The sequence below is a fragment of the Rutidosis leptorrhynchoides genome, chromosome 6 (assembly GCF_046630445.1).
Source record: "Rutidosis leptorrhynchoides isolate AG116_Rl617_1_P2 chromosome 6, CSIRO_AGI_Rlap_v1, whole genome shotgun sequence".
Taxonomy (NCBI): Eukaryota; Viridiplantae; Streptophyta; class Magnoliopsida; order Asterales; family Asteraceae; genus Rutidosis; species Rutidosis leptorrhynchoides.
In genome coordinates this window covers 120365809-120437897 of record NC_092338.1, presented here as the reverse complement: position 1 = coordinate 120437897, position 72089 = coordinate 120365809, and positions in this window count along the sequence as shown.

Genomic DNA, 72089 nt, shown 5'->3' with positions numbered 1-72089 from the left:
TTCGTGTTCTCCTGGTTTGGGCAATTTCTAATAATGTGGCCCGGTTTTCCACATTTATAACAAACTACATTGGCATAACTTGCTCCGACACTACTTGCTCCGCCATTACTCGTTCCGACACCATTTGTTCCTTTCGTTCTATTAACCCCTGGTCCATAGACCTCACACTTCGCCGCGCTATGTGTAATGACCCGCACTTTTTCGATCGTTCTATACTTATAAGATTAATATTTATATAAATTAAACCTTACCAACATGATAAGCAATCCAAATTGTTGAGACTTATGTTTTCAAAGAGAGTTTTACACAACGATTGACCGTCTAGTTTGACCGATGATATCACGAACTATACAATATATGATAATTATACGTTTGTGTATATATATGTATATATACATATTTAACATGATCTAAGGATGTTTTAATATCTCATTTTGTATTAATAACAATAAGTTATAAGTATATTTTGAAACTACTAACTTAAGTTTTCAAAACAATAACCATACGTAACGTTATTTGACATAAATACTTATAACCTATAATGTTTATACATATATCGTATATGTAATGTATTTAATCACTTTTAAAGACTTAAATACATCTTCCATTTTCAAATTTTACTACCTCATTTCTTTAACCAAAAACACACTCTTAGGAAACTCCATAACCATTCAGCTAAAATCCATGAAGATCTAGCCATAAAAACATCACTTAATCACCATAAGAAAACTCTTACAAAAACACTTCAAGAATCCTTCCAAGAACACAAGTTTACTTCCAATCTTTCATCCAATTCCATCACTCTTTTGGTTCTAGGTCTTTACTCCTCTTTTACAGCAATCTTGTCCAAGTAACTTGAGGTAGTAACTATGTTCATAACCTTATTCGATTCATATATGTATAGCTATCTTATTTTATGGTATAAAATTTTAACAACAAGAACATAGTTTGAATGTTTTCAAACTTGTTTGCAAACTAAATAGATTCTTCTAACTTAACTTTTAAAATACTTCAAGACCTGTAATATATCATAAATATATTCTAATTTAACAAGGTATAACTTGGTTTTTCAAAGAACACCTTAAAAACTGTTTTTACGACGTCGGAGTGCAACCGGGGGCTGTTTTGGGTTGGATAATTAAAAACTATCTTGAACCTTGAATTGGAGGTTTATTTTCTGGAAAAATGATATTTACTATGAATATGATAACACATAAAAATTTCATGATTTAACTCAAAGTATAAGTATTTTTAGAAAAATAATCATTTAAGGTTGTTTACATGATGGAAAATGATTAACTTCATAAGTTTCACCAAAGTTTGACCTATGACCTGTGATTTCGAATACAAACTAAGGTATTTACAGTTCATATTCTTAAAGAAGGACTCGATCCAAGGAAGTGGCAAGTTGAACCAACGAAAACGGAGTTGTAACGAAGAAACTATGACCAAAACAAAATCGGATATCCAAGACTAGTTTAGCCACGAAAAATAATTGGAGAAAATTAAAAAAATCACATCTTTCTAAAATAACATGATATTTTATATATATGTACTCATAATTTAATTTTATATGGTTCAGGATCACCCGTAAACAATACGAGAAGATTAATCATAAGATCCCATGATTGTACGCAACACGTCATTTGACAACACCGGTACTTTATGTACGCAACACGTCATTTGACAACACCGGTACCGTGGGTCAAGATTAATCTCGACCAATACATATACGATGGGGGTTTTATTTATTTCATTGGGGGTTTATTAAACACCTAAAAATGAACCATTAAAATTGAATTACTAACATCGGACTGCTAACTACGGACTAAGAAATTATTAAAAGTATTAAAAGTATAATAAGTATATATATGTGACGATTGTTTTAAAAAGAAAAGGTATTGATATATTATATATGGATAGGTTCGTGATATCAACCGGAGACCAAGTCAAAATTACATATCTTCAAGACGAAAGTGAGTATATAGTCCCACTTTTAAACTCTAAGTATTTCGGGATGAGAATACATGTATTTTATATTTTACGTTATGGACACAAGTAACTGAAAAATATATTCTACATTGAGTTGTACCACTGGCATACTTCCCTGTAGCTTGGTAACTATTATTTACAGCGGTATTGTAAACGCGAATCCTGTTGATAGATCTATCGGGCCTGACAACCCCAACCGGACTGGACGACCAGTATTCAACGGTTGCACAGTACTTCGTTTTATGACTACACTTGGTACGGTGTAGTAAGATTTCATAATAAAGGGAATATGCGACGTGATTAAATGTTAAGTATGGTTACCAAGTGCTCAACCACTTAGAATATTTTTATTAAAACGTTTATATATGAAATCTTGTGGTCTATATATATATATTGCTGCCGGCATTAAACCTATATCTCACCAACTTTATGTTGACGTTTTAAGCATGTCTATTCTCAGGTGATAATTAGAAGCTTCCGCTGCAACATGTTGAATTTAAGCAAGATCTTGAGTATGCATATTTGTGTCAAAAATAAAACTGCATATCCGAGGAATTGTAATGTAAAATATGCTAGAAATCGTATTGTTATCATCACATGTAAAGTTTGTAAGTCTAAGATTATCGCTAAACGATAATCATCTTTATATTGTCTAAAACTTGTATTAAAATAAGAGTTATGGTTTGTAATGTAAAATAAATGCAGTTGTTCTTTTAAAAATGTCGCATATAGAGGTCAATACCTCGCAATGAAATCATACGTTATTTAACTCGTTCTTATGGTTAAGGACGGGTTATGACATGTGGTATCAGAGCGGTGGTCTTAGCGAACCAGGTTTGCATTAGTGTGTCTAACCGATAAGTCGTTAGGATACATTAGTAAGTCTGGACTTTGACCGGGTCTGATTTTAAAAACCATTGCTTATCATTGTTGGTTAAAATTTATATGTAAATATTATGTAGTACTAATGGGTTAGTTGTTGTGTGATAGATGTCGGGCTCAAAACTTATTATCACATTTAGCGACTCCGAATCAGAATCTTCAGATGGTGTTTCAGTCATTAACCTATCCGATGACGAAAATGATATCTTTGGGGAAGACTCACAAATTCCGGATGAACCAACTATAGGGAACCCGGAAAGTGAACCCGAGGAGGAAAGTGAACCCGAGGAGGAAAGTGAACCCGAGGAGGAAAGTGAACCCGAGGAGGAAAGTGAACCCGAGGAAGAAATACAGGAAATTATGAAAGACAAGTTCGAACTAGGAAAGAAACGAAAGGCTAATGAATTAGAAAATTCAAATCCCGAGTTTAGTAAGGATGATGTGGCACCAACTCCACTAGACACTACCACCCCTATTCCCGCTATTCCTATTCGTTCTATCCCGGCATCCAGTTCTTCAGTCCCACAGCCAAAATATAGGCAGACAGCCAGGATAAGCGTTAAGCGATTCTTTGAACCTAAACGTCCTAGAAAATAGACCAAACGATGCGCTGCCGTATTAAACCATGGGATCATATAATGTTTTGTATAATATTATTAGTGTGGTTTGCTTAATGTTCGATGTAAGATAAGCATATGTAAAATAGTGAAGTGTGAAATGCAATAATTTTCCATGGTTAAGTATTATTTAGATGGTAGTAATTGATTCTGTACTAAGCTATTAAGTATGGACATTAACGGGTAGGTACTACCCTAGATATAATTATAAAACGCTAATAAGAAGAAAAGGCTTTTATAATAATACCTGGTTCATATTATTAATAAGCTATAATGTACTGTAAATATACACTACATCTATAATATTCCATGTGATTAATTATTTTCTTTTCATTCTTATAGAAGAATATGGCGCGATTGAACCGAATGACGGAACAAGAAATCCAGGAACTCATCAATCAGCGAGTGAACGACAGAATGTTATGGGTCGAGGCTGCAAGAGGTGCTGCAGTTAACCCAAATCCTCGTGTGGGGTGCACTTACAAAACTTTTCAAGCTTGCAAGCCCTCATCATTCAGTGGAACAGAAGGACCGATCGGTTTAACCCGGTGGATAGAAAAGATGGAGACTGTGTTTAAAATAAGTGGTTGTGTTGAAAAGGACATGACCAAGTATGCATCGTGCACTTTACAAGATAGTGCACTCACGTGGTGGAAAAATTATGTGAAGGCTGTAGGAGGAGATGTAGCTTATGATACTCCTTGGGAAGAATTCAAAACAATGTTAATCAACGAGTATTGTCCAAGGAACGAGGTTAGGAAGTTGGAAGATGAATTATGAAGCCTGAAGGTTGTTGGTACTGAAATCACCAACTACAATCAGCGATTCATGGAATTAGTTTTGCTATGTCCTGAATTAGTTCCAACCGAAGAACGGAAGATTGAAATGTACAAAGATGGTTTGCCCAAAAAGGTCAAGGCAAATGTTACAGCATCGAAACCTAAGACAATTCATGAAGCTATAACCATGGCAAACGAGCTAATGGATCAGGTCATCTTGGATAAGAAAGCATCCAATACTGATGTGAAGGTATCAGGTAACAAAAGAAAGTGGAATGGAAGTTATGATCGAGGTAATCAACAACAATCTTTTAAGAAACAAGAAACCACGCAAGGTGCGGGTAGTGGTTCAGGCTTTGGTTACAAAGGACAAAATCCTTTATGCAACCGATGCCACAAACATCACTCTGGTTACTATAATGTGGTATGCAACAAATGTAATCGAAAGGGTCATCTTGCTGAAGATTGTAGGGCTCTCGTTACAAATGCAAATGGTACCAAGACTCCTGCTACCAATGCAAATAGAACTGCTTTGGCTACCATTACTTGTTATGGGTGTGGAAAACAGGGTCATTATAAGAGCCAGTGTCCGAATCCAGAGAAGAATATCGGACCTGCACGAGGGAGAGCATTTGTTATTAATGCTAGAGAGGCGTGTGAAGACCCGGAGCTTGTTACGGGTACGTTTACCATTAATAACTTATCCGCATCTATTATATTTGATACTGGTGCTGATAGAAGTTACGTGTGTAGAGACTTTCACGCTAAATTGAATTGTTCATCATTACCTCTAGATGCTAAGTACATGATTGAGTTAGCTAATGGTAAACTAATTAAAGCCGATAAAATTTGTCGTGATTGTAAAATAAATTTAGCCGGAGAAATGTTTAAAATTGACTTGATACCCGTAGAATTAGGAAGTTTTGATGTAATAGTCGGCATGGACTGGATGTCCAAAGTAGGAGCTGAAGTTGTGTGTGCCAAGAAGGCAATTCGCATTCCTAGTAAGGATAAAATGCCGGTGATGATTTATGGAGAGAAGGGTAATTCAAAGCTAAAACTCATTAGCTGTTTGAAAGCCAAGAAGTGTTTAGAAAAGGGATGTTATGCTATTCTAGCACATGTTAATAAAGTCGAAAAGAAAGAAAAAGAGAAGTGCATCAACGATGTGCCTGTGGCAAGAGATTTTCCTGAAGTTTTTCCGGAAGAGTTGCCGGGATTACCTCCATTTAGATCTGTAGAATTTCAAATAGATTTAGTACCAGGAGCTGCACCAATTGCCCGTGCTCCATATAGACTTGCACCGTCCGAGTTAAAAGAACTTCAGAGTCAGTTAAAAGAATTACTGGATCGTGGATTCATACGACCAAGTACTTCACCGTGGGGAGCTCCGATTCTATTTGTTAAAAAGAAAGATGGATCTTTTAGGATGTGTATAGATTATCGTGAATTAAATAAGTTAACTATCAAGAATCGGTATCCACTACCGAGAATTGACGACTTATTTGATCAACTGCAAGGATCATGTGTGTACTCAAAAATTGACCTAAGATCGGGCTATCATCAATTACGCGTCAAAGAAGAAGATATACCGAAAACTGCTTTTCGGACAAGTTATGGTCATTACGAATTTTTGGTCATGCCGTTTGGATTGACGAATGCGCCAGCTGTATTCATGGACCTCATGAATCGAGTTTGTAGTCCATATTTAGATAAGTTTGTTATTGTTTTCATTGATGACATTCTTATCTATTCCAAGAGTGAGCAAGAGCATGAGCAGCATTTAAGTTTAATATTAGAGTTGTTGAGAAAAGAACAGCTATACGCTAAATTTTCTAAGTGTGCTTTCTGGTTGAAAGAAGTGCAATTTCTTGGCCACGTTGTTAGTAGCAAAGGAATTCAGGTTGATCCAGCAAAAATTGAAGCCATTGAAAAATGGGAGACTCCTAAGACACCAATGCAGATACGCCAATTTTTGGGTTTAGCCGGTTATTATAGAAGGTTTATTCAAGATTTTTCCCGAATAGCTAAGCCGTTGACAGCGTTAACGCAAAAAGGGAAGAAATATGAATGGACTTCTGAGCAGGAGAGTGCATTTCAATTACTGAAAAAGAAGTTGACTACGGCGCCTATTTTATCGTTACCAGAAGGGAACGATGATTTTGAAATATATTGTGACGCTTCGCGACAAGGTTTTGGTTGCGTTCTTATGCAACGGAAGAAAGTTATTGCATACGCATCCCGACAATTGAAGATTCACGAGCGGAATTATACGACGCATGATCTAGAACTGGGAGCAGTCGTGTTTGCATTGAAGATATGGAGACACTACTTGTATGGGGTTAAATGCACTGTGTTTACTGATCATAAAAGCCTTCAACATATTTTTGATCAGAAACAGCTGAACATGAGGCAACGTAGGTGGGTCGAGTTAATAAACGACTATGATTGTGAAATTCGTTATCATCCCGGGAAAGCGAATGTGGTGGCTGACGCACTAAGCAGAAAGGAACGAGAACCAATTCGAGTACGAGCGATGAACATAAAAATTCGCATGAATCTCAACTCACAAATCAAAGAAGTTCAACGAGAAGCACTTACTAAAGAAAATATAGGAAATGAAATAATGAAGAAGTATGAGAAGCAACTCGTTATGCGGGAAGATGGAATTCGATATTTTGCAAATTGTATTTGGGTACCGAAGTTGGGTGGATTAAGGAAGTTGATATTGAACGAGGCACATAAGACAAGATACTCGATACATCCTGGAGTTGGAAAGATGTACCAAGATCTTAAGACACATTATTGGTGGCCTAATTTAAAGACAGACGTTGCAACATATATTGGGGAGTGTTTAACTTGTTCCAAAGTCAAAGCAGAACACCAAAAGCCGTCAGGGTTACTTCAACAACCAGAAATCCCAGAATGGAAATGGGATGGTATTACCATGGATTTCATCACGAAGTTACCAAAGACTGCCTGGGGATACGACACCATTTGGGTAATAGTTGATCGTCTCACCAAGTCTGCACATTTCTTGCCTATAAAGGAAACGGATAGAATGGAGAAACTATTACGATTGTATATAAAAGAAATTGTTTCAAGGCATGGAATACCTATTTCCATTATATCTGATCGTGATAGTAGATTTACCTCAAAGTTCTGGCAATCACTACAGGAGGCACTAGGAACTCGTTTGGATATGAGTACCGCATATCATCCGCAAACCGACGGGCAGAGTGAAAGAACAATTCAGACTCTTGAAGACATGCTCAGGGCATGTGTGATCGATTTTGGAAACGGATGGGATAAATATCTACCATTAGCAGAATTCTCGTATAATAATAGTTATCATGCGAGCATTAAAGCTGCGCCATTCGAAGCATTGTACGGAAGGAAGTGTAGATCTCCTATTTGTTGGAATGAAGTAGGAGATCGACAATTAACTGGTCCCGAGATCATACACGAAACGACTGAGAAGATAGTACAAATCAAGGAGAGATTGAAAACAGCCCGTAGTCGCCAAAAGAGCTACGCCGATGTCCGAAGGAAACCATTAGAGTTTCAGATTGGTGACATGGTTATGTTAAAGGTGTCACCATGGAAAGGTGTAATACGTTTTGGAAAAAGGGGTAAACTGAACCCAAGATATGTAGGCCCGTTCAAGATCATCGAACGCATTGGACCGGTAGCTTATCGACTCGAGTTACCGCAACAACTCGCCGGAGTACATAATACCTTTCACGTCTCAAACCTTAAGAAGTGTCTTGCAAAGGAAGATTTCACCATTCCTCTTGAAGAAATCCATGTCGACGAGAAACTACAATTCGTCGAAGAACCAATCGAAATCATGGACCGTGAAGTTAAACAGCTCAAGCAGAGCAACATACCGATCGTTAAGGTTCGTTGGAATGCTCGAAGGGGTCCCGAGTTTACTTGGGAACGAGAGGATCAGATGAAACAAAAGTATCCACACTTGTTTCTCGATGATACAAAATAGGTACAATTTTAAAATTTCGGGACGAAATTTATTTAACGGGTAGGTACTGTAATGACCCGCACTTTTTCGATCGTTCTATACTTATAAGATTAATATTTATATAAATTAAACCTTACCAACATGATAAGCAATCCAAATTGTTGAGACTTATGTTTTCAAAGAGAGTTTTACACAACGATTGACCGTCTAGTTTGACCGATGATATCACGAACTATACAATATATGATAATTATACGTTTGTGTATATATATGTATATATACATATTTAACATGATCTAAGGATGTTTTAATATCTCATTTTGTATTAATAACAATAAGTTATAAGTATATTTTGAAACTACTAACTTAAGTTTTCAAAACAATAACCATACGTAACGTTATTTGACATAAATACTTATAACCTATAATGTTTATACATATATCGTATATGTAATGTATTTAATCACTTTTAAAGACTTAAATACATCTTCCATTTTCAAATTTTACTACCTCATTTCTTTAACCAAAAACACACTCTTAAGAAACTCCATAACCATTCAGCTAAAATTCATGAAGATCTAGCCATAAAAACATCACTTAATCACCATAAGAAAACTCTTACAAAAACACTTCAAGAATCCTTCCAAGAAGACAAGTTTACTTCCAATCTTTCATCCAATTCCATCACTCTTTTGGTTCTAGGTCTTTACTCCTCTTTTACAGCAATCTTGTCCAAGTAACTTGAGGTAGTAACTATGTTCATAACCTTATTCGATTCATATATGTATAGCTATCTTATTTTATGGTATAAAATTTTAACAACAAGAACATAGTTTGAATGTTTTCAAACTTGTTTGCAAACTAAATAGATCCTTCTAACTTAACTTTTAAAATACTTCAAGACCTGTAATATATCATAAATATATTCTAATTTAACAAGGTATAACTTGGTTTTTCAAAGAACACCTTAAAAACTGTTTTTACGACGTCGGAGTGCAACCGGGGGCTGTTTTGGGTTGGATAATTAAAAACTATCTTGAACCTTGAATTGGAGGTTTATTTTCTGGAAAAATGATATTTACTATGAATATGATAACACATAAAAATTTCATGATTTAACTCAAAGTATAAGTATTTTTAGAAAAATAATCATTTAAGGTTGTTTACATGATGGAAAATGATTAACTTCATAAGTTTCACCAAAGTTTGACCTATGACCTGTGATTTCGAATACAAACTAAGGTATTTACAGTTCATATTCTTAAAGAAGGACTCGATCCAAGGAAGTGGCAAGTTGAACCAACGAAAACGGAGTTGTAACGAAGAAACTATGACCAAAACAAAATCGGATATCCAAGACTAGTTTAGCCACGAAAATAATTGGAGAAAATTAAAAAAATCACATCTTTCTAAAATAACATGATATTTTATATATATGTACTCATAATTTAATTTTATATGGTTCAGGATCACCCGTAAACAATACGAGAAGATTAATCATAAGATCCCATGATTGTACGCAACACGTCATTTGACAACACCGGTACTTTATGTACGCAACACGTCATTTGACAACACCGGTACCGTGGGTCAAGATTAATCTCGACCAATACATATACGATGGGGGTTTTATTTATTTCATTGGGGGTTTATTAAACACCTAAAAATGAACCATTAAAATTGAATTACTAACATCGGACTGCTAACTACGGACTAAGAAATTATTAAAAGTATTAAAAGTATAATAAGTATATATATGTGACGATTGTTTTAAAAAGAAAAGGTATTGATATATTATATATGGATAGGTTCGTGATATCAACCGGAGACCAAGTCAAAATTACATATCTTCAAGACGAAAGTGAGTATATAGTCCCACTTTTAAACTCTAAGTATTTCGGGATGAGAATACATGTATTTTATGTTTTACGTTATGGACACAAGTAACTGAAAAATATATTCTACGTTGAGTTGTACCACTGGCATACTTCCCTGTAGCTTGGTAACTATTATTTACAGCGGTATTGTAAACGCGAATCCTATTGATAGATCTATCGGGCCTGACAACCCCAACCGGACTGGACGACCAGTATTCAACGGTTGCACAGTACTTCATTTTATGACTACACTTGGTACGGTGTAGTAAGATTTCATAATAAAGGGAATATGCGACGTGATTAAATGTTAAGTATGGTTACCAAGTGCTCAACCACTTAGAATATTTTTATTAAAACGTTTATATATGAAATCTTGTGGTCTATATATATATATTGCTGCCGGCATTAAACCTATATCTCACCAACTTTATGTTGACGTTTTAAGCATGTCTATTCTCAGGTGATAATTAGAAGCTTCCGCTGCAACATGTTGAATTTAAGCAAGATCTTGAGTATGCATATTTGTGTCAAAAATAAAACTGCATATCCGAGGAATTGTAATGTAAAATATGCTAGAAATCGTATTGTTATCATCACATGTAAAGTTTGTAAGTCTAAGATTATCGCTAAACGATAATCATCTTTATATTGTCTAAAACTTGTATTAAAATAAGAGTTATGGTTTGTAATGTAAAATAAATGCAGTTGTTCTTTTAAAAATGTCGCATATAGAGGTCAATACCTCGCAATGAAATCATACGTTATTTAACTCGTTCTTATGGTTAAGGACGGGTTATGACACTATGACCATTTCTTTTACACTTGTTGCAAAATTTGGTGCAGAACCCCGAGTGATTCTTTTCACACCTTTGGCATAGCTGCTTCTGATTGTTGTTGTTGTTGCGGTTATTATTGTTATTAGGATGATTGTTGTAGTTGCTGTTGTTGTTGTTGTTGTTGTTGTTGGACCGTTTGTTGTAGTTGCGATTGATGTTGCGATTGTTGGGATAATTGTTGCGATTATTGTTGTAATTGCTGTTGTTGTTGTATTGGTGATTCTTATCACCGTTTTCCTCCCACTTTCTTTTGACTTGCTTCACATTGGCCTCTTCAGCAGTCTGTTCTTTAATTCTTTCTTCAATCTGGTTCACTAGTTTGTGAGACATTCTACATGCCTGTTGTATGGAGGCGGGCTCGTGTGAACTTATATCTTCTTGGATTCTTTCCGGTAATCCTTTCACAAACGCGTCGATCTTCTCTTCCTCATCTTCGAATGCTCCCGGACACAATAGGCACAATTCTGTGAATCGTCTTTCGTACGTGGTAATATCAAATCCTTGGGTTCGTAACCCTCTAAGTTCTGTCTTGAGCTTATTGACCTCGGTTCTGGGACGGTACTTCTCGTTCATCAAGTGCTTGAATGCTGACCATGGTAGTGCGTACGCATCGTCTTGTCCCACTTGCTCTAGATAGGTATTCCACCATGTTAACGCAGAACCTGTGAAGGTATGCGTAGCGTACTTTACTTTGTCCTCTTCAGTACACTTACTTATGGCAAACACCGATTCGACCTTCTCGGTCCACCGTTTCAATCCGATCGGTCCTTCGGTTCCATCAAATTCCAAAGGTTTGCAGGCAGTGAATTCTTTGTAGGTGCATCCTACACGATTTCCTGTACTGCTAGATCCAAGGTTATTGTTGGTATGTAGCGCAGCCTGTACTGCGGCTATGTTTGAAGCTAGAAAAGTACGGAATTCCTCTTCATTCATATTCACGGTGTGTCGAGTAGTCGGTGCCATTTCCTTCAAAATAGTCAAATGGAACAAGTTAATCATACAGAATATTAAGAGTAGTTAATAGTATTTCGTAGCATAATATGAACTCATTTATAAAAGCTTTTTCTTCATATTAGCGTTTTATAAGTTTAAATTCGGGTAGTACCTACCCGTTAAGTTCATACTTAGTAGCTAATATACAATTCAACTACTACAATTCTATATGAAAAACTGATTATAATAATATTTCGCGTTCAAACTTTTACACAATATTTTACAAACTTACAATACCGCTTATTTTACATATAGCATGAAATATAGCACACAATAAATTTGATACAAGATGTTTGTGAAGATAATTCTAGCTAGTACACAAGTCGTTCAGCAAAGGCAATAAAGACACGTAATTCATACGTCCAGAAACAAGTCATGCATTCTGGTTTTACTAGGATTACTTCCCATCCTTGGTCTTGTGGAACATAACCGTTATGGCCGTTGATAAGACAGCGTGTTGTAACGTCGTCAAAGGGACGAGGGTTACGTAATGTCCAACAGTCCCGTAATAATCTAAAAACCTCATTTCTTACCCCAATTACCGACTCCGTCACTTGTGGAAACGTTTTGTTTAATAGTTGTAGCCCGATGTTCTTGTTCTCACTTTGGTGAGAAGCGAACATTACTAATCCGTAAGCATAACATGCTTCTTTATGTTGCATGTTAGCCGCTTTTTCTAAATCACGAAGTCCAATATTCGGATATATTGAGTCAAAATAATTTCTTAACCCGTTGCGTAAAATAGCATTTGGGTTCCCCGCAATATATGCGTCAAAGTAAACACATCGTAACTTATGGGTTTCCCAATGTGATATCCCCCATCTTTCAAACGAAAGTCTCTTATAAACCAAGACATTCTTGGAACGTTCTTCGAATGTCTTACAAACTGATCTCGCCTTAAATAGTTGTGCCGAGGAATTCTGGCCGACTCTAGACAAGATTTCATCAATCATGTCTCCGGGTAGGTCCCTTAAAATATTGGGTTGTCTATCCATTTTGTGTTTTTAAACTGTAAAATAGACAAGAGTTAGATTCATAAAAAAATACTTATTAATACAAGCAATTTTTACATATATCATAAAGCATAAGAACACTATATTACATATATTACACCACACGAATACAACTATCTTATTCCGACTCGCTCGTTTCTTCTTCTTCGGTTTTGGTTCGTTTTGCCAAGTTTCTAGGGATATATGATGTTCCCCTAATACGAGCTGTCGTTGTCCACATTGGTTTAGAAAAACCTGGTGGTTTAGAGGTTCCCGGGTCATTGTTACAACTTAAGGACTTCGGGGGTTGACGATACATATAAAGTTCATCGGGGTTGGAATTAGATTTCTCTATTTTTATGCCCTTTCCCTTATTATTTTCTTTTGCCTTTTTAAATTCAGTTGGGGTAATTTCTATAACATCATTGGAATTCTCGTCGGAATCCGATTCATCGGAGAATTGGTAATCCTCCCAATATTTTGCTTCCTTGGCGGAAACACCATTGACCATAATTAACCTTGGTCGGTTGGTTGAGGATTCTCTTTTACTTAACCGTTTTATTATTTCCCCCACCGGTTCCGATTCTTCTTCCGGTTCCGATTCTTCTTCCGGTTCCGATTCTTCTTCGGGTTCCGACTCTTCTTCTGGTTCCTCTTCGGGAACTTGTGAATCAGTCCACGAATCATTCCAATTTACATTTGACTCTTCATTATTATTAGGTGAGTCAATGGGACTTGTTCTAGAGGTAGACATCTATCACATAATATCAAACACGTTAAGAGATTAATATATCACATAATATTCATATGTTAAAAATATATAGTTTCCAACAAAAATGTTAAGCAATCATTTTTAAAGAAAACACGGTCGAAGTCCAGACTCACTAATGCATCAAACTCGATAAGACACACTAATGCAAATTTTCTGGTTCTCTAAGACCAACGCTCGGATACCAACTGAAATGTCCCGTTCTTATTGATTAAAAACGTTCCATATTAATTGATTTCGTTGCGAGGTTTTGACCTCTATATGAGACGTTTTTTCAAAGACTGCATTCATTTTTAAAACAAACCATAACCTTTATTTCATCAATAAAGGTTTAAAAATCTTTACGTAGATTATCAAACAATGATAATCTAAAATATCCTGTTTACACACGACCATTACATAATGGTTTACAATACAAATATGTTACAACAAAATAAGTTTCTTGAATGCAGTTTTTACACAATATCATACAAGCATGGACTCCAAATCTCGTCCTTATTTAAGTATGCGACAGCGGAAGCTCTTAATAATTACCTGAGAATAAACATGCTTAAAACGTCAACAAAAATGTTGGTGAGTTATAGGTTTAACCTATATATATCAAATCATAATAATAGACCACAAGATTTCATATTTCAATACACATCCCATACATAGAGATAAAAATCATTCATATGGTGAACACCTGGTAACCGACATTAACAAGATGCATATATAAGAATATCCCCATCATTCCGGGACACCCTTCGGATATGATATAAATTTCGAAGTACTAAAGCATCCGGTACTTTGGATGGGGTTTGTTAGGCCCAATAGATCTATCTTTAGGATTCGCGTCAATTAGGGTGTCTGTTCCCTAATTCTTAGATTACCAGACTTAATAAAAAGGGGCATATTCGATTTCGATAATTCAACCATAGAATGTAGTTTCACGTACTTGTGTCTATTTTGTAAATCATTTATAAAACCTGCATGTATTCTCATCCCAAAAATATTAGATTTTAAAAGTGGGACTATAACTCACTTTCACAGATTTTTACTTCGTCGGGAAGTAAGACTTGGCCACTGGTTGATTCACGAACCTATAACAATATATACATATATATCAAAGTATGTTCAAAATATATTTACAACACTTTTAATATATTTTGATGTTTTAAGTTTATTAAGTCAGCTGTCCTCGTTAGTAACCTACAACTAGTTGTCCACAGTTAGATGTACAGAAATAAATCGATAAATATTATCTTGAATCAATCCACGACCCAGTGTATACGTATCTCAGTATTGATCACAACTCAAACTATATATATTTTGGAATCAACCTCAACCCTGTATAGCTAACTCCAACATTCACATATAGAGTGTCTATGGTTGTTCCGAAATATATATAGATGTGTCGACATGATAGGTCGAAACATTGTATACGTGTCTATGGTATCTCAAGATTACATAATATACAATACAAGTTGATTAAGTTATGGTTGGAATAGATTTGTTACCAATTTTCACGTAGCTAAAATGAGAAAAATTATCCAATCTTGTTTTACCCATAACTTCTTCATTTTAAATCCGTTTTGAGTGAATCAAATTGCTATGGTTTCATATTGAACTATATTTTATGAATCTAAACAGAAAAGTATAGGTTTATAGTTGGAAAAATAAGTTACAAGTCATTTTTGTAAAGGTAGTCATTTCAGTCGAAAGAACGACGTCTAGATGACCATTTTAGAAAACATACTTCCACTTTGAGTTTAACCATAATTTTTGGATATAGTTTCATGTTCATAATAAAAATCATTTTCTCAGAATAACAACTTTAAAATCAAAGTTTATCATAGTTTTTAATTAACTAACCCAAAACAGCCCGCGGTGTTACTACGACGGCGTAAATCCGGTTTTACGGTGTTTTTCGTGTTTCCAGGTTTTAAATCATTAAGTTAGCATATCATATAGATATAGAACATGTGTGTAGTTAATTTTAAAAGTCAAGTTAGAAGGATTAACTTTTGTTTGCGAACAAGTTTAGAATTAACTAAACTATGTTCTAGTGATTACGAGTTTAAACCTTCGAATAAGATAGCTTTATATGTATGAATCGAATGATGTTATGAACATAATTACTACCTTAAGTTCCTTGGATAAACCTACTGGAAAATAGAAAAATGGATCTAGCTTCAACGGATCCTTGGATGGCTTGAAGTTCTTGAAGCAGAATCATGACACGAAAACAAGTTCAAGTAAGATCATCACTTGAAATAAGATTGTTATAGTTATAGAAATTGAACCAAAGTTTGAATATGATTATTACCTTGTATTAGAATGATAACCTACTGTAAGAAACAAAGATTTCTTGAGGTTGGATGATCACCTTACAAGATTGGAAGTGAGCTAGCAAACTTGAAAGTATTCTTGATTTTATGTAACTAGAACTTGTAAAATATATGAAGAACACTTAGAACTTGAAGATAGAACTTGAGAGAGATCAATTAGATGAAGAAAATTGAAGAATGAAAGTGTTTGTAGGTGTTTTTGGTCGTTGGTGTATGGATTAGATATAAAGGATATGTAATTTTGTTTTCATGTAAATAAGTCATGAATGATTACTCATATTTTTGTAATTTTATGAGATATTTCATGCTAGTTGCCAAATGATGGTTCCCACATGTGTTAGGTGACTCACATGGGCTGATAAGAGCTGATCATTGGAGTGTATATACCAATAGTACATACATCTAAAAGCTGTGTATTGTACGAGTACGAATACAGGTGCATACGAGTAGAATTGTTGATGAAACTGAACGAGGATGTAATTGTAAGCATTTTTGTTAAGTAGAAGTATTTTGATAAGTGTCTTGAAGTCTTTCAAAAGTGTATGAATACATATTAAAACACTACAAGTATATACATTTTAACTGAGTCGTTAAGTCATCGTTAGTCGTTACATGTAAATGTTGTTTTGAAACCTTTAGGTTAATGATCTTGTTGAATGTTGTTAACCCATTGTTTATTATAACAATTGAGATGTTAAATTGTTATATTATCATGATATTATGATATATAATATATCTCAGTATGATGTATATACAGTTAAATGTCGTTACAACGATAATCGTTACATATATGTCTCGTTTCGAAATCATTAAGTTAGTAGTCTTATTTTTACATATGTATTTCATTGTTAATACACTTATTAATATATTTACTTATCATTTAACATAATTAACCAAGTGTATCAATATCTTAATATGATTCATATGTACCTAGTAAGATGTTGTTATAACGATAATCGTTATATATATCGTTTTCGAGTTTCTTAAATTAATAGTCTCATTTTTATGTATATAACTCATTGTTAAAATACCTAATGAGATACATACTTATAATAAAAACATGTTAACTATATATATAACCATATATATGTCATCGTATAGTTTTTACAAGTTTTAACGTTCGTGAATCACCGGTCAACTTGGGTGGTCAATTGTCTATATGAAACATATTTCAATTAATCAAGTCTTAACAAGTTTGATTGCTTAACATGTTGGAAACATTTAATCATGTAATTATCACTCTCAATTAATATATATAAACATGGAAAAGTTAGGGTCACTACAAAGTGTCCCGAAGTTTCTTCAAAGGTTCGGATTCAGGTAACGTTGTTAGGTTCCTTCTAGATATTCATTCCAGGTCTCGCGTCGGGTTGTACATGTAGCAAGTAGTGATACGATATGTCTCGAGGCGACTCGCAAGTCTTTGGGTATGGCTGAGTATTAGTAGAAGACACTATGACCTCATTGAAGGGAATGCCTTCCCGACTTCTCCAATGTCAAGGAGTGGTAGGGACCTAAGTGCAGAAGTGTCGTTAGATCGTTGAGCAGTCGTGAAGAATGAAAGAGTTAAGTGACGGTTATGAAAGCGTAGAGTGTATGTGTCAACTGATCAATCTTCTAGATTGCGTGAAGTAATGTTTCGATCTCTGGAACGGTGGAGCAGTAGTAACAGGTGGATTACACTACTAGTTCTTAGGGTTAAACGAGTGGGAAAGTAGTTCAGGAAAACATCTGAACTGGGAAGGATAATTCTCCAAGTTGGTATAGCGAATAGTAGGCATGTAGCAAGAGCGTAATCAGGCATAACAACTACAGCAGCCTAGATCGTTTACAACAGCACGTAGCATGGCAAATAGTAACAGTATCATACCGAAGTAACATGCTACAAGCAGATGGCAGCATGCAGTAGCGAGAGTAAACAAAAGCATACAACGAGTTTACATAGCAGTAAAAGGAAACGGTAGTATGCTGTAAGCTCATACAGCAGTAGAAGTAAGCAGTGGCATGCAGTAGTATAACAGTAGCATGCAGCAGGTTCCGCAGAAACAAGTAAACTAGCAAGTTGTAGATTAGTCCTATTAGTGAATCCTACTCGGGTCGGTCTTAGACTCACTAATGCATCCTAATTCCCTACAACCAATGCTCTGATACCAAATGTGATGCCCCGTACTAAATCATCATGTACAGACCATCAACAACAGGATCGTTACAAGGTTAAGTACTATATGCGATTTCAAAAAGAGTTTGCATTCATAAAAAAAGTGACGTCATAACCGACGTCGAATGTTTTACATCAAAAGTTTACTTCACTAAGTAGAAGCAATTAATAAGTGTATGTGACCCCAATGGTCGTTACAAATCATCTTTTCAAAAGTACTAAAGTTTGAATGAAAAAGTAAGCGTTCATGCAGTGACATCTCTAAAGAAGCGGGTGTCTACAACAAGACTAGTATAACAGCGGAAGCAACCATAAGCACCTGAGAAAAACATGCTTAAAAATGTCAACACAATGGTTGGTGAGCTATAGTTTAAGTATAACAGTAATGTAAGTAGGCCACGAGATTTCAGTGCTACAAAGAGCGTTTCAAAACAGTAATCCAAATCCGTACGTTTAAGTATATGCTCAACCGTGGGCACTCGGTAATTAACTTAACGTTTAATAATATATTACCCCCTGAAAGTACACTTGGAAAGTGCGTATGTCTACGAAGTATTAAACACTCGTTAAATGCTAGCGCGACTAGCCCGAGTGGGGATGTCAAACCCTATGGATCCATATCTAAGATTCGCGTTCACGGTTCAAAAACCAATGATTAAACGTTACCGAGCTAAAGGGAATGTTTATGCCGTTGTATAACCCACACATATATAAGTTTAAGTACTCGTGCCTAGTATGCAAAACATAAAATCCGCATGTATTCTCAGTTCCCAAAATAAGTTAAAGTAAAAAGGGAATGCTATAACTCACAATGATAAAGTAGCGGTAAAGTATGACTCGGAAAGTAAGCAAGTAATGAAGGTTGTCCAAACGGGTCCTCAACCTAAGTCAAATAGTACTAAGTCAGTAAATCGTCTGAATAAGTTTAAAAGTATGTAAATAAGGTCTTAAGGGTCATCATCATTCATCATTAACAAAAAGGCGTAAAGTAAGTTTCATTTATGAAAGTAGTTTAAAACAAAGGCTGAGTTCGGTCAGTCTCCACGGCCTCTACACCTACTGAAATAAGGTGAGACCAGTGGCCATGGCTCCGTATATGAGTCCTTTAGTTGTGGTAAAAATTACAGAAGCAAACTCGTCTTCGTTTGACCGTGGCGATGGTCTAAGTGCGAGTAGGTCAGAATTTTCAGCACAACGTTAAATGGACATAGTGACGGTCGGAGGGCCATAAATCCTAAACCATAACTCGGATTAAGACGAGTCCTATATGAAAAGTTATCTACTCGAACAGAGATATCTTAAAATCATAGTTACAGTAGCTCAGTCATACGGGTCAGACACAGAAACAGTAAAACAGTAGGGTCAGTAGGTTCCGGTGGTTCTTGGTGCTCGATGCTTATCATGGTTCTCATCCTTGATGCATATAGCTTCAAGTGTACAACACGTTGATGTGTTTGCATCATTTTCACCAAGTTTTGACCATCATAACCCAAGTGTAAGCCTAAGACATGAAGCACAACTCACTTAAGTGTTGCAAGTGTTTTGATGAACCAAAGTTACATCAAAGTCTTAGATCTAACACATACATGAACTTTAAAACTAATAATAAGTTACAAACTTGAAAGTAAACTTATGAAATCAAGATCTTAAGTTGTAGAATATAATTCTTAGTTTGATCTTGAAGATCCAAGACTCAAAAGTCTAGATCTAACATAAGTGTATCAAGTTATAATTAAAGAAACTTACTTACATGTTCTTGAACTTTTGAAGTTAATTTTAGTTCAAGATTAATGAGATCAAAGTTAACTAGTAACATTTGACCAATAACAACCAACAAACATAAATTTAAAGTGCATAATATGAAGTAATAAACTAAGTAAACAAGTAAATAATTCATGGTGGTTCATACTTTAAAGATTCAAACCAAAGTTTGATCTTTAAGAAAGTAAACTTTAAAGTTTACTAACATGAATTACAAGTATGCTTTCACAACACATGAACTTAAATCTTTTTAAAACAACAAGTGTAGAACATAACTAGAAAGCTTATGTTCTTGCTTGTTCTTGTAAATACAAGATAAGATGAAGAATAAACTAATAAGTTTGATTCTTGAAAACATGTAAGTAAGTAACACAAGTAAGTAAACAACTATATGTAATCAACAACAATCAAGGACAAGTAACAACAAACAACAAAGAATGATGATGATGAAGATCTAGGCCACGGTTTTTAACAAGAAAAGAAGAAGAGAAAATAAGTTCAAGTTACTTACAATCTAGAGAGAAAAAGGAGAGAAAAATGAGAGAAAAGATGAAGCAAGTATGTGTGTATTTTTGGAGATGAGAGAATACAAGTGAGGATTAATACAAAAGTGAAACAAAATGCACCCTTCAAGGCCTTCTAGGCCGTCGGTCACAAGGAAGGAAAGGGGGAGGGCAAGAGTCCACTAGTCTCATGCAAGTAAAGCTTAAAAGATTGGTTATTATGGGTGATTACATGGGAAGTAACATGTAACAAGATTCCAAGTGACTTCAACTAACTAGTTATATTCTAAATAATACTTACAAGTGTTAGTGGGCTAACTAGTCCACTAAGGAAGTAGGGTGGGCTCTTTAAGTCCACTAACATTAATTAAAGCCCAAGTCCAAGTATTTAACAACTTAAGTCCAACGAAGCCCAAGTAATTAACTAGTAACCTTAGTTAATTAAAATGATTAATAAACTTAATCATGAATGTAAATAATATTCTAAAAATATTATTCGTGAAAGTTTCGTGTGTCACAAAGACGTTTCGGGCAATTAAAAGTTATGTACGGTTAATCATGGCAACAAGTAAATGTAATAACATACATTTGTTTAATCACAAGTATTAATAATAATAATTATTAATAAATACGTTGGAAAATCCAGGGTCGTTACAACCAACCTTTGTGTTGACACTTGAAAGCATGTTTATTCTCAGGTTCCCTAGAAGTCTTCCGCTGTTTGCTTATATGTTAGACAAGCTATGTGCATGGAGTCTTACATGGTATATTTTTCAAGGAAACGTTACATTTACCAAATCATCACCATGTATCTTATTTTGACTGCATTTTCAACGGAAGTACTGTTGTAAACTATTATTTATGGTGATTGTCTATATGTAGAAATCATCAGATGTTGAAAACATTTGATTTAAATATTCATTTATGGTGTGCCTTTTCAAAAGAATGCAATGTTTATAAAACGTATCATATAGAGGTCAAATACCTCGCAATGAAATCGATGAATGACGTGTTCGTCCATATGGATTTGGAGCGATCGTCACAATATCTCAATTTATATTTCAAATTCATATATTTTAAATATATATGTATATATTAATTTGCAACCAATAGTTCGTGAATCGTCGGGAGTAGTCAAGGTCAAATGCATTCATGAAAAATAGTTCCAACATTTTGAGACTCGGTTTAATAGACTTTGCTTATCGTGTCAAATATATTAAATCATATCAAGAGTTTGATTTCAAATTAGTCGAAATTTTTCGGGTCGTCACACACACTAAAGGTAGTTATAAGCCTACTGAATTATAACACGTTATCAGCACGAAGTGCTCCGTATAATCAAGGTTTATCTAAGTAAGTACAAGTCACTAATCAAGGCAAGTGTTCAAGTCCGGTAGTACGCTGCTTCAGACCAGTGTACCCTGGGAACAGACGTCAAATCTGTTTAAGGGAATTGTGTCAAACACAAGCCCGATTCAACATTCAATTCGGTTAGATCATTCCATCTTTCCGTTCTTATTATAATTATGTGTTATACATGATTATTTTGTTTGTGATAATATGCATAATTGTTTCAGTTTCGTATACAATTTTCCTACAAACTTAAACAGATCTATGTTCCATTCCAGACTACGAAACCGAGTTTTATAATCTTAAATCGATTTTCTTAAAAGAAATGATTTTACGATTTATAATCTCTTTGTTGAAACTTTCATTCTATTAATTGCATGTCACATGGATTAATACGTGGTATTACAAACTGGATATAAGAGGCTAAATATAGATCTTATATGGTGTTTATATGTATGTATGTACGCTATCACTGTATATTCTACTAACCGAATAACAAGTCTTGTCATGCTTGTGTTATAGACAATTATTATTCGGTATTAAATAAATCAATTATTAAAGCGGAATATAATCTCATATGATGTTATTATGTTTTAAAGAGTGTATACAATACTAATTTTGGTATTAATTGATTATACCACTATTGTTATTTAGTAATGATTTAATTATGATTGTAGATCATAAGCATACAAACATATGTGATAATGCTAAAAACGAACATATATTTCATAGCATTATCCCTCAAGAAAGACAAGCTTTTAGTTGCAATTGTTCTATTTACAAGTAATATTCGTTTAAATAATAAAAGGTGAAGACAAAAGACAGATTCGACGAATTAAAGATGCAAACGACCAAAAAGCTCAAAAGTACAAAGTACAATCAAAGTGGTTCAAATTATTGATGAGAAACGTCTCAAAATTACAAGAGTACAAGACGTAAAACGCAAAATACAAGATATTAAATTGTACGCAAGGACGTTTGAAAATCCGGAACCGGGACCAGAGTCAACTCTCAACGCTCGACTCAACGGACTAAAAATTACAAGTCAACTATGCACATAAATATAATATATAATATAATATTTAAATAATTCTTAAAATTATTTATATATTATATTATTATTTAAAACTGTCGGCAAACAAGAAAACAAACGAAGTTGAGCTGGAATCCCAGGCCATGCGATCGCATGGCCAGGAAGTAGAAAAACCATGCGATCGCATGGGCAACTGTACATGGCCACACCCCTATAAAAAGCAGTTTTGGTGATCGAATATCAACATCTTTTTCTCTTCTTACTCAAATGTATATATATATATATATATATATATATATATATATATATATATATATATATATATATATATATATATATATATATATATATTATAATTTTAATTTTAATTTTAATTTTAATAATAAGGGTATGTTAGCGAATGTTGTAAGGGTGTAAGTCAAAATTCTGTCCGTGTAACGCTACGCTATTTTTAATCATTGTAAGTTATGTTCAACCTTTTTAAATTAATGTCTCGTAGCTAAGTTATTATTATGCTTATTTAAGCCGAAGTAATCGTGATGTTGGGTTAAATATTAAAATTGGGTAATTGGGCTTTGGACCATAATTGGGGTTTGGATAAAAGAACGACACTTGTGGAAATTAGATTATGAGCTATTAATGGGTTTTATATTAACTTAACGATACCTCTTTAATTTAATATAAAGGTTATAATTTGACGTATCTATAAATAACCACATACGCTTAATCGGAAACGGTGGGCGGGATATCTATAAATACTAATCATTGTTCATTTTACCGGACACAGAACTGGATTAATAGTTAATAGACTTGTTGAAATAGGGGTGGATTACATTCAAGGGTAATTGGTGTAATTGTTAACAAAGTAGTAAAACCTTGGACTACACGCAGTCGATAACCTGGTGTATTCATTAAACAAAGTATTAAGACCTTGTTACAATTCGAATCCCCAATTAGTTGGAATATTTGACTTCGGGAATAAGAATAATTTGACGAAGACTTTCGCATTTTATGATTATGACTGATGGACTATTATGGACAAATCCGTATGGACATATTGAATAATCCAGGACAAAGGACAATTAACCCATGGTAATAAACTAAAATCAACACGTCAAACATCATGATTACGGAAGTTTAAATAAGCATAATTCTTTTATTTCATATTTAATTGCACTTTTAATTATCGCACTTTTATTTACTGTCATTTTATTTAATTGCACTTTTAATTATCGTACTTTTTAATTATCGCAATTTTATTTATCGCACTTTTATTTATCGCACTTTAATTATCGTTATTTACTTTACGCTTTAAATTAACTTGTATTTATTTTTAATATTTTACATTAGGTTTTAACTGCGACTAAAGTTTTAAAATCGACAAACCGGTCATTAAACGGTAAAATCCCCTTTTTATAATAATAATACTACTTATATTTATATTTATATTTTTACAAATATAGTTTTAAAAATATAGCGTTAAACTTGGCTAAGATCCATGTGGAACGAATCGGACTTACTAAAAACTACACTACTGTACGATTAGGTACACTGCCTATAAGTGTTGTAGCAAGATTTAAGTATATCTATTCTATAAATAAATAAATAACTTGTGTAAAATTGTATCTTATTTAATAGTATTTCCTTGTAAAAATTACTACTATTTTGTATACACCTCTACGCACATCAAGTATTTTTGGCGCCGCTGCCGGAGAACTGCTTAAACACCGAAAGCGCAACGCTATATATAAAAAAAAGATTTTTAGTTCTTTTTATAAAAATATACGTTTTAAAAATTAAAAATACAAAAATTTAAAAAGAAAAAGAAAAACAAAATATATATATTTTTCAGAGTTTGTTTAAAATATATAAAGTTAAAAAGTATTTTTATTTCTATTTTAGTTTTTAATATAAGTATTTTATTATTTATTTATACTAAAAACAGAAAGAAAAAAAATAATAAAAGTAATCGGGCCACTACACTGTAGCAGCCCAACAACTGAACTGGATCCGAGGCCCATGCGATCGCATGGCTGTATAACTAAGATTTCATGCAATCGCATGATGAGAAAAGACAGGTCAGAAACATAGGATCCGACGAAATTAGAGTTTTAATATTAATAATTATTAATAATCAACCCTAATTAGGGTTTAGTTTTATATTAATTAATTTTAGTTTTATTTATTTTATAGTTTTAAGTTATACTTTTATAAATAAATAATATAAAAATAATATTTTTATAAAAATTGTACTTTTTACAACTTTTAGTTTATTTTTTTATATTTTGTTTCTTTTTATTTGTTTTAGCGTAATATTTGTATTTTTCGTTCGTATTTAGTTCTAAGTCATAGTTTTTGCCATAGTTATTTTTATTTCTAGATTTTTAAGCTTTGCCGTAAAATTCCTTAAGTGCTTTTTCTTTAGATTAAGATTTAGGTGCTTTAGAATTTTGCGACGCCGTTTTAATATTTTAGTACCTTTTTAAGTAATTGCCGTTTCGGATATAGAATTTTTTTTAACCTTTAATACCTTTAGACGCAACCTTTAATTCTTAGTTTTAGACTTTTAAGTTTCGACGCGCTACGTACTTTTTATTATTTTTCGACCTTTTATTTTTCGACGTTTTCCGACGCGATCTTTTTCTTTCTTATTTCTCGCCGCTCTAGTTTTTAGGACATAGAATTTTCTATTTCTTCTCTAAAATTTCTTTAAATTTCAACTAAAAATTATTTTAAATGGTTAAATTGATAGACATCCAAATTTTCTGCTTCGTAGTAATAGTTGGATTTGTTAGTGGCTGAGTTGTGAACTTCCGATTTAAAGGGTTCTGGCTCCCTGCTACATCTTTTGGCTATTCGAAACGTGAGCAAAAGCAGAAAAGTCTATTAATTTGATAACTTATATAATTTTTATATTTTATAACTAATAAGATATTCAGTGAATGCACCGAGCAAAACGTTCACCACCTTTTATACGTTCACCACCTGTAACTCGATCAAGACATTTAGCCAATATTGTTGTCGTTGATTTTTCTTTAGAATCGTCATCCAGTCGACCAAGTACTCCAATTCAAATTTTCGATAATCCATTTTTTGAACCCGACCTCACAATTGAGAATCCGGAGGATATTCAGGGACTTTTCAGAGATCCTGAACCATTAATCTTTCGTCCGGAACCACCAATCATTCAAACGGAGATTATCGAGGAATAACCCATTAAATCATAATACTCTAGTGATTCAGATTCAACAAATTCAATCATGGAAAATCTAGAACCTCTAAGTATGGAAGACCGAATGAGAGCTAAACGCACTGGCCAAGGTCACGCAATTACTCAACCAGACATTAATGCGCCAGATTATGAAATCAAAGGACAAATCCTACACATGATAACTAATCAATGCCAATTTAGTGGTGCGCCGAAGGAAGATCCAAACGAACATCTTCGTACATTTAATAGGATATGCACTCTATTTAAAATTAGAGAAGTTGAGGATGAACAGATATATCTCATGTTATTTCCCTGGACTTTAAAGGGAGAAGCCAAAGATTGGTTAGAATCGTTACCTGAAGGGGCGATTGATACATGGGATGTCTTAGTTGAAAAATTTCTTAAACAATTCTTTCCGGCATCTAAAGCCGTAAGACTTCAAGGAGAAATTGTTACGTTCACGCAAAAACCAAATGAAACTCTATATGAGGCGTGGACAAGATTTGGAAAGTTGTTAAGAGGATGTCCGCAACATGGTTTAGACACTTGTCAAATAGTACAAATATTCTACCAAGGATGCGACATCACTACAAGAAAAGACATAGATATAGCAGCTGGTGGTTCCATTATGAAGAAAACCGCAACTGACGCTTACAAAATTATTGATAACACTGCTTCCCACTCACATGAGTGGCACCAAGAAAAAGATATCGTTAGATCATCTAAAGTAGCTAGAGTCGATTCTAGCCATGACTTTGATTCCATTTCTGCAAAGATAGATGCTGTCGAGAGACGAATGGAAAAGATGACTAAAGATATTCACTCAATACGAATTAGTTGTGAGCAGTGTGGAGGACCACATTTGACAAAAGATTGTCTCAGTATTGAACTAACAATGGAACAAAGAGAGAACGTTTCATACATGACCCAAAGGCCTGGAAATAATTATCAGAATAATTATCAACCGCCAAGACCAATTTACAATCAAAACCAGAATTATAACCGAAATGTTCCATACAACAACCAACAAGGTCCTAGTAATCAACAAGTATCCAATAATACTTACAACCAGCAAAGACCTAATTTTCAAAACAAACCACCACAAACCGATGATAAAAAGCCAAATTTAGAAGATATGATGTCAAAGCTAGTTGAATCTCAAACACAGTTTTTCACATCTCAGAAACAAACCAATGAACAAAATGCTCAAGTATTTAGAAATCAACAAGCTTCTATTCAAAATCTAGAACAAGAAGTAAGTAACCTATCAAGGTTAATAGGTGAAAGAAAACCGGGGAGTCTACCTAGTGATACAAATGCTAACCCCCAGAATGAAACAGCTAAAGTCATTACCACAAGAAGTGGTATTACACTTAAACCACCTGAAGTGCCTGTAATTTCTGATGAAGCTATTCCTACTCCACAAGAATCACAATCTGAGCAAGATAAGGAAACAGAACCGGTAGTTGAAAAGGTTAATGAAGATAACACAGTTAAGGCAAAATCTTATGTTAAACCATACCAACCACCACTTCCTTACCCGAGTAAAATGAGAAAAGAGAGACTTGAAGCCGAGCAATCCAAATTCTTGGATATGTTTAAACAAATAAATGTTAATCTTCCTTTCATTGATGTGATTTCAGGAATGCCTAGATGTCATAACCCGACCTTAACCATAAGGACGATTACAATAACATATGATTTCATCGCGAGGTATTGACCTCTATATGCGACATTTTTCAAAAACTGCATTCGTTTTTACAATACAAACCATAGCTTTTATTACAAATACAAGGTTTAAACAACTTAATAATGATTATCGTTTAGCGATAATCTTAGACTTACAAACTTTACATGTGATAATAACAATACGACTTCCAACATATCTTACATTACAAATCCCCCGATATGCAGTTTTATTTTTGACACAAATATGCATACTCAAAATCTTGCTTAAATTCAACATGTTGCAGCGGAAGCTTTTAGTTATCACCTGAGAATAAACATGCTTAAAACGTCAACATAAAGTTGGTGAGATATAGGTTTAATGCCGGCAGCGTTATAAATATAGACCACAAGATTTCATATATAAACGTTTTAATAAAAATATTCTAAGTTGTTGAGCACTTGATAACCATACTTAATATTTAATCAACGTCGCATATTCCCTTTATTATGAAATCTTACTACACCGTACCAAGTGTAGTCACCGAAACGAAGTACTGTGCAACCGTTGAATACTGGTCGTCCAGTCCGGTTGGGGTTGTCAGGCCCGATAGATCTATCAACAGGATTCGCGTTTACAATACCTCATGTAAATAATAGTTACCAAGTTACAGGGAAGTATGCCAGTGGTACAACTCAATGTAGAATATATATTTTTAATCACTTGTGTCCATAACGTAAATCATAAAATGCATGTATTCTCATCCCGAAATATTTAGAGTTTAAAAGTGGGACTATATACTCACTTTTGCCTTGAAGGTATTTATCACGACTTGGTCTCCGATAGATATCACGAACCTAACCATATATATAATATATCAACATATTTTCTTTTTAAGTAATCGTTACACACACACACACACACACACACACACACACATATATTTTCTTAGTCCGTAGTTAGCAGTCCGATGTTAGTGGTCCACAATTAGTTGCTTAAATAAAATAAATAAAGACCCCATCGTATTCGTATTGATAGAATTAATCTCGACCCATGGTACCATGTTGTCAAGTGACGTGTTGCGTACATAAAGTACCATGTTGTCAAATGACGTGTTGCGTACAATCATGAGGTCTTATGATTAAGCTTCTCGTGTTGTTTACGGGTGGTCCTGAAATATATAAAATCAAATCATAAGTAAATATATATGAAATATCATATTAATTAGAAATATATGATTAATTTAATTTTTCTCCAAATATTTTCGTAGCTAAACTAGCTTCGGATACCCGATCTTGTTTTAGTCGTAGTTTCTTCATTACAACTCCGTTTTTGTTGGTTCAACTTGCCACTTCCTTGGATCGAGTCAAATTTTAAGAATATGAACTGAAAATACCTTACGTTTGAAATGTCCCGTTCTTATTGATTAAAAACGTTCCATATTAATTGATTTCGTTGCGAGGTTTTGACCTCTATATGAGACGTTTTTCAAAGACTGCATTCATTTTTAAAACAAACCATAACCTTTATTTCATCAATAAAGGTTTAAAAAGCTTTACGTAGATTATCAAACAATGATAATCTAAAATATCCTGTTTACACACGACCATTACATAATGGTTTACAATACAAATATGTTACAACAAAATAAGTTTCTTGAATGCAGTTTTTACACAATATCATACAAGCATGGACTCCAAATCTCGTCCTTATTTAAGTATGTGACAGCGGAAGCTCTTAATAATCTCCTGAGAATAAACATGCTTAAAACGTCAACAAAAATGTTGGTGAGTTATAGGTTTAACCTATATATATCAAATCATAATAATAGACCACAAGATTTCATATTTCAATACACATCCCATATATAGAGATAAAAATCATTCATATGGTGAACACCTGGTAACCGACATTAACAAGATGCATATATAAGAATATCCCCATCATTCCGGGACACCCTTCGGATAGGATATAAATTTCGAAGTACTAAAGCATCCGGTACTTTGGATGGGGTTTGTTAGGCCCAATAGATCTATCTTTAGGATTCGCGTCAATTAGGGTGTCTATTCCCTAATTCTTAGATTACCAGACTTAATAAAAAGGGGCATATTCGATTTCGATAATTCAACCATAGAATGTAGTTTCACGTACTTGTGTCTATTTTGTAAATCATTTATAAAACCTGCATGTATTATCATCCCAAAAATATTAGATTTTAAAAGTGGGACTATAACTCACTTTCACAGATTTTTACTTCGTCGGGAAGTAAGACTTGGCCACTGGTTGATTCACGAACCTATAACAATATATACATATATATCAAAGTATGTTCAAAATATATTTACAACACTTTTAATATATTTTGATGTTTTAAGTTTATTAAGTCAGCTGTCCTCGTTAGTAACCTACAACTAGTTGTCCACAGTTAGATGTACAGAAATAAATCGATAAATATTATCTTGAATCAATCCACGACCCAGTGTATACGTATCTCAGTATTGATCACAACTCAAACTATATATATTTTGGAATCAACCTCAACCCTGTATAGCTAACTCCAACATTCACATATAGAGTGTCTATGGTTGTTTCGAAATATATATAGATGTGTCGACATGATAGGTCGAAACATTGTATACGTGTCTATGGTATCTCAAGATTACATAATATACAATACAAGTTGATTAAGTTATGGTTGGAATAGATTTGTTACCAATTTTCACGTAGCTAAAATGAGAAAAATTATCCAATCTTGTTTTACCCATAACTTCTTCATTTTAAATCCGTTTTGAGTGAATCAAATTGCTATGGTTTCATATTGAACTCTATTTTATGAATCTAAACAGAAAAGTATAGGTTTATAGTCGGAAAAATAAGTTACAAGTCATTTTTGTAAAGGTAGTCATTTCAGTCGAAAGAACGACGTCTATATGACCATTTTAGAAAACATACTTCCACTTTGAGTTTAACCATAATTTTTGGATATAGTTTCATGTTCATAATAAAAATCATTTTCTCAGAATAACAACTTTAAAATCAAAGTTTATCATAGTTTTTAATTAACTAACCCAAAACAGCCCGCGGTGTTACTACGACGGCGTAAATCCGGTTTTACGGTGTTTTTCGTGTTTCCAGGTTTTAAATCATTAAGTTAGCATATCATATAGATATAGAACATGTGTGTAGTTAATTTTAAAAGTCAAGTTAGAAGGATTAACTTTTGTTTGCGAACAAGTTTAGAATTAACTAAACTATGTTCTAGTGATTACGAGTTTAAACCTTCGAATAAGATAGCTTTATATGTATGAATCGAATGATGTTATGAACATCATTACTACCTTAAGTTCCTTGGATAAACCTACTGGAAAAGAGAAAAATGGATCTAGCTTCAACGGATCCTTGGATGGCTCGAAGTTCTTGAAGCAGAATCATGACACGAAAACAAGTTCAAGTAAGATCATCACTTGAAATAAGATTGTTATAGTTATAGAAATTGAACCAAAGTTTGAATATGATTATTACCTTGTATTAGAATGATAACCTACTGTAAGAAACAAAGATTTCTTGAGGTTGGATGATCACCTTACAAGATTGGAAGTGAGCTAGCAAACTTGAAAGTATTCTTGATTTTATGTAACTAGAACTTGTAAAATATATGAAGAACACTTAGAACTTGAAGATAGAACTTGAGAGAGATCAATTAGATGAAGAAAATTGAAGAATGAAAGTGTTTGTAGGTGTTTTTGGTCGTTGGTGTATGGATTAGATATAAAGGATATGTAATTTTGTTTTCATGTAAATAAGTCATGAATGATTACTCATATTTTTGTAATTTTATGAGATATTTCATGCTAGTTGCCAAATGATGGTTCCCACATGTGTTAGGTGACTCACATGGGCTGCTAATAGGTGATCATTGGAGTGTATATACCAATAGTACATACATCTAAAAGCTGTGTATTGTACGAGTACGAATACAGGTGCATACGAGTAGAATTGTTGATGAAACTGAACGAGGATATAATTGTAAGCATTTTTGTTAAGTAGAAGTATTTTGATAAGTGTCTTGAAGTCTTTCAAAAGTGTATGAATACATATTAAAACACTACATGTATATACATTTTAACTGAGTCGTTAAGTCATCGTTAGTCGTTACATGTAAATGTTGTTTTGAAACCTTTAGGTTAATGATCTTGTTGAATGTTGTTAACCCATTGTTTATTATAACAATTGAGATGTTAAATTGTTATATTATCATGATATTATGATATATAATATATCTCAGTATGATGTATATACAGTTAAATGTCGTTACAACGATAATCGTTACATATATGTCTCGTTTCGAAATCATTAAGTTAGTAGTCTTATTTTTACATATGTATTTCATTGTTAATACACTTATTAATATATTTACTTATCATTTAACATAATTAACCAAGTGTATAAATATCTTAATATGATTCATATGTACCTAGTAAGACGTTGTTATAACGATAATCGTTATATATATCGTTTTCGAGTTTCTTAAATTAATAGTCTCATTTTTATGTATATAACTCATTGTTAAAATACCTAATGAGATACATACTTATAATAAAAACATGTTAACTATATATATAACCATATATATGTCATCGTATAGTTTTTACAAGTTTTAACGTTCGTGAATCACCGGTCAACTTGGGTGGTCAATTGTCTATATGAAACATATTTCAATTAATCAAGTCTTAACAAGTTTGATTGCTTAACATGTTGGAAACATTTAATCATTTAAATATCACTCTCAATTAATATATATAAACATGGAAAAGTTAGGGTCACTACAGTACCTACGCGTTAAATAAATTTCGTCCCGAAATTTTAAGCTGTTGAAGGTGTTGACGAATCTTCTGGAAATAGATGCGGGTATTTCTTCTTCATCTGATCTTCACACTCCCAGGTGAACTCGGGTCCTCTACGAGCATTCCATCGAACCTTAACAATTGGTATCTTGTTTTGCTTAAGTCTTTTAACCTCACGATCCATTATTTCGACGGGTTCTTCGATGAATTGAAGTTTTTCGTTGATTTGGATTTCATCTAACGGAATAGTGAGATCTTCTTTAGCAAAACATTTCTTCAAATTCGAGACGTGGAAAGTGTTATGTACAGCCGCGAGTTGTTGAGGTAACTCAAGTCGGTAAGCTACTGGTCCGACACGATCAATAATCTTGAATGGTCCAATATACCTTGGATTTAATTTCCCTCGTTTACCAAATCGAACAACACCTTTCCAAGGTGCAACTTTAAGCATGACCATCTCTCCAATTTCAAATTCTATATCTTTTCTTTTAATGTCAGCGTAGCTCTTTTGTCGACTTTGGGCGGTTTTCAACCGTTGTTGAATTTTGATGATCTTCTCGGTAGTTTCTTGTATAATCTCCGGACCCGTAATCTGTCTATCCCCCACTTCACTCCAAAAAATCGGAGACCTGCACTTTCTACCATAAAGTGCTTCAAACGGCGCCATCTCAATGCTTGAATGGTAGCTGTTGTTGTAGGAAAATTCTGCTAACGGTAGATGTCGATCCCAACTGTTTCCGAAATCAATAACACATGCTCGTAGCATGTCTTCAAGCGTTTGTATCGTCCTTTCGCTCTGCCCATCAGTTTGTGGATGATAGGCAGTACTCATGTCTAGACGAGTTCCTAATGCTTGTTGTAATGTCTGCCAGAATCTTGAAATAAATCTACCATCCCTATCAGAGATAATTGAGATTGGTATTCCATGTCTGGATACGACTTCCTTCAAATACAGTCGTGCTAACTTCTCCATCTTGTCATCTTCTCTTATTGGCAGGAAGTGTGCTGATTTGGTGAGACGATCAACTATTACCCAAATAGTATCAAAACCACTTGCAGTCCTTGGCAATTTAGTGATGAAATCCATGGTAATGTTTTCCCATTTCCATTCTGGGATTTCGGGTTGTTGAAGTAGACCTGATGGTTTCTGATGCTCAGCTTTAACCTTAGAACACGTCAAACATTCTCCTACGTATTTAGCAACATCGGCTTTCATACCCGGCCACCAAAAATATTTCCTGAGATCCTTGTACATCTTCCCCGTTCCAGGATGTATTGAGTATCTGGTTTTATGAGCTTCTCTAAGTACCATTTCTCTCATATCTCTAAATTTTGGCACCCAAATCCTTTCAGCCCTATACCGGGTTCCATCTTCCCGAATATTAAGATGCTTCTCCGATCCTTTGGGTATTTCATCCTTTAAATTTCCCTCTTTTAAAACTCCTTGTTTCGCCTCCTTTATTTGAGTAGTAAGGTTATTATGAATCATTATATTCATAGATTTTACTCAAATGGGTTCTCTGTCCTTCCTGCTCAAGGCATCGGCTACCACATTTGCCTTCCCCGGGTGGTAACGAATCTCAAAGTCGTAATCATTCAACAATTCAATCCACCTACGCTGCCTCATATTCAGTTGTTTCTGATTAAATATGTGTTGAAGACTTTTGTGGTCGGTATATATAATACTTTTGACCCCATATAAGTAGTGCCTCCAAGTCTTTAATGCAAAAACAACCGCGCCTAATTCCAAATCATGCGTCGTATAATTTTGTTCGTGAATCTTCAATTGTCTAGACGCATAAGCAATCACCTTCGTTCGTTGCATTAATACACAACTGAGACCTTGCTTTGATGCGTCACAATAAATCACAAAATCATCATTCCCTTCAGGCAATGACAATATAGGTGCCGTAGTTAGCTTTTTCTTCAATAACTGAAACGCTTTCTCTTGTTCATCATTCCATTCAAATTTCTTCCCTTTATGCGTTAATGCAGTCAAGGGTTTTGCTATTCTGGAAAAGTCTTGGATGAACCTTCTGTAGTAACCAGCTAGTCCTAAAAACTGGCATATGTGTTTCGGAGTTTTCGGGGTTTCCCACTTTTCAACAGTTTCTATCTTTGCCGGATCCACCTTAATACCTTCTTTGTTCACTATGTGACCGAGGAATTGAACTTCTTCCAACCAAAATGCACACTTTGAAAACTTAGCGTACAATTCTTCCTTCCTCAATACTTCTAACACCTTTCTCAAATGTTCACCGTGTTCTTGGTCATTCTTTGAGTAAATAAGTATGTCATCAATGAAAACAATGACAAACTTGTCAAGGTATGGTCCACACACTCGGTTCATAAGGTCCATGAACACAGCTGGTGCATTAGTTAAACCAAATGGCATGACCATAAACTCATAATGACCGTAACGTGTTCTGAAAGCAGTCTTTAGAATATCATCTTCTTTCACCCGCATTTGATGATACCCGGAACGTAAGTCAATCTTTGAATAAACAGACGAGCCTTGTAGTTGATCAAATAAGTCGTCGATTCTCGGTAGTGGGTAGCGGTTCTTGATGGTAAGTTTGTTCAACTCTCGGTAGTCGATACACAACCTGAATGTACCATCTTTCTTCTTGACAAACAAAACAGGAGCTCCCCACGGTGATGTGCTTGGTCGAATGAAACCACGCTCTAAAAGTTCTTGTAATTGGCTTTGCAGTTCTTTCATCTCGCTGGGTGCGAGTCTGTAAGGAGCACGAGCTATTGGTGCAGCTCCTGGTACAAGATCTATTTGAAATTCAACGGATCGATGTGGGGGTAATCCCGGTAATTCTTTCGGAAATACATCGAGAAATTCTTTTGCAATGGGAACATCATTGATGCTCTTTTCTTCAGTTTGTACTTTCTCGACGTGTGCTAGAACAGCATAGCATCCTTTTCTTATTAGTTTTTGTGCCTTCAAATTATTAATAAGATGTAGCTTCGTGTTACCCTTTTCTCCGTACACCATTAAGGGTTTTCCTTTTTCTCGTATAATGCGAATTGCATTTTTGTAACAAACGATCTCTGCTTTCACTTCTTTCAACCAGTCCATACCGATTATCACATCAAAACTCCCTAACTCTACTGGTATCAAATCAATCTTAAATGTTTCGCTAACCAGTTTAATTTCTCGATTCTGACATATATTATCTGCTGAAATTAATTTACCATTTGCTAATTCGAGTAAAAATTTACTATCCAAAGGCATCAATGGACAACTTAATTTAGCACAAAAATCTCTACTCATATAGCTTCTATCCGCACCCGAATCAAATAAAACGTAAGCAGATTTATTGTCAATAAGAAACGTACCCGTAACAAGCTCCGGGTCGTCCTGTGCCTCTGCCGCATTAATATTGAAAACTCTTCCGCGGCCTTGTCCATTCGTGTTCTCCTGGTTCGGGCAATTTCTAATAATGTGGCCCGGTTTTCCACATTTATAACAAACTACATTGGCATAACTTGCTCCGACACTACTTGCTCCGCCATTACTCGTTCCGACACCATTTGTTCCTTTCGTTCTATTAACCCCTGGTCCATAGACCTCACACTTCGCCGCGCTATGACCATTTCTTTTACACTTGTTGCAAAATTTGGTGCAGAACCCCGAGTGTTCTTTTCACACCTTTGGCATAGCTGCTTCTGATTGTTGTTGTTGTTGCGGTTATTATTGTTATTAGGATGATTGTTGTAGTTGTTGTTGTTGTTGTTGTTGTTGTTGTTGTTGTTGTTGTTGTTGTTGTTGTTGGACCGTTTGTTGTAGTTGCGATTGATGTTGCGATTGTTGGGATAATTGTTACGATTATTGTTGTAATTGCTGTTGTTGTTGTATTGGTGATTCTTATCACCGTTTTCCTCCCACTTTCTTTTGACTTGCTTCACATTGGCCTCTTCAGCAGTCTGTTCTTTAATTCTTTCTTCAATCTGGTTCACTAGTTTGTGAGCCATTCTACATGCCTGTTGTATGGAGGCGGGCTCGTGTGAGTTATGTCTTCTTGGATTCTTTCCGGTAATCCTTTCACAAACGCGTCGATCTTCTCTTCCTCATCTTCGAATGCTCCCGGACACAATAGGTACAATTCTGTGAATCGTCTTTCGTACGTGGTAATATCAAATCCTTGGGTTCGTAACCCTCTAAGTTCTGTCTTGAGCTTATTGACCTCGGTTCTGGGACGGTACTTCTCGTTCATCAAGTGCTTGAATGCTGACCATGGTAGTGCGTACGCATCATCTTGTCCCACTTGCTCTAGATAGGTATTCCACCATGTTAACGCAGAACCTGTGAAGGTATGCGTAGTGTACTTTACTTTGTCCTCTTCAGTACACTTACTTATGGCAAACACCGATTCGACCTTCTCGGTCCACCGTTTCAATCCGATCGGTCCTTCGGTTCCATCAAATTCCAAAGGTTTGCAGGCAGTGAATTCTTTGTAGGTGCATCCTACACGATTTCCTGTACTGCTAGATCCAAGGTTATTGTTGGTATGTAGCGCAGCCTGTACTGCGGCTATGTTTGAAGCTAGAAAAGTACGGAATTCCTCTTCATTCATATTCACGATGTGTCGAGTAGTCGGTGCCATTTCCTTCAAAATAGTCAAATGGAACAAGTTAATCATACAGAATATTAAGAGTAGTTAATAGTATTTCGTAGCATAATATGAACTCATTTATAAAAGCTTTTTCTTCATATTAGCGTTTTATAAGTTTAAATTCGGGTAGTACCTACCCGTTAAGTTCATACTTAGTAGCTAATATACAATTCAACTACTACAATTCTATATGAAAAACTGATTATAATAATATTTCGCGTTCAAACTTTTACACAATATTTTACAAACTTACAATACCGCTTATTTTACATATAGCATGAAATATAGCACACAATAAATTTGATACAAGATGTTTGTGAAGATAATTCTAGCTAGTACACAAGTCGTTCAGCAAAGGCAATAAAGACACGTAATTCATACGTCCAGAAACAAGTCATGCATTCTGGTTTTACTAGGATTACTTCCCATCCTTGGTCTTGTGGAACATAACCGTTATGGCCGTTGATAAGACAGCGTGTTGTAACATCGTCAAAGGGACGAGGGTTACGTAATGTCCAACAGTCCCGTAATAATCTAAAAACCTCATTTCTTACCCCAATTACCGACTCCGTCACTTGTGGAAACGTTTTGTTTAATAGTTGTAGCCCGATGTTCTTGTTCTCACTTTGGTGAGAAGCGAACATTACTAATCCGTAAGCATAACATGCTTCTTTATGTTGCATGTTAGCCGCTTTTTCTAAATCACGAAGTCCAATATTCGGATATATTGAGTCAAAATAATTTCTTAACCCGTTGCGTAAAATAGCATTTGGGTTCCCCGCAATATATGCGTCAAAGTAAACACATCGTAACTTATGGGTTTCCCAATGTGATATCCCCCATCTTTCAAACGAAAGTCTCTTATAAACCAAGACATTCTTGGAACGTTCTTCGAATGTCTTACAAACTGATCTCGCCTTAAATAGTTGTGCCGAGGAATTCTGGCCGACTCTAGACAAGATTTCATCAATCATGTCTCCGGGTAGGTCCCTTAAAATATTGGGTTGTCTATCCATTTTGTGTTTTTAAACTGTAAAATAGACAAGAGTTAGATTCATAAAAAAATACTTATTAATACAAGCAATTTTTACATATATCATAAAGCATAAGAACACTATATTACATATATTACACCACACGAATACAACTATCTTATTCCGACTCGCTCGTTTCTTCTTCTTCGGTTTTGGTTCGTTTTGCCAAGTTTCTAGGGATATATGATGTTCCCCTAATACGAGCTGTCGTTGTCCACATTGGTTTAGAAAAACCTGGTGGTTTAGAGGTTCCCGGGTCATTGTTACAACTTAAGGACTTCGGGGGTTGACGATACATATAAAGTTCATCGGGGTTGGAATTAGATTTCTCTATTTTTATGCCCTTTCCCTTATTATTTTCTTTTGCCTTTTTAAATTCAGTTGGGGTAATTTCTATAACATCATTGGAATTCTCGTCGAAATCTGATTCATCGGAGAATTGGTAATCCTCCCAATATTTTGCTTCCTTGGCGGAAACACCATTGACCATAATTAACCTTGGTCGGTTGGTTGAGGATTCTCTTTTACTTAACCGTTTTATTATTTCCCCCACCGGTTCCGATTCTTCTTCCTGTTCCGATTCTTATTCCGGTTCCGATTCTTCTTCGGGTTCCGACTCTTCTTCTGGTTCCTCTTCGGGAACTTGTGAATCAGTCCACGAATTATTCCAATTTACATTTGACTCTTCATTATTATTAGGTGAGTCAATGGGACTTGTTCTAGAGGTAGACATCTATCGCATAATATCAAACACGTTAAGAGATTAATATATCACATAATATTCATATGTTAAAAATATATAGTTTCCAACAAAAATGTTAAGCAATCATTTTTAAAGAAAACACGGTCGAAGTCCAGACTCACTAATGCATCAAACTCGATAAGACACACTAATGCAAATTTTCTGGTTCTCTAAGACCAACGCTCGGATACCAACTGAAATGTCCCGTTCTTATTGATTAAAAACGTTCCATATTAATTGATTTCGTTGCGAGGTTTTGACCTCTATATGATACGTTTTTCAAAGACTGCATTCATTTTTAAAACAAACCATAACCTTTATTTCATCAATAAAGGTTTAAAAAGCTTTACGTAGATTATCAAACAATGATAATCTAAAATATCCTGTTTACACACGACCATTACATAATGGTTTACAATACAAATATGTTACAACAAAATAAGTTTCTTGAATGCAGTTTTTACACAATATCATACAAGCATGGACTCCAAATCTCGTCCTTATTTAAGTATGCGACAGCGGAAGCTCTTAATAATCACCTGAGAATAAACATGCTTAAAACGTCAACAAAAATGTTGGTGAGTTATAGGTTTAACCTATATATATCAAATCATAATAATAGACCACAAGATTTCATATTTCAATACACATCCCATACATAGAGATAAAAATCATTCATATGGTGAACACCTGGTAACCGACATTAACAAGATGCATATATAAGAATATCCCCATCATTCCGGGACACCCTTCGGATATGATATAAATTTCGAAGTACTAAAGCATTCGGTACTTTGGATGGGGTTTGTTAGGCCCAATAGATCTATCTTTAGGATTCGCGTCAATTAGGGTGTCTGTTCCCTAATTCTTAGATTACCAGACTTAATAAAAAGGGGCATATTCGATTTCGATAATTCAACCATAGAATGTAGTTTCACGTACTTGTGTCTATTTTGTAAATCATTTATAAAACCTGCATGTATTCTCATCCCAAAAATATTAGATTTTAAAAGTGGGACTATAACTCACTTTCACAGATTTTTACTTCGTCGGGAAGTAAGACTTGGCCACTGGTTGATTCACGAACCTATAACAATATATACATATATATCAAAGTATGTTCAAAATATATTTACAACACTTTTAATATATTTTGATGTTTTAAGTTTATTAAGTCAGCTGTCCTCGTTAGTAACCTACAACTAGTTGTCCACAGTTAGATGTACAGAAATAAATCGATAAATATTATCTTGAATCAATCCACGACCCAGTGTATACGTATCTCAGTATTGATCACAACTCAAACTATATATATTTTGGAATCAACCTCAACCTTGTATAGCTAACTCCAACATTCACATATAGAGTGTCTATGGTTGTTCCGAAATATATATAGATGTGTCGACATGATAGGTTGAAACATTGTATACGTGTCTATGGTATCTCAAGATTACATAATATACAATACAAGTTGATTAAGTTATGGTTGCAATAGATTTGTTACCAATTTTCACGTAGCTAAAATGAGAAAAATTATCCAATCTTGTTTTACCCATAACTTCTTCATTTTAAATCCGTTTTGAGTGAATCAAATTGCTATGGTTTCATATTGAACTCTATTTTATGAATCTAAACAGAAAAGTATAGGTTTATAGTCGGAAAAATAAGTTACAAGTCATTTTTGTAAAGGTAGTCATTTCAGTCGAAAGAACGACGTCTAGATGACCATTTTAGAAAACATACTTCCACTTTGAGTTTAACCATAATTTTTGGATATAGTTTCATGTTCATAATAAAAATCATTTTCTCAGAATAACAACTTTAAAATCAAAGTTTATCATAGTTTTTAATTAACTAACCCAAAACAGCCCGCGGTGTTACTACGACGGCGTAAATCCGGTTTTACGGTGTTTTTCGTGTTTCCAGGTTTTAAATCATTAAGTTAGCATATCATATAGATATAGAACATGTGTGTAGTTAATTTTAAAAGTCAATTTAGAAGGATTAACTTTTGTTTGCGAACAAGTTTAGAATTAACTAAACTATGTTCTAGTGATTACGAGTTTAAACCTTCGAATAAGATAGCTTTATTTGTATGAATCGAATGATGTTATGAACATCATTACTACCTTAAGTTCCTTGGATAAACCTACTGGAAAAGAGAAAAATGGATCTATCTTCAACAGATCCTTGGATGGCTCGAAGTTCTTGAAGCAGAATCATGACACGAAAACAAGTTCAAGTAAGATCATCACTTGAAATAAGATTGTTATAGTTATAGAAATTGAACCAAAGTTTGAATATGATTATTACCTTGTATTAGAATGATAACCTACTGTAAGAAACAAAGATTTCTTGAGGTTGGATGATCACCTTACAAGATTGGAAGTGAGCTAGCAAACTTGAAAGTATTCTCGATTTTATGTAACTAGAACTTGTAAAATATATGAAGAACACTTAGAACTTGAAGATAGAACTTGAGAGAGATCAATTAGATGAAGAAAATTGAAGAATGAAAGTGTTTGTAGGTGTTTTTGGTCGTTGGTGTATGGATTAGATATAAAGGATATGTAATTTTGTTTTCATGTAAATAAGTCATGAATGATTACTCATATTTTTGTAATTTTATGAGATATTTCATGCTAGTTGCCAAATGATGGTTCCCACATGTGTTAGGTGACTCACATGGGCTGCTAAGAGCTGATCATTGGAGTGTATATACCAATAGTACATACATCTAAAAGCTGTGTATTGTACGAGTACGAATACAGGTGCATACGAGTAGAATTGTTGATGAAACTGAACGAGGATGTAATTGTAAGCATTTTTGTTAAGCAGAAGTATTTTGATAAGTGTCTTGAAGTCTTTCAAAAGTGTATGAATACATATTAAAACACTACATGTATATACATTTTAACTGAGTCGTTAAGTCATCGTTAGTCGTTACATGTAAATGTTGTTTTGAAACCTTTAGGTTAATGATCTTGTTGAATGTTGTTAACCCATTGTTTATTATAACAATTGAGATGTTAAATTGTTATATTATCATGATATTATGATATATAATATATCTCAGTATGATGTATATACAGTTAAATGTCGTTACAACGATAATCGTTACATATATGTCTCGTTTCGAAATCATTAAGTTAGTAGTCTTATTTTTACATATGTATTTCATTGTTAATACACTTATTAATATATTTACTTATCATTTAACATAATTAACCAAGTGTATCAATATCTTAATATGATTCATATGTACCTAGTAAGACGTTGTTATAACGATAATCGTTATATATATCGTTTTCGAGTTTCTTAAATTAATAGTCTCATTTTTATGTATATAACTCATTGTTAAAATACCTAATGAGATACATACTTATAATAAAAACATGTTAACTATATATATAACCATATATATGTCATCGTATAGTTTTTACAAGTTTTAACGTTCGTGAATCACCGGTCAACTTGGGTGGTCAATTGTCTATATGAAACATATTTCAATTAATCAAGTCTTAACAAGTTTGATTGCTTAACATGTTGGAAACATTTAATCATGTAAATATCACTCTCAATTAATATATATAAACATGTAAAAGTTAGGGTCACTACAACGTTGTATTCAAAATCACAGGTTATAGGTCAAACTTTGGTGAAACTTATGAAAGTGATCATTTTACATCATAAAAACAACATTTAATGATCATTTTTCTAAAAATACTTACACTTTGAGTTAAACCATGAAATTTTTATGTGTTAACATATTCATAAGAAATATCATTTTTCCAGAACATGAACTTCCAATTCAAAGTTCAAGATGGTTTTTAATTATCCAACCCAAAACAGCCCCCGGTTGCACTCCGACGACGTAGATTCAGTTTTTAATATGTTCTTTGTAAAACCAAGTTATATCTTGTTAAGTTAGCATATCATTATGATATATTACAGGTCTTGAAGTGTTTTAAAAGTTAAGTTAGAAGGATCTATTTAGTTTGCAAACAAGTTTGAAATCATTCAAACTATGTTCTTGTTGTTAAAATTTTACAACACAAAATAAGATAGCTATATAAATATGAATCGAATAAGGTTATGAACAAGGTTACTACCTCAAGTTACTTGGACAAAGTTACTGTAAAAGATGAGAAAAATCCTAGAACCAAAAGAGTGGTGGAGTTGGATCAAAAGGTTGGAAGTAAACTTGTATTTTTGGAAGGATTATTGAAGTTTTCTTGTAAGGAATTTATTATGATGATTAAGGCTTGTTTTTAAAGCTAGATCTTCATGGTTATTTGCTGAGATTGTGAAGAACACTTAAGGTTCCTAAGAGTATGTTTTTGGTTAGAGAAAATGTGTAGTAAAAATGAAATTGGAATGGAGTATAAATGGTGGTGAAAAGATGTATAAATTTGTTATATTGTGCAAAAGTCTTGTAATATGCCAAATTGATTAATCATGCATGCTAAGATCCAAAATTGTCTGACTCATGGCTGCTAATAAAGTGATTGTGATGTGTATATACTAATAGTAAATACGTATAGGAGCTGGGTATGATACGAGTACATATACTCTAGGTATACGTGTAGAAATTTTGAGGAAACAGAACGAGAATTCAAATATAGCTATCTTTTGTGAATATACTTATATTGTTTTATGTATTTAAGTCCTTAAAAAGTGATTAAATACATTATATATACGATACATGTATAAGCATTATAGGTTATAAGTATATATATCAAAGAATGTTACGTATAGTTATCGTTTTGAAAACTTAAGTTAGTAGTTTCAAAATATACTTATAACTCATTGTCATTAGTACACAATGAGATGTTAAACCATCCTTAGACCATGTTAAATATATATAAATACATATATATACACAAACGTATAATTATCGTTTGTTATATAGTTCGTGATATCATCGGTCAAATTGGACGGTCAAACGTTGTGTAAAACTCTTTTTAAAAACATAAATCTCAACAATTTAGATTACTTATCATGTTGGTAATTTTTAATTTATGTATATATTAATCTCATAGGTATAAAATGATCGGAAAATCCGGGTCGTTACAGTACCTACCCGTTAAATAAATTTCGTCCCGAAATTTTAAAATTGTACCTATTTTGCGTTCTCGGGAAACAAATGTGGGTACTTTCATTTCTTCTGATCCTCTCGTTCCCAAGTAAACTCGGGACCCCTTCGAGCATTCCAACGAACCTTAATGATTGGTATGTTGCTCTGCTTGAGTTGTTTAACTTCACGGTCCATGATTTCGACTGGTTCTTCTATGAATTGTAGTTTCTCGTCAACTTGGATTTCTTCAAGGGAAATGGTGAGGTCTTCCTTTGCAAGACACTTCTTAAGGTTTGATACGTGAAATGTATTATATACTCCGGCGAGTTGTTGCGGTAACTCGAGTCGATAAGCTACAGGTCCAATGCGTTCGATGATCTTGAACGGGCCTACATACCTTGGGTTCAGTTTACCCCTTTTACCGAAACGTATTACACCTTTATAAGGTGACACCTTTAGCATAACCATGTCACCGATCTTAAACTCTAATGGTGTAGTGACCCGAAAATTTCCGATCAAATTTAAACTTTAATCTTTATATGTATCCGACACGATAAGCAAAATCTGTAATGTTGAGTCTCGAAAAGTTTGAAACTATATTCATGTAATCAATTACCCTTTGACCATGCCTGACGATTCACGAACGATTATATGTAAATAGATATGTATGAATATATACATATGTGTATTTGATAAATTGGGAAATATTATCAAAACATTTAACGGTTTAGTTAATATGAATATAAGTTATGAGATCTACTTATGACCAGAAGACATTAATGGAATAATGAATGGATATTACTTTACATGAGGGTATTATTTTGATATAAGTTTAATATAATTTTTGACAAAATTGAAAGATAATATTATAAGATTGAATTATTAGATACATTGAATTTTGAGTTTGAGTCTCTATTATGAGGTCCACTTTGAATTAGGAAACCTTTACGTTTTAACGGTATTCGGAACATTTAGTAAAGTGATTTCACGTAAGGACGAAAGTGTTATTAGTAAGGGTTAGACAAAAGTTAGTGGAGAATTGAATTTCATAACACTCGATTTATCATATAGAAGGAATAATTGGGATAAGATTCGTTGACTAGATAAACCCATTTGATATGTTATATTAAGATATATTATTTAGAAAGTTAAGGAAATTAAACTAAACATTTACGCATAAAAGAATGAAATCAAATTAAGTTTTAAAGCATAAACGTTATAGGATTTTCGATTATGTAAATGATCTTAAATTATATAATTAGTTTTGAAAGGATAACTAGTATGTTATTAGATAAATATTTCAAAAATGTGTATAAGATTATAAATTTTAATTTAAACTAGTCATAAAACGTTTTGATTTTAAACTAATATTAATAAATAGGCTTTGATAAATAACAAGTTTATGAATTACAAAAGGAAATGATCAAAACACTCAAAAGATTAAGTTGCACTTTGAGTGGGTTAGTTTTTAATTAATTTAAGTCTAGTTATTAATAAAGGTACGTGTCACAAAATGTTTAATTTAAAATAAAATATTTTGACAAACAACGTGACTTTGATTTATAGAAGGAAATGACCACAACGCTCAATTTTATAAGTTATATTTTTATAAAGGTAATTTATTGTTGAGTAAGTCTAATTTTTGTAAAAGGTACATGTCACGTAACATAAAAGGCTAGTTTTCTGAACGTACGAAAGTGCGCCCGAAAAACCGAAAGTGGTACATGAGTCGTGAGACCACGACCGTGTCATTTTTGTAAAAATTATATTTTTACCATGACCGTAAATTTAATATAATATATAAATAATTATATAAATTAAAAATATTATATATATATAATAATAATAACAGTCCGCCGCCCCCAATAATTTGATGCGTGTACTGGAGCATGGAAAGGTTATTTAAATCCAACATTTTCAACTTGTGCAAATCACTTCATTTTTTCCAAATCTATCTCTCGTACTCTTTTACATTCATATTTACTATTTTTTATTAATAATACTATTATTAATTTTAATATTAATATTATTATTAATCATATTATTATTATTAGTAGTATAATTATTAGTAGTATATATACATAAAATACTACGACGGGGCTCTGCCCGTGTGATTTCAAAAATGAGTTTTTTCGAGTGGGATAGGGCTAAGGAAATTATGGGTTATAGTCATGGAGGTGATGGATAATGTTCAGGGGTTATGCTCATGAGGTCAATCTAGTGTTTATTGTCTCCGTCGCGTTTACGTACCTTTCCTGCAATATTGAATCGCAATATTGATACGTGAGTACTCCTAATTTAATTTTTATATACTAATAGTGTATCCCTGACTAGTGCTCGAGAAAATAGGGTTATCCATGCTTGTACTTTTGATATTGCCTTTAGATAAGATAGGCTAAATCTTGAGGTTAGTTACACCTGCGGTTAAAATAAGGTATAAGATATGCATGTCGTTGGAAAGCTAGCGAAAAATTAATAACTTTTCCTTTAGATGTCGAATCGTTCCGATGAACGGATTAGAAGTTATAGTCATTTGATGTTGTGTAAAAATGATTATTATTATCGTCGTCATTATCGTCGTTCAAACTTTTATTTAATTATTATTATTATTATTATTATTATTATCATTATTATTATTATTATCATTATCTATAAAAAGTATTATCCTTAAAAATTGTTATTTTTATTATTACTATCATTTATTGTCATTAAAAGTTATACTTAGTATTACTATTATTATTATCATTAAAATAGATTATAGTATTATAATTATCATAATAATTATTATTATTAGTATTATAATTAAAACTAGTAACAGTAATATTTAACTATTATGATTACTATTATATTCATTAAAATGAACGCGATATAAAAGACGATTTAAGAACCTTAACAAATTAATTAGGAGATAATGAGTATGAGTATCATGATGAAATTTAAATATTGTAAGATAATGATTTATATAAAATTATCGTTCTTATTATCATTACTAGTAATATTAAAAGTATCGTTAGTATAAAAACTATCTTTTATTCAAAAATTATCAATTTAATAGAAATGGCATTGTTATTATAAAATATCATTATTATTATCATTTTAAATAAAAATTATTACTTTATAGTTAATATTAAAAGTATCGTAAATATTAAAGATATCATAATTAGAATTATCATTTTACCAAAATATCATTTCTAGTAAATATAAATATTGATTGTTATAATTATTATTACAAAATAATACGACTTTTACTTATTGTTATTATCAATGCCTTTTTATTAAATAAAAATATAATTACCTCAATAGAATCTATCACAATACTTTTATGATATTGATGAACTTTATAAATTTTTTTTTTTATTATTACTTAAGATATATATAAATGTATACTTTAATATAAAATTGTATTTATTAATAAATGAATTATATTATTTACTATATTAAATCTTTTAAAAGTTTTTTTTTTAAAAATATAAAACGACGATATTTAAATTATATAATAATCATTTTTAAATTTTCGAAATCATTTAGAGTCAAATTAATTTTTGTCGACCTTTCCATATTAGACTCGAGCATTAGGATTGTGGTACACTATGATTTGACTTAATTTGTTAGACAAATATTGACCAACACATAAATATATATAATTAATATAGGTTCGTGAATCCGAGGCCAACCTTACACTTGTTCAATGATGTTATATGTATTTTTACTACAAAATACAGTATGGTGAGTTTCATTTGCTCCCTTTTTACTCTTTACATTTTTGGGCTGAGAATTACATGCAAATGCTTTATTAAATGTTTTACAATATTTATATGCGTGAGTTATAGTCCCACTTTTAAAATCTAATATTTTTGGGATGAGAATACATGCATGTTTTATAAATGATTTACAAAATAGACACAAGTACGTGAAACTACATTCTATGGTTGAATTATCGAAATCGAATATGCCCCTTTTTATTAAAGTCTGGTAATCTAAGAATTAGGGAACAGACACCCTAATTGACGCGAATCCTAAAGATAGATCTATTGGGCCTAACAAACCCCATCCAAAGTACCGGATGCTTTAGTACTTCGAAATTTATATCATGTCCGAAGGAGGATCCCGGAATGATAGGGGATATTCTTATATGCATATTGTTAATGTCGGTTACCAGGTGTTCACCATATGAATGATTATTTTTGTCTCTATGCATGGGACGTATATTTATGAGAACTGGAAATGAAATTCTTGTGTTCTATTAAAATGATGGAAATAAATGATTATGATAAATTAATGAACTCACCAACCTTTTGGTTGACACTTTAAAGCATGTTTATTCTCAGGTGTTAAAGAAATCTTCCGCTGTGCATTTGCTCATTTTAAAGATATTACTTGGAGTCTTTCATAGCATATTTCGAAGAACGTTGCATTCGAATCATTGAGTTCATCAAAGATTAGTATTAAATTAATTTATAGTTGGATAGTGGATATTATGAAATGGTATGCATGCCTGTCAATTTTCGATGTAAAGAAAGATTGTCTTTTAAAAACGAATGCAATGTTTGTAAAATGTATCATATAGAGGTCAAATACCTCGCAATGTAATCAACTATTGTGAATCGTTTATAATGTATATGAACGGGTCCTTTCAGTTGGTATCAGAGCGGTGGTCTTAGCGAACCAGGTCTGCATTAGTGTGTCTAACTGATAAGTCGTTAGGATACATTAGTGAGTCTGGACTTCGACCGTGTCTGCATGTCAAAAGTTTTGCTTATCATTTCGTGTCGAAAATTACCTGCTTATCATTCTTAAGTCTAGACGCGTTTTCCTACATTTATTGCATAATAGTGTATAGACGAATTCTTATCTTAGCGTATCTGTTACTGTGAACTTTGACTAACATCTTTCAAAGATTCTCCATAATTTATGGGATTTTGGTATTATATATACATATGCAAATTATGTAATTGAAGAATACCAAATCTAAATTCTACAATCTATTTCATACCAAAATTCTTTCTCTAATCATACGAGATGGATCCCTCAACTAGTTCGAACTCCTCAGATTCTGACAGTTATGCCGATATGGAATTTCACTCAAGCTCCGAAAGCAGCGTAACCGGAATGGATCAACCAATCAGTCATCATCTATTCTGGATGAAATGGGGATGGGTTCGTAGCCTCCTCAATTATTGGAGACAAGAAGAAGGTGATCCTTTCCATCCACCAAATTGCCCTATTGGCAAAGAACCTGAAGCACTTACCGGCGAACCTATTCGTGAAACCATTTTCTCTCTCATTTCCAGAGTATCTCGTCACGATTATATATTACATCAAATTCTAAATTTTATTTACCCGCTTGTCCCAACCGACAATCATTCCGGTATACTAGCAGAAGTTAACGAACTTCGTGCTCGCGTGACGGCTTTAGAGCTTATGGTGCAAGGATTACAAACACCATCAGCAGCACCAGCAGCCTAATCAGTACCACCAGTAACATCAACATCGTAAACCTCGATACCCTAAACATCAGCAGCAACACCGGCATCAACGGTATCATCATCATTAATACCAACAGTACCATTACCACCATCAACAATCACATCCGCATCACAAGCCTCAACATCATAATCTGTATCTCGGATATCAACATCACACGCACCATAGATACCAAGGAGTACCAACAACAACAAACGATGAAGTATTGATTCATAACTTCATCGGAAGAACATTCTACGGAGATTATGTAATCTCTAAAGTCTTAGAGATTATCTATTTCCACCCTAACCCTAAATCAGATGAGTGAACCAAAATGATTCAAGGAAGAATCAAAACCTTAACAAGGATGGTGCGCGATTTACAAACTAGACTTGTTATACAAGCATCGCTAGCAGTTATCAGAAGTATCATCAGCAGCAACAGTACCGTTAGCATCACCAGTATAGTCAGTAACGTCAGCATCGTCAGAATCAGCAACACTTATGACATCACAAATTCCGTCAGTTCAAGAATCACTGTGGAAATCATTACGAATCAACAACGAGTATGATGTATCAACGAGTTATATAGTATTAACTCATTCCTTCTGAAGAACTATTATATATTTTATATATATGAATTCTGGAATTATAATAAATCTTTTTGTACTAAGCTATTAATTATGAATTGAAAAAGGGTAGACACTACTCGGTTAAATTCATATTACTAATATGCTATAATGTACATCCTTCGTAAACAACTTAGCCATTGTTAACTACAATCTCTGTTTCAATTCAATGAACTTCGTTTCATAATAAATCAAGTGTATTATTCAATAACATGTTTGATTTTACACTTTCATTCTTAAAATATTCGAAACTTACTAGAAAACAACATTCGTATCTTGCAAAGTTAGCAAAAGTTTTATGAGCACCAGCATGATTCACTAAGGAAATATATAAGAATAAATAATGAGGTATTAATCCATAACTTCATTAATGTTCTGTGAAGAATATGTGATTCTTAATAGTTTTGGGAGATTACTTATTCTAATTCAAACCAAAAATCAAATGAGTCTAATATTATACGGACTCATTAAATCCATGATTACATCTGAAAAAAATATAGATGTACATATATTTTCATAAAGATTGTGATTAAAAAAATTCTTTTGTACAAAATATTAATTGTAAAATTTTTTAACGGGTAGGTAATACCCGCGAGATATTCACAATTAATGTATTATATTCTTCAATTCTGATTTAACAATTATCAACAATACTCCCTACTTTTACAATAATATACATTCTTCAATAGAAATCAAAACAATCATATTCATTCAAATCTAATTACATATTCTGATTTTGGAATTTCAGAATTCAACTCGAGATAAAATCGAAATCATCGCTCTTACATTCTTACGTATTTCAAAGCTATACTTTGACTTCAAAACTGTGATAGGAAATCACTCTTATTCGTAACATTTAGAAGGATTTGAGAATCAATCGAGATTCATGACGATTTCATCCTTTGGATATTGACAATGACAATCTACACTTAAAACCTTTGATTTTTTTTTTTGAAAGACACTTCAAATAATGAACAATCGAGATGATGATCCAACCACACATTAACCGAAGTCTTGTACCTGAAAAACTCTCGAACCCAAAGTCATAGTTTAACACGTAACCGCGTCAAATTCTTTATCATTTATTAGCAAAAACAACCTTGCGATTCCTTTTCAAAGTAGCAAATTTTGTCACAGCCCCAGCAAGGCAATTTCGACTTTTTCATATAAAGTAACCTCATTATAACCATGATATATACGATTACCCTTTTGTTACCAGGGAATATTATATATCTCACCACATTAACAGTAAACTTAGCAACAACTTCATTAACCTTCGACTTAAGCCTCTCTGAAAAGTCACTATACTTATTCATTGAAACCCCACCTGTTACTCATCCGCATCTTGCAACAAGAATTGCCATACCAATTACTGAAAATCAGCAATCAGTATTTTGAAATCTCGCAGCATTTCTACTTCAATAATCATGTATATAACATATATCTCCAAGACTTACACACTTCGAATGTGAAGTTTCTGAAAAACATCCCAAACTGCAAACTAGTTCTCCGAAATTTGGAAATGCTGGATGAAGCAGCAGAAATTATAGACAATCTAAACAGTCAGAAATTTAATAATAAAGAATAGTGTGTTGGAAAAGCTCAGAAAAAGAGAAGGTTTGGAACTGAAAAACGGATTGAGCAAAGTATGAAAGAGGCTGTGGACAAATCACAAGAACTGAATCTGCCTTCAAAGGATGCAAATGATTCAGTGCCTGCTGAAATCATTAGCGAACATCTTACTTCTTATTCTAAACCTTCACAGACAAATATTCTTTATCATCATCATATCTTGAATATTCTAAGATATCATCGTATCTTTCATTATAAATATCCTTGATATTTCTGAAGATATTTTAAGTATTCTCATCTGAAATCATTTATCTCTCCGCAATATCTGCATTGCAACATAAAAGAAACTATGTTAAGTTTCTAAACCCTCGAGTTTAAAATATGAATGTTTTTGAAGTAGTGTTGGGAACTGATGCATGAGTTAGTATAATATAATGACACTTGATCAACGTCATTATATTACAATAGTTCATGTTGAGTTTCTAATGGAATGTAACGATTCACAGTACCATCATCATGTGCCATTTACACGACTCTTACATTCGATCTAATCCTTAAACATATCAAGAAAATATATTTCTTGATGATTCGGTCTTTTCCAGGATAATCTGGTAATTTGACAAATCAAAATCGCACCATTACGATTTCCTTCTTAGAACATAAACTATGTTCATTCCAAAATTCATATCTGCAAATTCTGGACCATTACTCGCTTGACTCGAGGACGGGAAGAGGAAACGAAAGAATGAGACTCTGAAATAGAAAGAGGAGCATAAACCGCAGCAAATAAGAGAGAATATTAACTATGGGTGATAATGATTATAGAAGACAGAAGCAGGGACATCGAAGTATAAGGGAAGATATAAAACCCAACAACCACCCAAGAACTACAAACCGTGTATATCAATGCGTATAGCGATATAAAGACACGGGAGAATGAAAAACACTATAACCCCAAGGTAATGGTAAAAGTAAGTAACCTCCTCCGGTGGTAGATGAAAAAGAAGTATGACAGATATAAAAGTTAGTAGTATATCAAGAATCAGAATGGGATGAAGCATATTGATGAGTATTTTAAAAGATGAATCAAGGAAGAAGGAATAGAAAGTGTGAGTTGTGGAAGATAAGGAAACGAAGGGGGTGGCTTTATAGCGAAATATCCGGCAGAGTAATCGAAACAGATTATCGCATTTAATCAGAGAAAATCCTAATTTCCTAAATCATCGAAAAACCAAATCTTATTACGTAAGATTTACTTTAAATCCCGCGAATTCTGGAAATCAATCGTAGCTACGTCATCAAGTAAAACGATTCTACATTTACACATTTCGCTCTTTTACGAGCTTCACTCATACGCTTCGAGAAATCGAATTATTTTATCTGTACTTCTTAATCATGATGAAACTCTATGTATCAGCTTATATTCGTCATAATAACATTCTTACTATTAACCATGACGACCTCTATCAAATTTCGGGACGAAATTTCTTTTAACGGGTAGGTACTGTAGTGACCCGAAAATTTCCGATCAAATTTAAACTTTAATCTTTATATGTATCCGACACGATAAGCAAAATCTGTAATGTTGAGTCTCGAAAAGTTTGAAACTATATTCATGTAATCAATTACCCTTTGACCATGCCTGACGATTCACGAACGATTATATGTAAATAGATATGTATGAATATATACATATGTGTATTTGATAAATTGGGAAATATTATCAAAACATTTAACGGTTTAGTTAATATGAATATAAGTTATGAGATCTACTTATGACCAGAAGACATTAATGGAATAATGAATGGATATTACTTTACATGAGGGTATTATTTTGATATAAGTTTAATATAATTTTTGACAAAATTGAAAGATAATATTATAAGATTGAATTATTAGATACATTGAATTTTGAGTTTGAGTCTCTATTATGAGGTCCACTTTGAATTAGGAAACCTTTACGTTTTAACGGTATTCGGAACATTTAGTAAAGTGATTTCACGTAAGGACGAAAGTGTTATTAGTAAGGGTTAGACAAAAGTTAGTGGAGAATTGAATTTCATAACACTCGATTTATCATATAGAAGGAATAATTGGGATAAGATTCGTTGACTAGATAAACCCATTTGATATGTTATATTAAGATATATTATTTAGAAAGTTAAGGAAATTAAACTAAACATTTACGCATAAAAGAATGAAATCAAATTAAGTTTTAAAGCATAAACGTTATAGGATTTTCGATTATGTAAATGATCTTAAATTATATAATTAGTTTTGAAAGGATAACTAGTATGTTATTAGATAAATATTTCAAAAATGTGTATAAGATTATAAATTTTAATTTAAACTAGTCATAAAACGTTTTGATTTTAAACTAATATTAATAAATAGGCTTTGATAAATAACAAGTTTATGAATTACAAAAGGAAATGATCAAAACACTCAAAAGATTAAGTTGCACTTTGAGTGGGTTAGTTTTTAATTAATTTAAGTCTAGTTATTAATAAAGGTACGTGTCACAAAATGTTTAATTTAAAATAAAATATTTTGACAAACAACGTGACTTTGATTTATAGAAGGAAATGACCACAACGCTCAATTTTATAAGTTATATTTTTATAAAGGTAATTTATTGTTGAGTAAGTCTAATTTTTGTAAAAGGTACATGTCACGTAACATAAAAGGCTAGTTTTCTGAACGTACGAAAGTGCGCCCGAAAAACCGAAAGTGGTACATGAGTCGTGAGACCACGACCGTGTCATTTTTGTAAAAATTATATTTTTACCATGACCGTAAATTTAATATAATATATAAATAATTATATAAATTAAAAATATTATATATATATAATAATAATAACAGTCCGCCGCCCCCAATAATTTGATGCGTGTACTGGAGCATGGAAAGGTTATTTAAATCCAACATTTTCAACTTGTGCAAATCACTTCATTTTTTCCAAATCTATCTCTCGTACTCTTTTACATTCATATTTACTATTTTTTATTAATAATACTATTATTAATTTTAATATTAATATTATTATTAATCATATTATTATTATTAGTAGTATAATTATTAGTAGTATATATACATAAAATACTACGACGGGGCTCTGCCCGTGTGATTTCAAAAATGAGTTTTTTCGAGTGGGATAGGGCTAAGGAAATTATGGGTTATAGTCATGGAGGTGATGGATAATGTTCAGGGGTTATGCTCATGAGGTCAATCTAGTGTTTATTGTCTCCGTCGCGTTTACGTACCTTTCCTGCAATATTGAATCGCAATATTGATACGTGAGTACTCCTAATTTAATTTTTATATACTAATAGTGTATCCCTGACTAGTGCTCGAGAAAATAGGGTTATCCATGCTTGTACTTTTGATATTGCCTTTAGATAAGATAGGCTAAATCTTGAGGTTAGTTACACCTGCGGTTAAAATAAGGTATAAGATATGCATGTCGTTGGAAAGCTAGCGAAAAATTAATAACTTTTCCTTTAGATGTCGAATCGTTCCGATGAACGGATTAGAAGTTATAGTCATTTGATGTTGTGTAAAAATGATTATTATTATCGTCGTCATTATCGTCGTTCAAACTTTTATTTAATTATTATTATTATTATTATTATTATTATCATTATTATTATTATTATCATTATCTATAAAAAGTATTATCCTTAAAAATTGTTATTTTTATTATTACTATCATTTATTGTCATTAAAAGTTATACTTAGTATTACTATTATTATTATCATTAAAATAGATTATAGTATTATAATTATCATAATAATTATTATTATTAGTATTATAATTAAAACTAGTAACAGTAATATTTAACTATTATGATTACTATTATATTCATTAAAATGAACGCGATATAAAAGACGATTTAAGAACCTTAACAAATTAATTAGGAGATAATGAGTATGAGTATCATGATGAAATTTAAATATTGTAAGATAATGATTTATATAAAATTATCGTTCTTATTATCATTACTAGTAATATTAAAAGTATCGTTAGTATAAAAACTATCTTTTATTCAAAAATTATCAATTTAATAGAAATGGCATTGTTATTATAAAATATCATTATTATTATCATTTTAAATAAAAATTATTACTTTATAGTTAATATTAAAAGTATCGTAAATATTAAAGATATCATAATTAGAATTATCATTTTACCAAAATATCATTTCTAGTAAATATAAATATTGATTGTTATAATTATTATTACAAAATAATACGACTTTTACTTATTGTTATTATCAATGCCTTTTTATTAAATAAAAATATAATTACCTCAATAGAATCTATCACAATACTTTTATGATATTGATGAACTTTATAAATTTTTTTTTTATTATTACTTAAGATATATATAAATGTATACTTTAATATAAAATTGTATTTATTAATAAATGAATTATATTATTTACTATATTAAATCTTTTAAAAGTTTTTTTTTTAAAAATATAAAACGACGATATTTAAATTATATAATAATCATTTTTAAATTTTCGAAATCATTTAGAGTCAAATTAATTTTTGTCGACCTTTCCATATTAGACTCGAGCATTAGGATTGTGGTACACTATGATTTGACTTAATTTGTTAGACAAATATTGACCAACACATAAATATATATAATTAATATAGGTTCGTGAATCCGAGGCCAACCTTACACTTGTTCAATGATGTTATATGTATTTTTACTACAAAATACAGTATGGTGAGTTTCATTTGCTCCCTTTTTACTCTTTACATTTTTGGGCTGAGAATTACATGCAAATGCTTTATTAAATGTTTTACAATATTTATATGCGTGAGTTATAGTCCCACTTTTAAAATCTAATATTTTTGGGATGAGAATACATGCATGTTTTATAAATGATTTACAAAATAGACACAAGTACGTGAAACTACATTCTATGGTTGAATTATCGAAATCGAATATGCCCCTTTTTATTAAAGTCTGGTAATCTAAGAATTAGGGAACAGACACCCTAATTGACGCGAATCCTAAAGATAGATCTATTGGGCCTAACAAACCCCATCCAAAGTACCGGATGCTTTAGTACTTCGAAATTTATATCATGTCCGAAGGAGGATCCCGGAATGATAGGGGATATTCTTATATGCATATTGTTAATGTCGGTTACCAGGTGTTCACCATATGAATGATTATTTTTGTCTCTATGCATGGGACGTATATTTATGAGAACTGGAAATGAAATTCTTGTGTTCTATTAAAATGATGGAAATAAATGATTATGATAAATTAATGAACTCACCAACCTTTTGGTTGACACTTTAAAGCATGTTTATTCTCAGGTGTTAAAGAAATCTTCCGCTGTGCATTTGCTCATTTTAAAGATATTACTTGGAGTCTTTCATAGCATATTTCGAAGAACGTTGCATTCGAATCATTGAGTTCATCAAAGATTAGTATTAAATTAATTTATAGTTGGATAGTGGATATTATGAAATGGTATGCATGCCTGTCAATTTTCGATGTAAAGAAAGATTGTCTTTTAAAAACGAATGCAATGTTTGTAAAATGTATCATATAGAGGTCAAATACCTCGCAATGTAATCAACTATTGTGAATCGTTTATAATGTATATGAACGGGTCCTTTCAAATGGTTTCCTTTGGACATCGGCGTAGCTCTTTTGGCGACTACGGGCTGTTTTCAATCTCTCCTTGATTTGTACTATCTTCTCAGTCGTTTCGTGTATGATCTCGGGACCAGTTAATTGTCGATCTCCTATTTCATTCCAACAGATAAGGGATCTACAGTTCCTTCCATACAGTGCTTCGAATGGTGCAGCTTTAATGCTCGCATGATAACTGTTATTATACGAGAATTCTGCTAATGGTAGATATTTATCCCATCCGTTTCCAAAATCGATCACACATGCCCTGAGCATGTCTTCAAGAGTCTGAATTGTTCTTTCACTCTGCCCATCAGTTTGTGGATGATATGCGGTGCTCATATCCAAACGAGTTCCCAGGGCCTCCTGTAGTGATTTCCAAAACTTTGATGTAAATCTACTATCACGATCGGATATAATGGAAATAGGTATTCCATGCCTTGAAACAATTTCCTTTATGTATAATCGTAATAGTTTCTCCATTCTATCTGTTTCCTTTATAGGCAAGAAATGTGCAGATTTGGTGAGACGATCAACTATTACCCAAATGGTGTCATAACCCCAGGCAGTCTTAGGTAACTTTGTGATGAAATCCATGGTAATACCATCCCATTTCCATTCTGGGATTTCTGGTTGTTGAAGTAACCCTGACAGCTTCTGGTGTTCTGCTTTGACTTTGGAACAAGTTAAACATTCCCCAACATATGTTGCAATGTCTGTCTTCAAATTAGGCCACCAATAATGCGTCTTAAGATCTTGATACATCTTTCCAACTCCAGGATGTATCGAGTATCTTGTCTTATGTGCCTCATTCAATATCAACTTCCTTAATCCACCCAACTTCGGTACCCAAATACGGTTTGTAAAATATCGAATTCCGTCTTCCCGTATAACGAGTTGCTTCTCATACTTCTTCATTATTTCATTTCCAATGTTTTCTTTAGTAAGAGCTTCTCGTTGAGCCTCTTTGATTTGTGAGTTGAGATTCATGCGAATTTTTATGTTCATCGCTCGTACTCGAATTGGTTCCCGTTCCTTTCTGCTTAGAGCATCAGCCACCACGTTCGCTTTCCCGGGATGATAGCGAATTTCACAATCATAGTCATTTATCAGCTCGACCCACCTACGTTGCCTCATGTTCAGCTGTTTCTGATCAAAAATATGTTGAAGGCTTTTATGATCAGTAAACACAGTGCATTTAACCCCATATAAATAGTGTCTCTATATCTTCAATGCAAACACTACTGCTCCCAATTCTAAATCATGCGTCGTATAATTCCGCTCGTGAATCTTCAATTGTCGGGATGCGTATGCTATAACTTTCTTTCGTTGCATAAGGACGCAACCAAAACCTTGTCGCGAAGCGTCACAATATATCTCAAAATCATCGTTCCCTTCAGGTAACGATAAAATAGGTGCCGTAGTCAACTTCTTCTTCAGTAATTGAAATGCACTCTCCTGCTCAGAGGTCCATTCGTACTTCTTCCCTTTTTGCGTTAACGCTGTTAATGGTTTAGCTATTCGGGAAAAATCTTGAATAAACCTTCTATAATAACCAGCTAAACCCAAAAATTGGCGTATCTGCGTTGGTGTCTTAGGAGTCTCTCATTTTTCAATGGCCTCAATTTTAGCTGGGTCAACCTGAATTCCTTTGCTACTAACAACATGGCCAAGAAATTGCACTTCTTTCAACCAAAACGCACACTTAGAAAATTTGGCGTATAATTGTTCTTTTCTTAACAATTCTAATACCAATCTTAAATGTTGTTCATGCTCTTGCTCACTCTTGGAATAGATAAGAATATCATCAATGAAAACGATAACAAACTTATCTAAATACGGACTACAAACTCGATTCATGAGGTCCATGAATACAGCTGGCGCATTCGTTAATCCAAACGGCATGACCAAAAATTCATAATGACCGTAGCGTGTCCGAAAAGCAGTTTTCGGAATATCTTCTTCTTTGACGCGTAGTTGATGAAAGCCCGACCTTAGGTCGATTTTCGAGTAAACACATGATCCTTGCAATTGATCAAATAAGTCATCAATTCTCGGTTGTGGATACCGATTCTTGATAGTTAACTTATTTAATTCACGATAATCTATACACATTCGGAAAGATCCGTCTTTCTTCTTGACGAATAAAATCAGAGCTCCCCACGGTGAAGTGCTCGGTCGAATGAAACCACGGTCCAGTAATTCTTGTAACTGGCTTTGTAACTCTTTCATCTCAGATGGTGCAAGTCTATATGGAGCACGAGCCACTGGTGCAGCTCCCGGTACTAGATCTATTTGAAATTCTACAGATCTAAATGGAGGTAATCCTGGTAACTCTTCCGGAAATACTTCAGGAAAATCTCTTGCCACAGGCACGTCGTTGATGCTCTTCACTTTTTCCTTCCTTTCGACTTTATTAACATATGCTAAGATAGCATAGCACCCTTTCTTCAAGCACTTTTGAGCTTTCAAACAACTAATGAGTTTTAGCTTTGAGTTACCCTTCTCTCCATAAATCATTACTGGCGTTTTATCCTTACGAGGAATGCGAATTGCCTTCTTGGCGCACACAACTTCAGCTCCTATTTTGGACATCCAGTCCATGCCGACTATTACATCAAAACTTCCTAATTCTACGGGTATCAAATCAATCTTAAATGTTTCTCCGGCTAAATTTATTTTACAATCACGGTAAATTTTATCGGCTTTAATTAGTTTACCATTAGCTAACTCAATCATGTACTTAGCATCTAGAGGTAATGATGAACAATTCAATTTAGCGTGAAAGTCTCTACACACGTAACTTCTATCGGCACCAGTATCAAATATAATAGATGCAGATAAGTTATTAATGGTAAACGTACCCGTAACAAGCTCCGGGTCTTCGTACGCCTCTCTAGCATTAATAACAAATGCTCTTCCACGTGCAGATCCGTTATTCTTCTCTGGATTCGGGCACTGACTCTTATAATGACCTTGTTTCCCACACCCATAACAAGTAATAATGGCCAAGGCAGTTCTATTTGCATTGGTGGCAGGAGTCTTGGTACCGTTTGTATTTGTAGCGGGAACCCTACAATCTTCAGCAAGATGACCTTTTCGATTACAATTGTTGCACACCACATTACAATAACCAGAGTGATGTTTGTGGCATCTGTTACATAAAGGATTTCGTCCCTTGTAACCTGAGTTCGAACCGCTACCCGCACCTTGCGTGGTTTCTTGTTTCTTGTTGGATTGTTGATGATTACCTTCCCACTTTCTTTTGTTTCCCGATGTCTTGACATCGGTGTTCTTATCTAGAATAATCTGGTCCATCAACTCATTCGCCATGGTGATAGCTTCATGAATAGTCTTGGGTTTGGATGCTATAACATTTGCCTTGACCTTTTTAGGCAAACCGTCTTTGTACAGTTCAATCTTCCATTCTTCGGTTGGTACTAATTCGGGACATAGCAAAGCTAATTCCATGAATCGCTGATTGTAGTTGGTGAGTTCAGTACCAACAACTTTCAGGCTTCGTAATTCAGCTACCAACTTCCTAACCTCGTTCCTTGGACAATACTCGTTGATTAGCATTGTTTTGAATTCTTCCCAGGGAGTATCATAAGCTACATCTCCTCCTACAGCCTTCACATAGTTTTTCCACCACGTGAGTGCACTATCTTGTAAGGTGCACGATGCATACTTGGTCATGTCCTTCTCAATACAACTACTGATTTTAAACACAGACTCAATCTTTTTGATCCACCAGGTTAAACCGACCGGTCCTTCTGTTCCACTGAATGATGAGGGCTTGTAACCTTGAAAAGTTTTGTAAGTGCATCCCACACGAGGATTTGGGTTAACTGCAGCACCTCTTGCAGCCTCGACCCATAACATTCTGTCATTCACTCGCTGATTGATGAGTTCCTGGATTTCTTGTTCCGTCATTCAGTTCAATCGCGCCATAATCTTCAATAAAAATGGAAAAAAAAATAATTATTCACATGGAATATTATAGATGTAGTATGTATTTACAGTACATCGTAGCTTATTAATAATATGAACCAGTTATTATTATAAAAGCCTTTTCTTCTTATTAGCATTTTATAATTATACCTAGGGTAGTACCTACCCGTTAAAGTTCATACTTAATAGCTTAGTACGAAAATCAATTACTATCACCCAAATAATACTCAACCATGGAAAATTATTGCATTTCACACTTCACTATTTTACATATGCTTATCTTACATCAAACATTAAGCAAACCACACTAGTAATATTATACAAAACATTATATGATCTCATGGTTTAAAACAACAGTGTATCATTTAACCAAAAGCGTTTGTGTTCAAAGGAATCGCTTAAAGGTTATCATGGTTGTCTCCCTGCGTTTTGGCTGAGGGGCTGAAGAACTGGATGCCGGGATAGAACTAATAGGAATAGCGGGAATAGGTGTGGAAGTATCTGGTGGAGTTGGTGCCACAACATCCTCTCTAAACTCGGGATTTGGATTTTCCAATTCAGTAGCCTTTCGTTTCTTTCCTCGTTCGAACTTGTCTTTCGTAATTTCCTGTATTTCTTCCTCCTCAGGATCACCTTCTGGTTCCTCTTCAATTGATTCATTCGGAACTTGTGAGTCTTCCCCAAAGGTGTCGTTTTCATCATCGGATAGGTTAATGACTGGAACACCATCTGAAGATTCTGGTTCGGAGTCGCTGAATGTGATAACAAGTTCTAAGCTAGACATCTATCACATAACAACTAGCATGTTAGTATCACATAATATTTACATATTAATTTTTTTAACCAACAGGGATAAGCAATAGTTTTCTAAATCAAACACGGTCAAAGTCCAGACTCACTAATGCATCCTAACAAACTCGATAAGACACACTAATGCAAATTTTCTGGTTCTCTAAGACCAACGCTCTGATACCACATGTCATAACCCGACCTTAACCATAAGGACGATTACAATAACATATGATTTCATCGCGAGGTATTGACCTCTATATGCGACATTTTTCAAAAACTGCATTCGTTTTTACAATACAAACCATAGCTTTTATTACAAATACAAGGTTTAAACAACTTAATAATGATTATCGTTTAGCGATAATCTTAGACTTACAAACTTTACATGTGATAATAACAATACGACTTCCAACATATTTTACATTACAAATCCTCCGATATGCAGTTTTATTTTTAACACAAATATGCATACTCAAGATCTTGCTTAAATTCAACATGTTGCAGCGGAAGCTTTTAGTTATCACCTGAGAATAAACATGCTTAAAATGTCAACATAAAGTTGGTGAGATATAGGTTTAATGCCGGCAGCGTTATAAATATAGACCACAAGATTTCATATATAAACGTTTTAATAAAAATATTCTAAGTTGTTGAGCACTTGATAACCATACTTAACATTTAATCAACGTCGCATATTCCCTTTATTATGAAATCTTACTACACCGTACCAAGTGTAGTCACCAAAACGAAGTACTGTGCAACCGTTGAATACTGGTCGTCCAGTCCGGTTGGGGTTGTCAGGCCCGATAGATCTATCAACAGGATTCGCGTTTACAATACCTCATGTAAATAATAGTTACCAAGTTATAGGGAAGTATGCCAGTGGTACAACTCAACGTAGAATATATATTTTTAATCACTTGTGTCCATAACGTAAATCATAAAATGCATATATTCTCATCCCGAAATATTTAGAGTTTAAAAGTGGGACTATATACTCACTTTTGCCTTGAAGGTATTTATCACGACTTGGTCTCCGATAGATATCACGAACCTAACCATATATATAATATATCAACATATTTTCTTTTTAAGTAATCGTTACACACACACACACACACACACATATATATATATATATATATATATATATATATATATATACTTTTAATACTTTTAATACTTTTAATATTTTCTTAGTCCGTAGTTAGCAGTCCGATGTTAGTGGTCCACAATTAGTTGCTTAAATAAAATAAATAAAGACCCCATCGTATTCGTATTGATAGAATTAATCTCGACCCATGGTACCATGTTGTCAAGTGACGTGTTGCGTACATAAAGTACCGTGTTGTCAAATGACGTGTTGCGTACAATTATGAGGTCTTATGATTAATCTTCTCGTGTTGTTTACGGGTGGTCCTAAAATATATAAAATCAAATCATAAGTAAATATATATGAAATATTATATTAATTAGAAATATATGATTAATTTAATTTTTCTCCAAATATTTTCGTAGCTAAACTAGCTTCGGATACCCGATCTTGTTTTAGTCGTAGTTTCTTCATTACAATTCCGTTTTTGTTGGTTCAACTTGCCACTTCCTTGGATCGAGTCAAATTTTAAGAATATGAACTGAAAATACCTTACGTTGTATTCAAAATCACAGGTTATAGGTCAAACTTTGGTGAAACTTATGAAAGTGATCATTTTCCATCATAAAAACAACATTTAATGATCATTTTTCTAAAAATACTTACACTTTGAGTTAAACCATGAAATTTTTATGTGTTAACATATTCATAAGAAATATAATTTTTCCATATCATGAACTTCCAATTCAAAGTTCAAGATGGTTTTTAATTATCCAACCCAAAACAGCCCCCGGTTGCACTCCGACGACGTAGATTCAGTTTTTAAGATGTTCTTTGTAAAACCAAGTTATATCTTGTTAAGTTAGCATATCATTATGATATATTACAGGTCTTGAAGTGTTTTAAAAGTTAAGTTAGAAGGATCTATTTAGTTTGCAAACAAGTTTGAAATCATTCAAACTATGTTCTTGTTGTTAAAATTTTACAACACAAAATAAGATAGCTATATAAATATGAATTGAATAAGGTTATGAACAAGGTTACTACCTCAAGTTACTTGGACAAAGTTACTGTAAAATATGAGAAAAATCCTAGAACCAAAAGAGTGGTGGAGTTGGATCAAAAGGTTGGAAGTAAACTTATATTTTTGGAAGGATTATTGAAGTTTTCTTGTAAGGAATTTATTATGATGATTAAGGCTTGTTTTTGAAGCTAGATCTTCATGGTTATTTGCTAAGATTATGAAGAACACTTAAGGTTCCTAAGAGTGTATTTTTGGTTAGAGAAAATGTGTAGTAAAAATGAAATTGGAATGGAGTATAAATGGTGGTGAAAAGATGTATAAATTTGTAATATTGTGCAAAAGTCTTGTAATATGCCAAATTGATTAATCATGCATGCTAAGATCCAAAATTGGCTGAATCATGGCTGCTAATAAAGTGATTGTGATGTGTATATACTAATAGTAAATATGTATAGGAGCTGGGTATGATACGAGTACATATACTCTAGGTATACGTGTAGAAATTTTGAGGAAACGGAACGAGAATTCAAATATAGCTATCTTTTGTGAATATACTTATATTGTTTTATGTATTTAAGTCCTTAAAAAGTGATTAAATACATTATATATACGATACATGTATAATCATTATAGGTTATAAGTATATATATCAAAGAATGTTACGTATAGTTATCGTTTTGAAAACTTAAGTTAGTAGTTTCAAAATATACTTATAACTCATTGTCATTAGTACACAATGAGATGTTAAACCATCCTTAGACCATGTTAAATATATATAAATACATATATATACACAAACGTATAATTATCGTTTGTTATATAGTTCGTGATATCATCGGTCAAATTGGACGGTCAAACGTTGTGTAAAACTCTTTTTAAAAACATAAATCTCAACAATTTAGATTACTTATCATGTTGGTAAGGTTTAATTTATGTATATATTAATCTCATAGGTATAAAATGATCGGAAAAATTCGGGTCGTTACACTAGATATGCTAAATTTCTGAAAGATCTAATCACAAATAGAAAGAAAATGGAAGAACTCTCGGCTGTTACTATGAATGCTAATTGTTCTGCAGTGCTGTTGAATAAGATACCAGAAAAATTATCAGATCCAGGAAGTTTTACGATTCCATGTTTTCTGGGTAGTCTTAGTTCAATAGAAGCATTGGCAGACTTAGGTGCTAGTATAAATTTAATGCCATATTCACTATACGCTAAACTAGACCTTGGAGAATTGAAACCAACACGAATAAGTATACAACTAGCCGATCGATCAGTAAAATATCCTAGAGGGATAATGGAGAACATGCTAGTTAAAGTTGGTACTTTAGTATTTCCAGTAGATTTTGTTATTCTGGACATGGAAGAAGATTCTCGAGTACCTCTCATATTAGGAAGACCATTCTTAAACACGGCCAAAGCAATAATAGACGTGTTCGGTAAGAAACTGACCCTAAGTATAGAGGACGAGAGTGTTACCTTTTCTGTGGATAGAGCCATGTAACAACCGCAATCTACAGATGATACATGTTATTATATTCAAACTATATATTCACATGCAGAATTGTTAGAAGAATTTTCAGAATTATAAGGAACAGGAGAATGTTCTTTAGGAGAAGGAACTGAACCAATTGATGAAACTGAAATGTTAGCTACACTTATGGCTAATGGATATGAACTAACAATAGAAGAAATTCAAATGCTAAAAGAAGAAGATAGATATCGATATAAATCATCGATAGAAGAACCACCGACATTAGAATTAAAGCTACTTCCAAACCATTTGGAATATGCTTATTTACATGGTGAATCTGAATTACCTGTAATAATATCGTCTTCTCTTACTGAAAATGAAAAATCTCAGCTCATTTCTTTGCTAAAAGCTCATAAACCAGCTATTGCATGGAAGATTCATGATATTAAAGGAATAAGTCCTTCGTATTGTACACATAAAATCCTTATGGAAGAAGGTCATAAAAAGTATGTACAACGCCAACGAAGACTAAATCCTAATATGAAAGATGTTGTTAAGAAAGAAATTATTAAACTGCTTGATGCAGGTTTAATTTATCCAATCTCTGATAGTCCATGGGTAAGCCCAGTTCAATGCGTACCTAAGAAGGGTGGCATGACTGTCATCACAAATGAAAAAAATGAGCTTATTCCTACTAGGACTGTAACAGGATGGCGTGTTTGTATTGATTATAGAAAATTAAATGACGCCACCAGAAAAGATCACTTTCCCTTACCTTTCATTGATCAAATGTTGGAAAGATTAGCTGGGAACAGTTACTATTGTTTTCTTGATGGTTTTTCCGGATATTTTCAAATTCCAATAGCACCCGAGGATCAAGAGAAAACCACATTCACATGCCCTTATGGTACTTTTGCTTACAAACGCATGCCATTTGGACTTTGCAACGCCCCTGCAACCTTTCAAAGGTGCATGATGGCGATTTTTCACGACATGATAGAAGAATGCATGGAAGTTTTCATGGATGACTTCTCAGTCTTCGGTAATACTTTTGAAACATGTCTAGTTAATCTTGAACGAATGCTTATTAGATGCGAACAATCAAATCTAGTACTTAATTGGGAGAAATGCCATTTCATGGTTAAAGAAGGCATCGTTCTTGGACATAAAATTTCAAAGGAAGGAATTGAAGTGGATAGAGCTAAAGTAGATGTAATTGCTAAACTTTCACATCCCACCAATGTTAGAGGAGTTAGGAGTTTTCTAGGACATGCCAGTTTTTACCGACGTTTCATAAAAGATTTTTCTAAAATTACCACTCCTATGAATAAACTCCTAGAAAAGGATGCTCCACTCATCTTTTCAGATGAATGTATCAAATCTTTTAATATTCTTAAAGAAAAACTCACTAATGCGCCGATCATGATAACTCCAAATTGGAATCTACCGTTTGAACTTATGTGCGATGCAAGTGATTTTGCAATGGGAGCCGTTTTAGGACAAAGGATTGAAAAATGATTTCAACCTATATATTATTCTAGTAAGACGTTACAAGGAGCACAAACGAACTACACAACTACTGAAAAAGAACTCCTTGCTATTGTCTTTGCTTTTGACAAATTTCGTTCATATCTCGTTCTAGCTAAAACGGTGGTCTATACCGACCATTCTGCTCTTAGATACCTATTTTCAAAACAAGATGCTAAACCACGATTAATCCGTTGGATCTTACTCTTACAAGAGTTCGATATTGAAATCCGAGATAAAAAGGGAGCAGAAAATCTCGCCGCTGATCATCTTTCTCGTCTTGAAAATCCTGAATTAGAAGTTCTGAATGAATCGGCCATACAAGACAACTTTCCTGATGAATATCTATTGAAGATAGATTATAATGAAATTCCATGGTTTGCAGACAATGCAAACTACTTAGTATGTGGATTCCTTAAAAAAGGGTTGTCGTACCAAAAATGAAAGAAATTCTTTAGTGATATAAAACACTATTTCTGGAAAGATCCACATTTGTTTAAAAGTTGTCCTGATGAAATAATACGCCGATGTATATTCGGGGATGAAGATAGTCAAATCTTAAACCATTGTCACACAGGACCAACAGGAGGGCATTATGGGTCTCAACTCACAGCAAGAAAAGTTTACGATGCTGGATTCTATTAGTCTACAATTTTCAAAGACGCACACCTTCTTTGCAAATCCTGTGATGCTTGTCAAAGGGCCGGAAAAATAAGTCAACGTGATGAAATGCAACAAAATGTCATTCAAGTATGTGAAGTATTTGACATTTGGGGTATTGACTTTATGGGTCCATTTCCAAAATCTCATAATAATCTCTACATTCTCGTTGCTATTGATTATGTATCTAAATGGGCGGAAGCACAAGCTCTCTCGACTAACGATGCATGAGTTGTAGTCAACTTTTTAAAACGTCTTTTTGCAAGGTTCGGAACACCGAAAGCTTTAATAAGTGATCGGGGTACTCATTTCTGTAATAATCAACTTGAGAAAGTTCTCAAAAAATATGGAGTAACTCATAAAATCTCTACTGCTTATCATCCACAGACAAGTGGACAAGTTGAAAATACCAACCGAGCTTTAAAACGTATTCTAGAGAAAACTGTAGGATCAAATCCGAAGGAATGGTCCATGAAATTGGAGGATGCACTCTGGGCTTTTAGAACAGCCTACAAAACTCCAATTGGAACCACACCTTTTAGACTCGTTTACGGAAAAGCATGTCATCTTCCAGTAGAAATTGAACACAAAGCATTTTAGGCTTTAAAGACATGTAATCTTGATCTACATGAAGCTGGACGTCTACGGTTAAGTCAACTAAACGAATTAGAAGAATTAAGACATGAAGCATATGAAAATTCGTTAATCTATAAGGAAAGAACGAAGAAATGGCATGATAAAAGAATCAGAAGTTCAAAAGAATTTAAAGAAAGAGACAGAGTTCTTCTTTTCAATTTACGATTCAAGCTATTTCCTGGAAAATTGAAATCAAGATGGTCTGGACCATTCATAGTCAAAAGAGTTTTCCCATACGGAACAATAGAGTTAATAAATTCAAATGGGATTGAATTTAAAGTTAATGGTCACAGGGTTAAACATTACATACATGGTCCGATGGAAGTTGACAATGAAGTCAATCATAATTTCACCACCCAAGAAAACCTTCAAAATGAAAACATAAATATGTTATCAACAACATTTGAAAAATCAAAATTGAAAAATGGGGAGGATTCAAATTGGAGTGATGAATAAAAATTTCTATACAAACCTCCCATTCCAAGAAATAAAGAAAAAGAAGTTTAAATAGAAGTGAAAGAACCATGAAAAGAACACCCGAAAAAGGTTAACAAACCAACTCGACTTACTAAAGTAGGAGACCGTAGTGAATTTATCATTTCTTGCTTGCTTAATGATGGTGCTATATATAATGGACTCACAGATTTAGGAGCAAGTGCAAATATTATGCCTCTTTCCTTATACAAAAGATTAGGTATGGGAAAATTAAAACCAACCAAAATAGATGTTCAATCATTTGACCTAACCATTAAACACCCGGTTGGAATAGCAAATAATTTACTTGTTAACGTGGGAAGTTTGACCTTTGTTGCAAACTTCATAGTTATTAATATGGAGGAAAACCTTGATATTCCTCTAATTTTAGGCCGCCCATTTTTAGCAACCACCGAAGCATTCATTGATGTAAGAGAAGGTAGAATGACACTTAGGGATGGTGATAAATCGATCACCTTTGTGAACCGAAAGTTTAGATCTCCACCAACTAAAATTGTTAAACCAATAATAACGCCTAAGTATGGGGAAGATGAAGAAACACTTAATGATGATCCGATAACAAAGACCCATATTGATGATACGAAATTAGATGAACCCGTTTTTAACAGTTCAATGAAGAAACTTTATAAACGGATTCACGATGCTAGGATTAAGGGAAACTTTAAGTTATGTAACCGATTAGTATCCAATTTATCGCCAAAAGAAAAGGCAATGTTAGTTGAATATGTGAAAGTTACAGAGGAAATCAACAATTGGCTTGAAACAAAAGTCAGAGATATACAAGTTATTGATAGTCCAATTGAAAACGAAGTTAATCACAATTTCGACACCACAGCTAACTAAGTGTGGGGAGAATCAAGTCTTTTAAGGATAATAGTTATTTCTGTTAGAGTTAGATATTCTGTTTTCGTGTAGTTTCTGAGAATGGAATCTGAATGGTCTTTCCCTAGCAGACCCTAAAGAACTAGTCTTCTCGCCCCATTCTGAATTTTTTTTTTTTTAGGTTTTACAAGATGAAGAATTCCTTTGATCTGAACCATGGTCTAATGCTACATGCTATGATTACTAAACGTAATAATGACACACTTCCGAGTGAACTGGTATCATTCATAAGAGATAAAATAGACGGAGTAAGAAAAGAACTCAGGAAAGATCATCATAAAATACATTTTGGAAAAGGAAAATCAAAATCCGCAACAAAAAGAAGAGCACGACACCTTGAAAGATGTTATAAATGCGGAAAATGGTCACACGAAGGTAAATGTTCAAATAATCAAACATATTCAAATACCGAATTTGTTACTCTATGCAGAGAAGGACCGTTTATATGTTTAGAAGAAAAGATATTGAAGACTCGAGGTTATGCTTACGTAGCTATGGAAAACCAAATCACACGACTCTCCTATGAGTCAGCTAAAGCAGGTCTCTGAGAATTCTTTCTCACAGGTAAGTATGTACAGTTTTTATTTTTTTTATTGCTTTTAACCTTTTGATAATAAACGCTGAATCGTTCGCTATAAAGTATTAAATTGGTATTCAACAAAATTAGGTATGCGTAACCGAAATTATTGATATCATACAAAAATTTATTACATCACTGCGAAATTTACCGTTTATTCTTAAGGTATAAATATCTTTAATCAATCAACCCAAAATATTTCAAAAATTCGTCAGGAGTAAAACTAGGTAATATAGCCAAAATTACTTTACCAAAAAGAGGGGCGTATATTTTTGATAATATTTGATTGATTAAGGTGGGATAAAAGACCAAAAAGATTTTTAATTTTATTTTTACTTTGTTTTTAAAATTAATATTAAATTATTATTGTAAACTTTTTAAAATCAATATATTTAAGTTTGTAAATATTTGAAAAATTAATAATTTTTAAAATAAGTTTGTATGTATAAAAACAAAAATATAATATAAGTTTGGTGTGAATTTTTTAATTTTAATAATATAAATTTTTAATTTTATGCAATTTAAATTTAAGTTTGGTGTGAATTTAAAAACAAAAATTTACTTTATTTCACTAAGTTAAAAATTTGATATTTAAAATTCGTCGTGAGTTGAAAACTAGGTCGTTGAACCGAAATTGCTCTACCCAAGGGAGGGACGAGAATTTTTATTATCATTATTTTTAATCTTATTGAATTAAAGTATGCCAAAAACATTAAAAAACCCAAAAATCTTTGCTTTTAAAACCGCGCTTAAAAATGACAAATTTTAAAATTTTGTCGAGGGACGGACTAGGACAACAATCTGAAACAACCTCGTCCTAAATAACAAGGACAACAAAATTTTAATATTTAATTATTTGTTTTAAAAAGTATAAGGTTTTATAAAAAAAAAAAAAATACCAGACCCCCATGCGATCGCATGTGATTTGGCCTGTATATCTATGCGATCGCATGGGAGGAAAATACTAGGCAGATCAAAAAGGCCATGAGCTCTCTGCTCTTCACACCACCACACACACAAACACCCGAAAATTCTCCCAAACACACTCAAATTTTCATCAATTTTCACCAAAATTAACCAAATTTCTTGCTACAATCCGCTCTAATCATGAATTTGATAAGAAGTTTATCAAGAAGGGTAACAATTACACCCCTAAATCTCTTTAAATTTGATTTTTAGTGTTCTTGAGCTATATTTTTCCTAATTTGATTTTGTTAATTTCTAGTGTAATTAGAGTTAAATTGTTAGTATATTATACATGTATAACCTAGATTGATGCTATTTAACATGATTTGAAGCCAAAAACTTCAAAAATTTTAGGAATCTAGGGTTTGTGTTCTTGAGTAATTTGGAGCTTTTTGATATAAACAGGTTATGGCCGATTTTTGTCATGAATTATTGCTAAATTAAGTAGTGTAACGTGTTTAGGTAGCTAAATGATCCAAACTTTGATCCTAAACATGATTTTTAAGAATTAAAGTGGACTTTTTAGGTATAAAATTCATGAACTTGATTAAATTGATGTAAATGCCATTTGAAACTTATTTAATTGCTAGTAATGGTTGTTTTAACATGTTATTTGAGTTGAATGCTTATGAA